Source organism: Hibiscus syriacus, unplaced genomic scaffold, assembly GCF_006381635.1.
Source record: "Hibiscus syriacus cultivar Baekdansim isolate YM2019G1 unplaced genomic scaffold, ASM638163v2 tig00117034_pilon, whole genome shotgun sequence".
Classification (NCBI taxonomy): domain Eukaryota; kingdom Viridiplantae; phylum Streptophyta; class Magnoliopsida; order Malvales; family Malvaceae; genus Hibiscus; species Hibiscus syriacus.
Genome location: NW_024063533.1, coordinates 3,236,530 through 3,308,618, shown reverse-complemented (window position 1 = coordinate 3,308,618; position 72,089 = coordinate 3,236,530). Strand labels below are relative to the sequence as shown.

The 72,089-nt window shown below is 33.0% G+C and overlaps 1 protein-coding gene, 1 long non-coding RNA gene and 2 pseudogenes across 4 annotated transcripts; 3 read left to right on the top strand and 1 right to left on the bottom strand.

Moving 5' to 3' along the window:
- Positions 1–37,285: 37,285 nt before the first annotated feature.
- Positions 37,286–38,700, top strand: LOC120196828. 2 transcript variants are annotated; one of them, XR_005523220.1, is made up of 5 exons: positions 37,286–37,328; positions 37,440–37,722; positions 37,805–37,872; positions 38,049–38,157; positions 38,613–38,700. It is a non-coding gene; the product is annotated as an uncharacterized LOC120196828 (long non-coding RNA). The 2 variants fall into 2 exon arrangements; XR_005523219.1 differs by having other exon boundaries at positions 37,292–37,328; positions 37,412–37,722.
- A 114-nt stretch (positions 38,701–38,814) lies between these two features.
- Positions 38,815–41,159, top strand: LOC120196824 (ethanolamine-phosphate cytidylyltransferase-like). 2 transcript variants are annotated; one of them, XM_039198542.1, is made up of 5 exons: positions 38,815–39,119; positions 39,201–39,304; positions 39,411–39,468; positions 39,556–39,600; positions 40,970–41,159. In XM_039198542.1, the coding sequence occupies exons 1-4, from the start codon at positions 39,021–39,023 to the stop codon at positions 39,580–39,582; spliced, it is 288 nt and encodes a 95-aa protein (XP_039054473.1). In that variant the 5' UTR covers positions 38,815–39,020; the 3' UTR covers positions 39,583–39,600; positions 40,970–41,159. The 2 variants fall into 2 exon arrangements, with proteins under 2 accessions (XP_039054473.1, XP_039054472.1); XM_039198541.1 differs by lacking the exon at positions 40,970–41,159 and having other exon boundaries at positions 39,556–39,975.
- Positions 41,160–47,624: 6,465 nt separating this feature from the next.
- On the top strand, positions 47,625–53,481 carry LOC120196826 (annotated as a pseudogene).
- A 641-nt stretch (positions 53,482–54,122) lies between these two features.
- On the bottom strand, positions 54,123–58,587 carry LOC120196827 (annotated as a pseudogene).
- Between the last annotated feature and the right edge of the window lie 13,502 nt (positions 58,588–72,089).

Below are 72,089 nucleotides of genomic sequence, written 5' to 3'. Positions count from 1 at the left end.
CCATATCTCATGTATATGACCATAGTAAGTAACATCTCCATACACGGGATTGGAGTCTTTTGCACTAGCAATCTGCATAACATTTGTAACTAGAGATACTCCACTACATTGAGTTGTTCTTGATTCATCTCGAGATTTCGTATAGAACCGATACTCATTTATGGCAAACCGATATATTTCTTCACACAAAACTTGGCCCTTTGGCCAACCAACGAACACTCTCACAAATGTCTTCCCGTTAGCGAAATGTGTATCAACCTTGGTCTTAAGCCAACTAATAAATGTTCGACTGTGCTAATTCTGCAACCATTTACTATTTCGAGTGGCACGGGAGTTATTATCCTTCAATTCCAACATATGTTGCCTAAATAATATTAGAAGTTAGAATCATATTAGAAGTTAGAAAAATAATGCATTACATAGATTACAAAGAAGACACGGTGGTTCTTACCTTATATACGGCTCCATCAGCAGTGTTTCGTAATACATAAAGATGAGCTTCATCAAGTAACTTAGCATCTACAACCTCGACTGTACCCTGTGATAAAGGTTTACCGGTGCGAATTCTTTCATCAGCACCTTCATGAGGATTGCCAATTGATTTCATGTTTTTAAGTAGTCTGAGCGAAATTCCAAGGCTTCCTCTGCCACATAACATTCTGCAATGTACCTTCGGGTCGATGATGATTTCGCATAGCTTTTGAGTGTTTTCATGTATCTCTCAAATGGATACATCCACCTAAAATGAACCAGGCCACATAACCTCACCTCTTTAACTAAATGCACCATCAAGTGGATCATGACATCGAAAAACGAAGAAGGAAAATACTTCTCTAACAAACACAAAGTTAATACGATGTCACTTTGCAACTTGCCTAGCTAATTAACATCAACGACTTTACTACACAACACGTTGAAAATGACACAAACCTATAATTGTTTTCCTCACTTTCATATGTAACCACCCTTTATTGCAAAAGGGAGAAGTTGCATCAGTACATGACAATCATTAGACTTCAAACCATTCATCTTTGATACATCATCAGACACGAGATTCTTAAAATTTGAACAATACCCATCAGACACTTTATGGTAGACAGGGTCTCATAAAACCGGTGTTTCTCCGTGGTATTCAATATATAGCACGCAAGCGGAAGCCAAGTACGATTCCCTCTTGGTTGAGTTTGTGTAATGCTTAATGCCCATCGCCTCAAGATCTTGTCGTGCTTAATCCATCATTCGTCTTGGCAGGCAAATTCAACAATGTCCCATAAACACTCTCATACACATTTTTCTATATGTGCATAACATCGAACTGATGATGAACGAGCAACTTCTTTCAATATTCAAGTTTTAAAAAATTGATTTATTGTGCCAAAATTGAGATCTCTCATTGATGCTTTTTTTCATTCTTTGATTTTCTTCTTAGACATTGTCTTCTTACCCCATGAAGTCTCAACCCCGTCAGATAGTCGTAAATCTCTTCACCTGATAATGGTTGTTTTATAACACCATCCTCTTGTTGATTGTGGAAATATTTTTCTTTTACGAAGAGGATGTTGAAGTGGCAGGAATCTTCTATGACCGAGAAAGCATATTTTTCGAATTTGGAAACCACTGTGAGCAGTAATCTCTGAATATATTGGACATAGATAATACCTTTGTAACACACCCCGAAAGATTACCATAGGGAAAGCCATTTCTTGTCATCACAAATAAGAGGGTAGATTATAAGTTATTAATAACCGACCAACAACTATGCTTGGAACTTATGACTTGTGAGGATTGATACCATCAGCGGACAAGGCTAATCTAAGATTTCATTTTTCTTCTCCGAATTCTTTCCACGTTCTATCAACAAGCTTCCAAGAAGGGGAATCGCGAGGATGACTTAGCATACCGCTATTAGCCCGACCTTGTGCATGCCAAGTTAAGTCATGTACCATTTCTGGTGACGAAAACATTCTCCTAAATCTTGGGATGGGAGGAAAATACCACAAAACTTTCGAATGTACGTTTTGGTATTCTTCTTCCAACGAGAGTGGCACAGTTGACATTGAGAAGCATCCTTATGTTCTTTCCAGAATAGAACACAATCGTTTTCACATGAATGAATTTTTCATATTAGACTTACTCTTTTTAGAAATTTCTTGGCATCATATAGGGATTAGGTATTCTATTATTTAATGGTAAGACATCTTTTAGGGCACATAACAATACTTCAAAACTAGCCTCAAACCACCCAATTGACCCTTGATATGTTGGAATTTCAATATTCCACTAAGTGCATTATACTTTGACCCTACGTAAAGTGGCTTCTCACATTCTTCAATGAATCGGGTTCTTTTTCTACATATCTGAAGGCATCATGTAGCATATCTCTTGTATAATCAAGTCGGGAGGAATAGATGTTAGGGATTAGGGGATATCTTTAGAAGGCATAAGTCTCGGGCTATCTTTCTCCATGGAAAGACCAAACCTTATAACTTTCATCGAAGTCAACGCAAATAGATGATAGCGCACGGTCTGAATTGAGTGGTTCCACAATTGATACTATGTATACAAGGACATCGAATAAGATCTGAATTTGGATATTACTTTGTGCAAAGTCTAGAAAGGTGTTTACACCACTTCATATGTATCAGATAACCTATCAGACAAAATCCATGCTTTACCATCGACCATTACTTACCAACCTAAATAATTATAAAGTATTACCAAAATTGCAACTTTATAACAGATGATTGATGAAATATTTACGTAAGATATGAAGAACAAAATGTTTACCCCAATTACCGAGTACAAGTAACCCTAACAAATTCATTTTGTACTATGCTATAGACAATGTTCAAGGGTTAGACTCATTCATAAAATCTTAAAAACCCAATTGAAACTAGAACAAACCCTAACAATGTAGATAAATTATTTGAAAACTCAATTAAAATAGGAAAGTTTGCATATGAACCTAGTCCAACTGTGTCAACTGTTTAACATTTTAATAAAAAAATGATAGAACATGGAGCAGTTTATATTTGGCTTAGAGTTTAGGATACTACATCATAGTCTATGATCTAGATAGAAAGAAAAGAATTCATCTTTAACATATGAGAAACCTTCTTTTTTGCTAGAAATCAGTGATTTAAGTTTATGAACTTGGGTGAAATTGATTTTGTTGCATGATGGGTAATTTTTAAAACTAACCATAGAAACCTCGTGAAATTGGTGTTTTTTTTCTAGGGAATAATTGATTAAGAATCAAAGGTATTGTCTAAGAAGTTTGAGTGCAAGTAAATCACACGAACGAGGACTTTAGACAACTTTTGAGGTTTTTTGGCAGTTGCATAGTTGTTTGTTTGTTATCCCCCCTTGTTTCACCACCTCGCATTGTGTTGTTGGGAAGCCATTGTTTATGCATTTCATGATACCTTATGGTGTTGTCAACTTTTTTTCTACTGTCAACATGTGTTGAAACTTATCTCTTTTTAAGAAGTTGGATCTTTTTATTTTCCTTCTTTCTTTTTCAATGTCTTTTGTGTAATTCTATCACAAATAGGGAGCTCAAAGAAATTCAAGTTTTACTATAGATCTACGATTGTGCAGACAATTGTTTTGCAACTAATGCATTCACATATAGGGAAATGTAAGCTCATCTGAAGATATATCAGCAAAAACCAAAACTTTATAGAATGAAGAAACTCCAAGTGTTAGAGCTTCAATGTCGCCTACAGAGGTATGTCCCTTATAAAATTTCCTTAACTTATTATTATATTTCTTAACTTATTATTATATTTTTATCAAAATATAGCATCAATGTGGTAAATGCAAAAGTTTTTAAGCAACAAATAATCGGCATTGGGGTAATGAATAGAGGCTAGCAGAATAAGATATGTCTATAAATATTTCAACAAGCATAAAAACATATATCAAGACAATCAAAGTTCAACATTTTGAACCAAAATACATAATCCATCAAAGCCCAAAAATCAAAAAGAGTTCAAGAACTAGCACAAGAGTCCACTGAAGTAAAAAAAAACCCGAAATAACCCACTTAAACACCTATGACATAACAAATCAATAGTGATTAAACAAATAATAGAAAATTAAACAAGCAACAAATCTCGATTCAAAAACATATATGAGTAAAAGCATCAAACCCATTAAATCAGAAAAATAGAAATCAACAAACCCACAAATATTGGAATAGAGAACGAGGATTACCTGTGGAAACCCTTGATTTTTTACTCTCTCAACTGCGTTGTGGTGAATGGACAAACCAGTGGGAGGTTGCAAAGACAAAAAGGGAAAAAGAGAAAAATGAGGGAAACACATGCGGCGTGAACTTTGTTAACGATGGGGAAAGCGGGAAGGATAAAATAATGGGGGGAAATTAGAATACGACTCCTAAAGATGACACTCAATTAAAACTATACTCCGTGTTTTGTAATTTTTTTGGATTATGACTATTAAATATGACACACATTATTGTAGTCATAAACATTCAGATTTTAAAAAACATGACTTTTTTTTATGACACACATGTTTTGCAAGTCATAAATTAGCGTGTGTCATCATTCGTGTGTCATTAAAGGTATATTTTCTTGTAGTGATTACTTGCTAAAACTCGTGCGGAGAAATAATTTATCTCACGTAGGCTAAGCTTTCACCTCAACTTAAAAATGACAAAGCTCGTAAGTAAGCTTATGTTATGCAATGCACGTGTTGTGTGAGAAAAAACTCATAAACCTTTAACATGACAAAAAAAAACTTTCACAAACTCCAAAAATTTGGTTATCTGAAGACCACTAAAAAATATCGATTAGTTAAAAGTAGGATAAGGCATGATATGTCGAAACCCACAATAAATAAAAGGACCGAAAATTAAATGCACTTTAAGTTTGTAATTCCCAAATACAAAACAACGTATAATCTTCATTGTCTAACTCTCGAGTTCCCCAGCGGAGTCGCTAACTGTCATAACCATTTTTTTACAAAACAATTATTTGTTATTTTAAAAACAATTACGACATTAATTTCGGAAAAATAGGTGATTTTAAATTAAATTAGATAGAGTCGCCATCAACCTTTAGGTTAGGTAGGTTAAATACCTAAACGTCTTTTAAAAACAATTTTAAGAAAAATCATTTTTAAGACAAAAACTGGTATATGTCACCAAAGATTCAATTAAATGGATTCGGGAGTCGGTTACGCATGGTGAAGGGTTATCACCCCACAACGTCCAAATTTTGGTACCTAAACGATTATATGTTGTTTAAATATTGGAAAAATACAAACTTGAAAATATATTTAAATTTGATCCTTTTATCATTTGACTTTATTTAAATAAGTGTGAACAATCCTCGAGAAGGCATTTCCTCTATAATTAGACTTTCTCATAGATTCCCCTCACAAAAATGTTTTTCGCAAATTTTGTCAAGATAAAATAAAACAACATAATAGTGAAAAGCGTGAAAAATACTCGAAATAAAAAATGTGGAACAAAAAAATTATCGAATATGAAACAACATTAATGCGAATAATCCTCGAAAAGATACATTCCCTTTAGTTGGGAGATATCTTCGTAGATTTCCCTCACATGAAATTTCTTTTTATTTTTATAGAAAACAATGATGATTTATGAAAAGGGTATAAATGATAATCCAAATGTACATAATAAGGGATCATATACAAGTTTCCTAAATCAACCACCAATATTACAAATACTAATAAGACTGAAACATAAATAAATATACCACAAGCAAGATCAATGACTAAAGTAAATGAATAATAAGTTAAGGTGCCTAAATGCAATACTGAAAACTAAGTGATGGAAACAAGAGGACTGGAATAAATGCTGGAAAGTTAAAGGGCTAAAAATAAAGAAATGAAATTAAGGTGCTGAAAAATAATAAATAATAAAAAATAATTGCATAAATATAAAATTTAGGGTTAGTTTGTGCAATAAAATAACATGTTAGAGATAACAATAAGAAAAATGAAAAGTTAGTACAATAATAAGACAAATAAATAAAGTTAGTAAGTTAGTTCGAATAAAATAATTGTTAGAATATTAACAAACCAATAGCTAAATAAAATAAAAAAATTAAAGTGCCAATCAGAAGTAAATAAAATAGGAATTATAACATGCTACCGACTAAATTAAAAATAATTAAACTTAAATGCCAAAAGTGAAATATCAACATAAGCTTTAGGGACTAGAATGTAAAACACTGTAACATATTAGGGGCTTAACAAAATTTTCAAAAATATTTAGTGACCAGATCATAAAAACGCGCTAAATGTATAGGGGCCTATGCGTGATTTTGTGCAAAAGTTCGGTGACCGAAATGTAAATACGCGGCAAAGGTTGAGTGGCTTAAGCATAAGTTACCCAATTATTAGCTTATATACTATCTTTATAACATTTTAGGAAAAAACCCTAGCCACTTTCATCTCTTCTTCTCACCTCATTCTCTATTTACTCTCACTCACTCTCCCCCCAAACATCGACCGCCCTCTTCGAAGCCACCAAAAACAGTCACCCACCTTAGAATAGTGGCTGAAACTCACTCCGACGAGAGCCTCTTTCCTTTCGTTTCTACCTAGCTTTTAAATATTAACCTAAAAGAACCCAAAAACATTTCCCCCTTTTTAACCATTTGACTGAACCCCAAATCCCCACATGCCACCGTTCACCGGCGGCTTTTCACTCCTCGGTCACTCTGGCGGCAGTACCACCCAAAAGGCGAGACCTTTTCCTCACGACGACTTCAATTGGAGAAAACCACCCAAAACCAAAGGTAAAAACTTTATTTTTTTTATTTGGTGACTATATTTCGAATGAAATAATAAAAATGCAAGGTAGATGATACATTTGAGAAAAATGGTTCTAAAATTATTTTCTGTGTATTGATATTGAATGAGTTACATGATTACAAGATACCCTTTTTTCTCTGATCCTTACCTCAATCCCTCTCTCTCGTTCCCCTGCTTCCCACCGAATTCCCCCTCTTTATGGTTACATGCTTCCATTTTTACTTTCGGTGGGATAATGATATTTAGCGTGGGTATGATTTGGTTGGAGTAGGTGAATCCTGTAATTTTTGGGGTTTATGTTGCTTTCTTTTTTACTTTGGCAGATTGATGATATTGGGTTGTTGTTTGACAGGTTGGAAAGATATTCGGTGGCTTGATGGCTCAACTACATCGGCTTGCTTCGGCTAATGGTATCCACTAGGTGAAACCTTAATTCGAGGCGATCTGGACAGTTGGTTGATCCAGATCCAACGGCTTGTTGGGGCGGCCCTGAACTGATGCTATGACAAAAACCCTAATCGGTTTGGGTTATCATTGGTCGGTTCGGTCTTTAGGTCGGGTCTGCTGTTGATGGGTTGTTGGGTGATTGGACTCTCTTGGGTTGGGTACTAGTTGTAACTAGGCTTGGAATTGGGCTCTAGATTGTTGGGCTTGAGTGACCTGCATAACATATATATATGTAAAAAATTAATTATAATAATAATTAATAATATTTTTGACATGGACAAAACGGGTGTTTACACAAACTAATTAATCATTTATCATTAATTTTTAAGATATTATTATATAGTACATCTGATTCTATTATGTAATAATTATAATACTTCTAATTTTTATAACTTTCCTAAATATTCAAATAACAATAGTTTTAAAATGTCGCATCATAATATTATATTAATTGATCTTAAAAATTAATTAATTAATTAAAATAATGAAATGATAGAATTTTAATTTATAAATTTAACTAATTTTCAACGGTTGAGACCTTTGGAACTCATTTTAATTAAAATTATAAAAAAACTTATATTCAAGTCAATCAACTTGATCGAATTTGCATTAGTAGTAAGGCTGTAAAATCAGGTAATTGAGCAGGTTTCAGTCAGATCTTGGCAGGTCGAGTAAAATCGGGTACATGTCCTCAGGTTGATTTGACACCAGATCTAGATCGGGTTCAGGTCAGGTCAAATCAGTTTGGGTTATTTTCAGGTTGATTTGACACCAAATCCATATCAGGTTCAGTTCAGGTCATTTAGATCGGTCACATCATTGATAGATAAAATTCATGTATGATTTTTATCGGATACGGATTGAGTTCAGGTCGGGTTTTTATTTTTTGGATTAATTATTTTGTCATCTTTCGTGATTATTGAATTGCAAGTTGTAATTGTATATGATTTTGAGTAAATTAAGAGAAAAATAAATATTCATGGCTCAATTTTTAAAAATTAAATTTAATGACAAAATTGAAGAAATGTAAAATTACAAATAAAATCTTAAAATATAAATTAAACAACACACATAGAAGAAATGTAAAATTACAAATAAATCTAAAATATAATTAAACCACACATAGGTAAGGGACTACTAAATCGAAATAAATTAAAATTGAGGTTTAAATTAATATTAAAAGGACTAAATTAAACACATTTAAAAATTATGAGCCAGTTAAAAAAATATAAATAAATACAACTAACAATGGAAGATGCAATATAAATTTAAGGACAATTAAATACATATAAAATGAAAGACTTAAATTGAAATAATTAAAAACACAAAGGATTAAATCGAAATAAATGCAAATGTGAAAAAAATAATGAAAATATAGTAATTTCATTCATTTAAAAATGAAAATATATATATATATATATATTTTATATATAAACTATATTTATATTATTAACTATATAATTATTATAAGCTATATATATTATGTTTATGTAAACTATATATATAAACTATATTTATATAAAGTTATAATAATAAGTATAATAAATTATGTTTATGTGAACTATATATATAACCTATGTATATAAACTATATAGGTATAAACTATAAAAGATATAGTTTATAAAATTTATTTATTAATATAGTATATATATATGTATATATGTATATAACTATATGTAACACCCATAACCCGTATAATATACCATACAGATTATAGATTTTATCCAAATTTCTAAAACCATTTTACGATTCGAAAGCAATTTAAAATTTATTTTCTAAAATAGTAAATATATATAAAAATATTATATCATATAAAATTACGTTCATTATAATAATTTAATTCAAATATTTTTAAGTATGAATAGTGAATAGTACTCGAATAGTGAACAGTGGGGAATCGATTCCCTGTAGCAGGGAATCGGTACCCTTTAACAATCTAGAAATTTAGCAAAAACCGTGGTTACGTTCTGCTACAGTAACTTCCGAAAATTACATATAATTCATAAAATTAACCTTTAATCACTATAAAAATTTCCAAATTAATTCAACAAATAAATTGAACATTTTCAAATTACATGCCACTATCTAAAATCAAATTTCAATAAGATGTCTTACTGATATTGAAATATACCTCTCGATGCTTGATGTCGTTCTGAACTCTTTATTCTTATTCTTTGCTTTTTACCTACGCGTGAAAATCATCACACGCTAAGTATAACTTAGTGAGGCAAAAACAATATATAGTGCAATACAATTCATGCATGAATTTAGATTTCAAATCCAATGCCATAAAACCATGCTAATAGCATCTTCAAATATTTTACCATGATCATATAATATAAATTTCTTACCTTTTATCCCATAAGTCATAAGCTTATTTTTACCAAAATACCTACCATTTAAAATTCCATAAGCTCGTAAGCTTATTTTTTTTTCAATATACTTGCCATTATTTCGTAAGCTCATAAGCATTTGCATGGTTACCATTATTAACCAATAAAACATAATCCATAGTCAATAACCGTAGACAATAGCCCAATATAACACCCTGAGGACCCTGGGTATACGAGTAAAATACTTGCATCGTAGTGCTAAACCTACACTAAGCTTACGCATAGTGCTAATCCGGCAATACAAAGGTGCCACCACCTACACTAAGCTTACGCTATAGTGCTAATCCGGACATAAACCTGCACTTAGTGTCCTTACACACTATAGTGCTAATATAAACCTGCAGCTGCTATACTCTATGGCATGCCAACTATACCTGCTCTCAATGACTTACTTTGGGCATATAGTCTATTTTATTCGATCAATCCATGGCAAAGTATATCATCAATATTTAACATTGGGCAGTTCATACCCGAAAACATTCATGGTAAAATCACATTTTCATGATCAATGCATTTTAGTTTCATACTTTGACATATCAATGTCAATTTATAAAAATGATATAAATCTTGCCGATATAAACAAGGTCGACTTATCGCAAGTCTTCCTATGATGTATAAAACATCCATGTATAATTTCATGCATGTGTTGTACTCACCTTGACACTTTATGTCTTTCAAAATATGAGCCTCAATATTGTCCACAATATACCTTTTTTATACTTTACTGCTTCATTGCAAATCAACCATGATCTGTATAAAATCAATTCATAATAATCCATATGTTAGTATTTACTAACATAATACATTCCATCATATCTCCATACTATATTTGAAATTCATCATCTATCAAAATATTTAACTCTTAATAATTCCTTATAACATTGGAACCAACTTTTCCATTACTCAAAATGGTCTTCACCATTTTACCACTTAAATTCTTAATACCAATAATTCCAACATTGAAATTATTTCCATTCAAATGCTTTTACAAAAGCATAAATACATTTAAGTACCCCAAACTATGCAATTGTTGTACTTAAATCACCAATCATTTAATCTTCCCAAAATAATCAATTTCACATCTAACACTCTTTTCAATTCTCAAACAACATTCCAGCATGTACATCAATTATATAACACTTACACAACAACCCATTAATTTTCCAGAATTCAGACAACTCGTACTACCTTTAAAGAATCATTAAACTGTATTGATACACACACTAGAATTTAATTCCGTTTTTCCATTGAAAACTAGACTCGAATACGAATCTATCCATATAAAAAACTCCTTCTAATTCATTATGTACAATTTATGGTGAATTTTCAAAGTTTACCAACAGAATATGTTTGTACAGAATTCTGTTGTCCGACTTTTCTGACATTTCCTCAGTTAAAAATTCATATATATTTGTATACAACTTGAAATTGATCCCCGTTTGTTTTAAACAAAACTAGATCCATATATGAACACAATATATAAAAATAACCTCCAAATTATTTTTATATTTTCTGGTGAATTTTCGAACCTACTGTAATTCCCAAAATCTAACTGTTTTTCTTAACCTCATCCTTATGTTCTTCATTCATACAACCTCAAAATCATTAATAATCATCATCATTTCAAAAACCATAGTATAAACCAAATTTCCACATTTGGGATATTTGAAATCAAGCTATATTATCATGCAATATTAGTACCAATGATAGCGTTTTTCGCAAATAATCATTTTCTATTTTCATCATACTCATAATCCTAAAGAAATTGCTTGAAACATGAGTGAAGATCTCTTACCTTTGAAGAAACCCCGCAGCTTTTGGAGGAGAAGATGAATACATTTGGTTGAAATGTCATCTTAATTTACATTTCATTCCACTTTAAATGAATATATTATTCATTTAATTGTGATAAGAGCAAAACACCCTTAATGAATCTCCAAAATCACCATAAAACCAAGCCATATGATATTACAAAGTCAATATAATTTAATTTAACTTTGACCTACGAAAATGCCCTGAAATTTTCAAAACTTGCGTTTTAGTCACTAAATTCACAGTTTCGGTTAAATCTGAAAATTTGCCATTTTCAGACCAAATTTCTCTGATATAAAATATTAAAATAATATTTCCAACCATTTTATCACATCCTTCAAATTTTTGTAAAATTCCAATTCGATCGGAATTTATCGATTTCTTATCGTCTTTTACTCTTTCTTTCCTAAATTCCAAATCCAACAATATGATTTCTATAAAACTCCACTCTCAAGAGTAAACCATCTATTTATGGAATAAATTCTTTTTTAGGAAATTATCACTTAATTCCCTAAACTTTTCCCAAATTTTATACTTTGGCCATCAAACTTCCAAAATTTACATTTTGGTCATTATCTAAACTTTTGGGGTATTACAATTCTCCCCTCCTTAAGAAAATTCGTCCTCGAATTTTAAAACTTCCTATGAAAACCATAACTTCTTTTATGAGGATTGCACTTCTATTGTAGATTCATAACCCTAATTTAGGGTTGTACGAACTGGTAAGACATAATCTCGTCTCATACAAAAACCTCTTCTGTCAACTTCTTGAATTTCAAATTTTTTTTCCTCTTTACTTTGAGAATTTTGTAAAGATCATGCACATCATTATATTTTGAACTTGTTTAATCAAATTCTTCAATCTGATTTTAAAATATCTATACATTTTCATATCATCCTCTCTATCAGAACGTCCTCTACATTATGATTTTCTGAATCACTTTAACTAGAGAAATCATTGTTACGCAGTTCTTTGATTTCTCGAGCTAATATCCAAACTGATTTTTTTTTAAAATCTGGTCGGCTCTTAATTTCCTTTGATGAATAACATGTGAAAGATCCAATCAATACTTTCTAAGTATCGACATGAAAAACATTGTGTACTTTGTCCAACTCTGGTTCTCCATTACCTCCATAATAAATTCTAACTGATAATCCATCAGTCTAAATTTTTTTTATCTCATAAGATCCAATGAATCTTAAGCTTAGTTCTTCTTTGCCTTTTTGAGCGCACAATATTTTTCCAAAATGATACCTTGAGAACTACTTTATCACCTTCATAAAATTCAATCTCTTATCACTTCAAGTCTGCATAAGACTTTTGCCAATTACATATCATCTTGAGATTTTCTTGAATTATCTGTACTTTATCATAAACCTCTTTCAATAAATCTAGGCCAAAAATTTCAATCTTTTAATTTGAACCCATTCAATGGTGTTCGACAATTTCTCCCATATAAAACTTCACACGGAGTTATCTTGATGCTTAATTTAATAATGTCATTGTAGAAAAATTATACTAAAAACAATTACTTTCTTTTCCCATATTCCTTATAATCAATCACACATGCTCTCAGCATATCTTTTAATATCTGAATAGATTTTTTTTAATTTACCATCCGTCTGTGGATTAAAGATCATACTAAAATTAAATCAAATACCCAACACTTTATGCAAATATTTCCAAGTCTTAAAGTGAACTTTGGATCTCTGTTGGATATAATGGATACTTGTATTCCTTGTAATCGATCTATCTCCTTGATATACATGCTATACTTGTTGGATGTACTTGTATTCCTTGTAATCGATCTATCTCCAAAGTCTTAACCGTCACTATCACCCAAATGGAATCTTTTTATTTGATGTCAAAGGTTGTCCAATAACAAAATCCATAGTGACTCTTTACTATTTCCACTTTGGAATAGAAATCAGTTGCAACAATACGAAAGCACTTTATGCTCAACTTTATTTGTTGACATGTTAAACATATATCAACTAACTCAATATTGTTTCATTTCATACTTGGCCACCAAAATGACTTTACATCCTGACATTTTTTTCCCACCTGAATGCATAGTCAATGGACTATAATTTGCTTCAGAAAGAATATCTTTCTTCAATTCCTCATTATGAGATGTATCACTATACACCACATACTTTTTGTTCAATTCCACTTGTACCAACACTGGTGCTTTTGTTAAAATATTCTTTAAAACTGTAAAACACTCTTGACATTTCTCAGTCCAAGCAAATGAAACATCCTTTCTCAAGATCTTGATAAAAGGAGAAGCAACCATCGAAAAGTTTTTCACAAACCTTCGATAATAACCAAGAAGAGTAACTTCTGATAGCCAAAACTCACACTTTGACATTTTGGCATAAAATTTTTTACTCTTAATTATCTCGAGCACAATACAATATGAACATCATGCTTTATCTTCGTATTCGAGTATACTCGAATGTCATCAATACAACCACCTCAAATTAATCCAAGAAAATTTGAAATACTTGATTCATCAAGTCTATGAATGCTACCTGAGCCTTTTTCAAACCAAATGGCTTTACTACGAACTCGTAGTGTCTATACTGTTTCTTGAAAACTATCTTTGGAACATCTTCCTCTTTAAAATTTAACGGTGATATCCCATTCGAATATCAATTTTAGAAACATTATTGCTCCTTTTAAGCTAATAAAACAAGTCATCAATCCTCAAAATAGTATATTTGTTTCTGATAGTTACTTTGTTTAACTATCAATAATCTTTTCAATAATCTATGCATAGTTGCATATATTCATTTTTTTATAACCAATACCTGTTTACCCCAAGGTATAAAATATTCAGTCTAATGCATCCTTCATCTATCAATTCTTGCATTAGTTCTTTATTCTCTTAGCTCAATCGAAATCATTCGATATGAACCATAATACAAGATTAATGCCTTAATAACCCTTAATATTGAATTCCACCTCTCAATCTGGAGATAACCCATATAATAAATCTAAAAAGACTTATGGAAATTCCCAAGTTATGGAAATAACATATAATCTTACTTCAGATACTTGAGTATCTATCACCTTATCTAAAGTTATGCATCCTTTTTACATCATCTTAATCGAACCATTGTTGATATCACATTAGTGATATTCACTTTTTCATCAATCATTAAAATTTTTAATTTCTCTGCATTTGTTTTTCACTTCTTGCGACCATTAACCTAATCTTATTACAGAGACCACCAACTTATGATCAAAATGATCTTAACTCGTTAATCCCATCTGATTCATCAGAAACATAAGCTCCTGAATCTTTATCAGGCATTTACTATTTGTCCTTCTAACCCTTGTATCATGACCGTTACCATGACCATGACCTATGAGTCTTCCGTTATAATATCACTCGATATCAAGTAGAATCGAATATTTCTACTTTAGAATTCATTATTTCATATTAAGGAAATGTATAACTTATCCAGATCCATAGGAATTATTCTTGAACATTACAACATTTTCCATCTCAAATGAAAATTTCATTGTTCACATCAATAAGAAAACTTGATAAATTTGTAGCAATAACTTCATAGCAGTTAATGCTAAAATAACACTAGTAAACAAATTTACTCATTTTCTTATCATTACGAACTTGACACTTTAAAAGTTCTTGAGAATCCATCTCAATCTAAACAATAATTCATTTCAGCATGGAAGGTTAAACAATCCATTTTCACATATTTACCTTCACAAGGTAACTCTATCCAATTTTATGGACTTGATATCCATTCTCAAACCAACTCTAACCATTAATTTACTAATAATTCAGCTTTCTTTAAACGTTTAGCAGAAATCATATTACCGTATGTATTTCTCTTGCTCAAATCATAATCTTTTAACAATTTATTGCTAGCTTAAATATTTCTCACTTATTTAAGCTTATCTGGAGAACCTCAGAATCATCACTAAATTCAGAAATCTCCTCTGGATCCTCATCCGATTCGACTTTTCTTGTAAGCCATTCAAACTTTTAAATCGATTTTTTTCCATTTAAAAAAAACTTCGTTGAAACTGAAACATTTCTTCCATCAAATGGAGAAAATCCCTTACAACATCCACCTTCTAAGGTGTTTTACATAATTCATGTCGGTTCCCTTTTTAGGTCGATTTCAATCTCGAATTTCTTTTCAACATTTTCAACTTTATTACCTTTCTCTTTAATTTCAACATCTGAACATAGTCAGAATCATCATACATTATTAAAAGTAACTTTACTCCCAATAAATCATCACAGTATATATACAAATATCAGTAACTTTTGACATCCTAGTGGCATGTATACACCTTTTTAACTTAAAAACAACCTCGGTTTAGACCTAGAAAGCTAAACCTGTAGCTCTGATGCCAATAAATGTAACACCCATAACCCGTATAATTATACCTATACAGATTATAGATGTTATCCAAATTTCTAAAACCATTTTACGATTCGAAAGCAATTTAAAATTTATTTCTTAAAATAGTAAATGATATTATAAAATATCATATCATATAAAATTACGTTTCATTATAATAATTAATTCAAAATATTTTTAAGTATGAATAGTGAATAGTACTCGAATAGTGAACAGTGAACAGTGGGGGAATCGATTCCCTGTAGCAGGGGAATCGATACCCCTTTAAAATCTGGAAATTTAGCTTAAAAACCGTGGTTACTGTTCATGCTACAGTAACTTCCGAAAAATTACATATAAATTCAAAAATTAACCTTTAATCACTATAAAAATTTCCAAATTAATTCAACAATAAATTGAACATTTTCAAATTACATGACACTATCTAAAATCAAATTTCACATAGGATGTCTTACTGATATTGAAATATACCTCTCGATGCTTGATGTCGTTCTGAACTCTTTATTCTTATCTTTGCTTTTTACCTACGCGTGAAAATCATCACTAAGTATAAACTTAGTGAGGCAATTAAAACAATATATAGTGCAATACAATTCATGCATGAATTTAGATTTCAAATCCAATGCCATAAAACCATGCTAATAGCATCTTCAATATTTTACCATGATCAATATAATATAAATTTCTTACCTTTATCCCATAAGCTCATAAGCTTATTTTTACCAAAATACCTACCATTTAAAATTCATAAGCCTCGTAAGCTTATTTTTTTTCAATATACTTGCTATTATTCCGTAAGCTCATAAGCTTTTGCATGGTTACCATTATTAACCAATAAAACATAATCCATAGTCAATAAACCGTAGACAATAGCCAATATAACACCCTGAGGACCCGGGTATACGAGTAAAATACCTGCACCGTAGTGCTAAACCTGCACTAAGCTTACGCCATAGTGCTAATCCGGACAATACACATAAGGTGCCCACCACCTACACTAAGCTTACGTTATAGTGCTAATCCGGACATAAACCTGCACTTAGTGTCCTTACACACTATAGTGCTAATATAAACTGCAGCTGCTATACTCTATGGCATGCCAACTATACCCTGTCCCTCAATGACTTACTTTGGGCATATAGTATTTTATTCGATCAATCCATGGCAAAGTATATCATCATATTTAACATTGGGCAGTTCATACCCGAAAACATTCATGGTAAAATATCACATTTTTCATGATCAATGCATTTTAGTTTCATACTTGACATATCAATGTCAATTTAAAAATGATATAAAATCTTGCGATATAAACAAGGTTGACTTATCGCAAGTCTTCCTTATGATGTATAAAACATCCATGATAATTTCATGCATGTGTTGCACTCACCTTGACACTTTATGTCTTTCAAAATATATGAGCCTCAATATTGTCCACAATATACCCTTTTATACTTTACTTGCTTCAATTGCAAATCAACCATGATCTGTATAAATCATCAATTCATAATAATTCATATGTTAGTATTTTACTAACATAAATACATTCCATCATATCTCCATACTATATTTGAAATTCATCATCTATCAAAATATTTAACTCTAATAATTCCTTATAACATTGGAACCAACTTTTCCCATTTATCAAAATGGTCTTCACCATTTACCACTTAAATTCTTAATACCAATAATTCCAACATTGAAATTATTTCCATTCAAATGCTTTTACAAAAGCATAAATACATTTAAGTACCCCAACTATGCAATTGTTGTACTTAAATCACCAATCATTTCAATCTTCCCAAAATAATCAATTTCACATCTAACACTCTTTCAATTCTCAAACAAACAATTCCAGCATAGTACATCAATATATAACACTTACACAACAACCATTAATTTTCCAGAATTCAGACAACTCGTACTACCTTTAAAGAATCATTAAACTGTATTTATACACACACTGAAATTTAATTCCGTTTTTTCCATTGAAAACTAGACTCGAATACGATCTATCCATATAAAAAAACTCCTTCTAATTCATTATGTACAATTTATGGTAAATTTTCAAAGTTACCAACAGAATCTGTTTTGTACATAATTCTGATGTCTGACTTTTTGACATTTCCTCAGTTAAAATTCATATATATTTGTATACAACTTGAAATTGATCCCCGTTTGTTTTAAACAAAACTAAATCCATATATGAACACAATATATAAAAATAACCTCCAAATTATTTTTATATATTTCTGGTGAATTTTCAAACCTACTGTAATTCCCAAAATCTAACTGTTTTTCTTTAACCTCATCCTTATGTTCTTCATCAATTCATACAACCTCAAAATCATCAATAATCATCATCAATTTCAACAACCATAGTATAAACCCAAATTTCCAGATTTGGGGATATTTGAAATCAAGCTATATTATCATGCAATATTAGTACCAAATGATAGCGTTTTTCGCAATAATCATTTTCTATTTTCATCATATCATAATCCTAAAGAATTGCTTGAAACATGGTTGAAGATCTCTTACCTTTGAAGAAACCCATGCAGCTTTTGGAGGAGAAGATGAATACATTTGGTTGAAATGTCATCTTAATTTACATTTCATTCCACTTTAAATGAATATAATTCATTTAATTGTGATAAGACCAAAAACACCCTTAATGAATCTCCAAAATCACCATAAAACCAAGCCATCTGATATTACAAAGTCAAATATAATTTAATTTAACTTTGACCTACGAAAATGCCCTGAAATTTTCAAAACTTGCGTTTTAGTCACTAAATTTCACAGTTTCGGTTAAATCTGAAAATTTGCACATTTCCAGACCAAATTTCTGATATAAAATATTAAAATAATATTTCCAACCATTTTAACATCCTTCAAATTTTTGTAAAATTCCAATTCGATCGGAATTTACCGATTACCGGCTTTTACTCTTTCTTTCCTAAATTCCAAATCCAACAATATGATTTATAAAACTCCACTCTCAAGAGTAAACCATCTATTTATGGAATAAAATTATTTTTTAGGAAATTATCTTAATTCCTAAACTTTTTCCCAAATTTTATACTTTGGCCATCAAACTTCCAAATTTACATTTTGGTCATTATCTAAACTTTTGGGGTATTACACTATATATGTATAAACTATATAAAATATATTTATATTATAATTTATATTATATAGTATATATATAAGTAGTATAACAAATATAAGTAATATATATATATATATTATATATATATATATATATTATATATTAAAGAAACACTATGCATAAACTATATAAAGTAATAAATTATAGTTTATAAAAATCCTAAACCTATACCCTAAAACATAAACCCTAAATCCTAAACTTATAAACTATATATGTATAGACACATTTGATAATTCATATATAGTTTATATAAACAATAGTTTATATAAATTATATATGTAACATTAACCTATAGTCTATAAAACAAGTTAATATATGTAACTTATAGTATATGTACATGTAAACTATATATGTAACTTATAGTACATGTATGTATAAACTATGTATATATATATATCATATAAAGTAAATTACTATATAGTTTATAGAAACAATATGCATAAACTATATAAATTAATAAAGTAATAGTTTATAAAACCTTAAAAACTCTAAACATACATAAATAATAGTTAATATGTAACCTATAGTATATGTATACATGTAAACTATATATAACTTATGTATATATATATATAAACTATCTATAGTATATAAACTATATATTATATAATATAAATATATAACATATAGTATGTATATATACAATATATTTATAAGCTATAAACTATATATGTAACCTATAGTTTATAATCAATAGTTTATATTAGTGTACTATATAGTTTATACTTATAACCTATAGTATATAATTTATAAACTATAGTTTATATTAATGTTCTATATAGTTTATATTAATGTTAATTATCTTAACTATAATTTATATTAATATAGTATATAGTTTATAAACTATATTGTATTAATATTAATTAACTATAATTTATAAACTATACTATATAATTTATAACATATAGTTTATATCAATATTAATTTTATAGACTATATTTTATATTAATATTAATATTAATTATAATATATAATTATTTTATTATTAATTATAAATACTTATTAATATAAATTATATAAGGCGGTGGCGCCAAATAACCAAACCAAAATTATCATTTCCCTCCTATTTTTCTTTTTCTTCTATTATTAATTGTTTCCCTCTCTCCAAACAACCCATCTCTCCAAGGATTCATTTCCTCTTCGAAGAAGGAACATACTCTTTTTCATTGATTTCTCATTGTTACAGTGAAGAACAAAGAAGATGGCAGGCGGATCTAAATCCAATCCACCAAAGCCTAGGATGAGAGTCGACGCTGCTTCAACCGATGCTCCTACAGCCTCTCTTGTCAAAGCCTAAGAAGATGGAAGTGCTTTTGCCAAATAGTAATCTCATTCACCCTCAACCTAGGCTTTTTTCGATTTCCTTTTTGGTTGTTTGCATTCATTTTGAAAATTTTATAGATTTGTTGTTGATTTTCGTTTTTGGTTCTAAATTTTGAATTTGCAGTGACGAATGTAAGAAAACCGTACCTGTGGCCCTTATCAGTATGCATAACTGCAGCCTTGAAGCTAAAATCAAAATGAACTTGGGTTAGTCACTTAGTCTCCTAGTTTCATTCACATTGTTGAAGTTAGGTTATGGGCATTTTCCTTATAGTTTTTACTTTATTTTCCTAATTTAGAGGCTTAAGTTATTGAGAAGCCCGTTGAAGCCAAGAAGAAGCCTGTAGAAAGGTGTCGTTTTTTAACTTTCATCATGCTTTCTTGAGGCTCCATCTCCTGTTTTGACGTACTTATGTTCATGTAATGACTCTGTTTACTGCATGTACAGAGAAAATATACCTTATAAGAAATAGTGGATTGTGTTTTTGTATTGCTTTTTTTCTGAAATTCTGGATCTTTATTGATAGATCTCGAATGATTTACAAGATACCCTTGTTTTCTCACTCAAATATTTTCTCTGATTTTTTTCGTTCGAACAGATTTTTTTTCTCTTTTTTTCGTTTCTTCCCCCCTTCTCTTTTGCTCGATTCCCCTTTGATTTTATTGTTGAAATCTTCATCTAATCTCCTTGGATGCATCTGAAATTTCTTCACGTTTGGTAGGATAGTGACGGGTTTAGGTATGATTTATGACATTTATCTTTGACTTTGGAGATGTTTTTATTTGTTTGTTATTTGGTTGGCCGACATGAGTGATGATGATATTTCAACTTGCTCAGAAGTGACTCGCCTTGGTGACTCATTAGTGGAGAGACTTCCAAGTTGAAGGTGAGACCTGGGCAAAAAATGGGTGTTTATAGTTGCCCCTCTTTGCATATTCTTGTATTAACAAGAATAGGGCAAAGACTAAAAAAAACAACCAGTTTTTGTCTGTTTCTCTCTTTTTTTTTTGTTGTTTGATTTGGGAGACGACATGGATCATACGTGCTGAAGAGTTCTGGTCGTCTAAGGGTGATAAGACTCCTACATAATGAGAAGATCTAGTCAAGGGATAACACTGCTCATACGTGATGAAGAGTTCTTGGTCATCTTTAGGAAAGATGATAACTCGGTTCGTGATGAAGAGTTCTTGGTCATCTTTAAGAAGGATGATAACTCGGTTCCTACGCGATGAGGACGACTGGTTATCAAGGTTGACACAGCTCCTACGTGATGAGGAGATCAGGTCAGGTGATGACACGACTCCTACATGATGAAGAGTTTGGCCATCTAAAGGTGATAACATGGTTCCTACGTGATGAGGATGGCTGGTTATCTGGAGTAACATATTTCCTACACGATGAGGAAAGTTGGTCGTCACTACTTATACTATGATGAATCTTGGTTATCCAAAGTTGACACGGCTCCTACGTGATGAAGAGATTGGTCATAGATGCTGATTGATTCATTGATTCAATGTAGATATAGGTCTTGAAGATCCTGCAAACAAATGTCATATGACATGATTTCATGCCTAAATATGATCTAAATGTATGTGAGTTGTCATGCATGTTTAAAGGGTTATGCGTAAATCGAGACTGGCAATTGGGCTTTCTCATGCTCTTTGATCAAAACACATGAACTTTATGTTTTTTCCAATGTTTAGGGTATGATTGTGAATTACTTTCTTAACCTCTCGTTCATGAACTTGAATTCTATGATCCACCTCGAGAAAGTTTATCTTGCTTTGTTGATTCTTTGGCTAATAGTTGATTTTTTGAAAAATTCAATTAGAATGAATGACTTCTCTTGTTGTTCTTCTTCAAATTGGGACTTCTTTGCTTGGGAAAAGTAAGATTAGGTTAAAACTGATTTACTCAATTTAACCTTTCTTTCTCAATGATCATATTTTTTTATGTGCTCTCCGATAAACACTTGTTTTGAAATCTCCATACTCTAACACTTTTTAGTGTAAAGCATAATAAACAATGTTGTTATTGATCACTGTTTTGGTGATTGTATGTAATGAATAATGAATCAAACTCAAAAATTTCATTTAAAAGAGGTAATGAGAAAGTATAATCCTTTAATATAAGAAACAAGTAAACATTACAGGAAGAACAAAGAAACAAATACAGTGGATATCAAATGTTGAATCACTATATTTCCTCATCAAAATCTTTCCTAAAAATTGACATGTCTCGAAGAAGATCGTACAAAAGATGTATGAGTATGAGAATCTTTCCCTAACTGTTAGACTTTCGAGGGAATATGTCATCCCAAATAATGAATATTCGAGCTGTTCATTATGGATTTTCAACTCGAATCCTCTTTCGGTTTCAAGACACCCATTTTAGGTTTTTATCTTGAACCCTCCTTTATTTTTTTTTTTCTTTCTTTATCCTTCAAGTGTAATATCGCTTGACTAAATCAGAATTCACAGGATTAGGCAAATCTTCTCCATCCATTTCAGTCAAAACCAAAGCTCTTCCTGAAAAGGCCTTCTTTACAATATAAGGACCTTCCCAGTTTGGCATCCACTTCCCACGAAAGTCTTTTTGCATAGGTAGGATCTGTTTTAGCACTAAATCACCTTCATGAAATTCTCGAGGCCTGACCTTCTTGTCATAAGCTCGCATCATTCTTTTCTGGTACATTCGTCTATGTTAAATAGCTTTCAGCCTTTTCTCCTCAATCAAATTTAATTGATCAAATCTACTTTGTACCCAATCAGCCTCATCAAGTTTTAATTCCATCAATACCCTTAGAGAATGGATTTCCACCTCAACAGGTAAAACTGCTTCCATCCCATATACCAAAGAGAATGGTGTTGCCCCAGTAGATGTACGAACAGATGTGTGATAAGCAAGCAACGCAAAAGGTAACTTCTCATGCCAATCTTTATATATTTTAGTTGCTTTTGCGATGATCTTCTTGATATTTTTATTCACTGCTTCTACTGCCCCATTCATTTTCGGGCGGTAAGGAGCCGAGTTGTGATGTTTGATTTTCAACTTTGTGCAGACTTCCTTCATTAAATCATTATTCAGATTTAACGCATTATCTGTGATGATCCTTTCTGGTATTCCATATCTGCAAATGATTTCTCTTTTTAAGAATCTACAAACTACTCTTTTTGACATTAGCATATGAGGCAGCTTCAACCCACTTGGTAAAGTAGTCAATGGCCACTAAGATAAACGATGTCCATTTGAAGCTTTTGGTGAAATTGCCCCAATGATATCAATGCCCCACATTGAAAATGGCCATGGCGTGGTCATTACATGGAGTAATGAAGGAGGAACGTGTATTTGGTTATCATGGATCTGGCATTTATGATACCTTCGAGCAAATCTGATGCAATCTCCTTCCATAGTAGACCATAATATCCAAACCTCATGATTTGTCTAGCCATTGTGAATCCATTTGCATGTGTTCCACAAACTCCTTGATGGACTTCTTCAATTATTTCTTGGCCTCAATTCTATCCACACATCTCAAAAGCACTTGATCTTTACGTTTTTGTACAAATTTCTCCATCGAGGACATACCCCATTGCCAATCTTCTCAAAGTTCGTTTATCATTTTCAGTTGCCTCAGCTGAAAGCTCATACTTCACATACTGTAGAATATCATAAAACCATGGGAGACCGTCTTCCTCTTCTTCCTCATGTTACAGCAATAAGCTGACATTTCTCTTATACTCATTCGAATAGCATCATTCGAGACTGATCATCAGCCTTAAACATGGCTGCCAACGTAGCCAAAACATCTGCCATTTGATTTTCTTCACGGGGAAGATAAGTGAAAGAAATTTCTTCAAACTCTTTGATCAACTCCATCACTAGGTTCTTGTATTCCATCAATTTAGAGTCTCTAGTCATCCACTCCCCGCGAAGTTGATAAATAACTAAAGTAGAATCGTCAAATACTTCCAGCTTTTAATTTTGGTTCAATTGCAGCTTGAATACCTAGGATACATGCTTCATATTCTGCCATGTTATTTGTGCATTCAAGGGAAGCCTACTAGTAAAAGGATAATGATAGCCTTATGGTGAAACTAGTATTGCCTCAATTCCATGTCCCACAGCATTTGAGGCACCATCAAAATTCATTTTCCAGGTTTCATCTTTCGGAGCATCTTCTTCCACAACGATATACTCATTAAGTCCTCATTTGGGAAATCAAACTTCACTGGCTTATAGTCTTCTAATGCTCTGCTTGCTAGGAAATCGCAATAACACTTCCTTTCACCGCTTTTTGATTCATATAGACTATATCAAATTCAGACAACATTTACCATCTTACCATCCTTCCAGTTAAAGCCGTTGACTCCATCAGGATTTTAGTGAATCCAACCTTGATATCAACCAGGTGGTGTGATACAACAAATACTGTCTCAACCTCTTAGTAATCCATACTAAGGCACAACACAACTTTTCAATCGAGGAATATCGAGTCTCACAGTCAGTGAATTTCTTACTGAGATAGTAAATAACTCTTTCTCTTCTTCCAGTTTCATCATGCTGTGCCAGTACACATCCCATTGACTTCTCAAAGACAGTCAAGTACAAGATCAATGGTTTTTTGGGATTGGTGGCATTAAAATCGGGGCATTAGTCAAATAACACTTAATTTTGTCAAAACATTCTTGGCAACTATTATCCCACTCTCCTGGGTTTTGTTTTTCAATAAACGGAAAATTGGATCATATTTCTCAGTTAACTGAGAGATGAATCTAGCAATATAATTTAATCTACCTAGAAACCCTCGTACTTCTTTTTGCGTTCTAGGGACTGGTAGTTCCAATATTGCTTTGACTTTATCAGGATCTATCTCTATCCCATTTTCACTTACTATAAATCCCAATAATTTCTATGAAGTAGCTCCAAAAGTGCATTTGGCTGGGTTAAGTTTGAGCTGATATTTTCTCAACCTCAAGAACAACTTCCTTAAGACCTTCACATGTTCTTCTTCAGTCTGTGATTTGGAAATCATATCATCCATATATACTTATATCTCTTTGTGCATCATATCGTGGAACAAAGTAACCATGGCTCTTTGATATGTTACCCTGGTATTTTTAAGCCCAAAGGGCATCACCTTATAACAAAAGGTTCCCCACATTGTCACGAATGTTGTCTTCCCATGTCTTCGGGGTCCATTTTGATTGATTGTACCCTGAGAAGCCATCCATGAAGGAAAAAAGAGCATGACCAGCTGTATTGTCAATCAAAGTGTCGATATGTGGGGTGGAAAATTATCTTTGGGCTCGCTCGATTGAGATCCCGGTAGTCAACACATATCCGAAATTTGCCATCTTTCTTTGAGATTGGCACTATGTTTGCTACCCATTCAGGGTATTTGACCACTTCTAAGAAACCAGCATCAAATTGTTTTTTTACTTATTCCTTTATCTTTAATAGCATATGTGGCCTCATCTTTCGAAGTTTTTGCTGAACAGGCTTACATTCTGATTTATGGTAGCTTGTGTACCACAATGTCAGTATCCAATCCAGGCATATCCTGATAAGACCAAGCAAACACATCTTTGCATTCTCGTAGAAGGCTTATAAGATCTTCTCTTGTTTCTTATGATAGGGAAGTGCCAATTTTGACCTCCTTTCTATCCTTCTCTGTTCCCAAATTTATTGTTTTAGTTTTCTCTTTATGGGACAGTATTTGTCTGTCTTCTTGTTCCGTCGTTCTAACAAGTTTAGAGTTTAACTCACATTCCTCATCATCTTTATAACCCTCAGATTCTTCAAGACACTTGTCATTTTCAAAATCAATTTGTGGTTCGAGAATATCATTATTCGAACAGTTGATATCTGAGGACCTGCGAATGAAAAAAAAAATATTTGGCTATGGACAAAAATTTTATGTACTATTTACCAAGAATAATTATCAATAAGAATTAAGAATTTAAATATTGAATGCAATATTTGTTATGAAGATAAAACACCATTTATTAAAACCGTGACAAATAACAACAATCCCATTATATTTGGGTTAAAAAATATTTTTTATTTATGCATTATTCTGAAAAGTGCTTATAGAACACAGGTAGTTCTTCAACAGTATAGTTGCTCTCAACATAATCCAGAGGAGATGGACGAATTGATGCCAATGAGCATTCTCCAGTAGAATCATATGTGATGGCATTGATGTTCATGCTTCCAATTCCCATTTCTTCACTTTCCCCTGACTGTTGCAGTATGTTAGTCACAAATCCTCCAAACACGAAAGATTTGAAAAGTGGTGGTACGATCATAGGACCCCAAACAATATCCTCACCTTGGGCTCTCGCCTTCTTTCTTTCCCTAAGCTTTTGTGCATTTCTGACTTTATCATAGTAAGTTGGCTTGTATTCGAGGCCAAAGTAATTTTTTTAGGAATTGGATTCAAACCTTCAATGATGCCTTGTAGTTTCTTACCTAGCCCTTTCCCTATTTTTGCTCCTCTAGTTATTGTCTTTTTTAACTGTATCTTTGTATTCTTCGAAAGCTGAGGAATGGGAATTCTTTTGCCTTCAGGGATAAAGGTAGCATTGACAAATTCCAAGGACTGGAATGAAGACTCTAGTTCGTTCTCATCTACCCCTAAATATAGTGCATCAGTAGTGATAGAGGCAATGATATCTTCTTCTGCCTTGATGGTCACTAGAGTTCCGTCCACAATAAATCGAAGCTTTTGGTGAAGAGAAGAAGGAATTGCCCTAGTCATATGAATCCAGGGTCTCCCTAATAAGCAATTGTAACTTGGATGTATATCCATGACAACAAACTCTATTTCAAATATTGTAGGGCCAACTTTGAGAAGAATAATCATTTTCCCTATTATTTTACGTTTTGTCCCATCAAACGCCCTTACAACATTACCACAAACCCTTATTTGAGAGGCATCTACAGGAAGTCTATTCAGAGTGGCAAATGGCATAACATTCAAGGCTGACTCATTGTCAATTAATACCCCAGAAATGATAACCCCTTTGCAATGGGCAGTAATGTGTAGTGCTTTGCATCTACCCTTTCCTTTCTCAAGTATTTCATCATCATAGAAATAAATGAAGTTCTTTGCATTAATATGGTTCACCATCCTGTCCACATGCTCCACTGGGATGTCTTTCCCCATAAAAGTTTCATTTAGCACTTTGATCAAAGTATTTCGATGTACATCAGAATGCAATAGGAGAGACAACATCAAAATTCATGCTGGGGTCCTATGAAGTTGTTCCACAATGTTATACTCGTGTTTCAGAAATTTTAAAAACTCTTGAGCCTCCTCAATCTTGACAGGTTCATTTATTTTTTCCTCAGGATCGTCAATAACCACAGCTCTTGCTTTATTGGCTTTTCCAGGAGCATAACATCTTCCACTCCTGGTGAAAAATCCAACTTCATCAATATCTTCCTCCTTGCTTTCTGGAGTATTAATTTGGCATGTATAATTCCAGGGAAAGCTCTTGTCGCTCTTGTAAGAAAAAGGCATCGGGGTTTTAATCACCACCTTGGATGTTGTACTTCCAGCGCTTGCCTTATAACTTGGCTTGGATATGACCAGGACAGGCTTCTTTAATTTCTTTTCAATTTCTCCTGAATTTTCTTCAAAATCGCAGATATATCTTTCACTCTCTATCATCCTTTCTTCATAGAATTGTAACTCCTACTTTTCCATCAATTCTTGGACTATCTGCCTGAATTCCTGACAATCCTGAATTTGATGACCATTTTCATCATGGTACTCACAGAAGTTCTCCATCATTTCAATTGAACATTTCTTTATGGGACTCAATAGCCATCTCTTCTCATTTGAACATATACCCCTTCAATGGCATTATCACATCTTCAACCTTCCTTTTAATTCTTCGATTCTCTTCAATGGCATTCACTCCCTGGTTTTGATGATTCGGAAGTGGGTTTGTAGTTACACAAGGTGTCTCCTCAACCACTCTTTTGAAAGCGAGGCATTTTTCAATATTATGTCCTGGAGTTTGCATGATATTCGCATGTCTCATTTTCGTTGAACCATTTTGGATACAGTGGTTTGATTGGATCTAGATATTTTGGTGACACTACATGAGCTTGGACTAATCCATGGAAAAGCTCACTGTAGGTCATTGGTATAGGAGTGAACGTCATTATTTCATTGTTATATTCACTCTTAGTTTCTCTTGGAGATGAAAAATTTCTTGTCTTTGTCTTACTCACAGAGAAATTTACGTTATTCGCCTCTTCTTCTTCTTTTTTCATATAAGGTTTCTTTGCAGGATTTTGGCTACCACCAATTTGTCCCTTCTTTAGTGCTCTTTCGATCATTTCACCGTAAATCACGATATCAGAGAAACTCTTAGTCGCCACTCCTAACATATGATCAATATAGGGAGATTTTAATGTATCAATGAACATTGTTATAAACTCCCTCTCAATAAGTGGTAGGTGCACTTGAGCGACAATATCCCTCCAACGCTGAGCATATTGACGAAAGGTCTCATTATTTTTCATCTCTATATTCTGAAGAGTAACACGATCAGGCATCATGTCAGTAACATGCTGATATTGTTCTTTAAATGCGTTAGCCAAATCCTTCCAAGACCCTATTTTAGCTCGAGTCAACTGATTATACCATCTGGCAGTTGCCCCTGTCAAACTGGCCTGAAAGCAATGAATTAATAGTCCATCATGCTTCCCTAATCCCGTCATTCTTCGATAAAACATGGTTAAATGAGCGACCGGACAGTTTTCCATTATATTTTTCAAATTCAGGCATTTTGAACTTCGTGGTAAAATCAAGTCTGGCACTAGACTTAGTTCTTCTGCCTCCATTCCGTCTTGAGAATTTTGCTTTCCCATCTCTTTAAGAAACCCTTTGCACCAATCTTTTAGATGTTCTGGGACCTCGGTTTTAGATTTCTCTATTTCCTCAGGATCTACATCCATATATTCATGAGGTCTATTTTGAGGGTTAGTTGTGCCCGCCATTTGAACCTTTGTTGCTGAAGACCTTGCACGGTGCTCAACTAACGTTTCAGGGGAAATAACTAATCTCGGGGTAGACTCATGTCCAGAAGCCCCAACCGAATTAGTACTCAACTCTTTAGCTGCTTCAATACGTAACCCAGACATCTTAGTCATCATATCACTCATCATATTGGCTTGACCTTGTAGAATTTTATCTATAATTAATTTCTATGATTGTTCCATCTTTGACTGCCATTCTTGCTGTATTTTTTGTAACTCTTCTTGCATTTCTTTCTTTAACTGCTCAATCTTAGCATCCATGGTCTTACTTCGTGTATGACGAGGGTTGGTGTTTTCACTTGCCATAATCTCTCTGTCACATAACCCTTAAAAAATTAATTTCTTTATTCTTCTAAATTTGGATGCATATTATTGGTGATGCTTTATAATGATGCATTTTTTTGATGATGTGTTATAAATAATAAATTCGCAAAATGAAAGATGCTAATGCAAAAATGCAACCTAAAAGCGTTGACCCAAAAAAGTTACCATTTGGAACTAACTTTCATTGGATAACAAAGTTTCCTTTATTACAAAGAGATCCATTACAGATAAGGTTTAGCCCTCAGACTCAACTCTACAATTTCGTTCATAATAGCAATGATATCCCTTTCATACTCAGAAACTGGACTTGTTCGCAATTGGATGATCTAAGCTCGATTGGCCAATTCATTCATATACTGAGCAACTCCGCCCATTTTAACTATAGCTTCACCCATCATACGTTCACGTTCTTCTACCAACATCCGATGGTGTTCATATGTGTCCTTCTATCCCTCCTTGATTCGAGTAATTTCCCTTTCAAGATTGGTGATACGCACTCGACAGCGTTGAAACTCACTCTCTAGTCCTCTGACTTGCTCTCGTAAAGAGTTATTCTCCTCACGAGTAAGCCTTAAGTTCATCTATTCGGGTGGCACTTTCATTTGAAGTAAGGACTCCTCAAGATGCGAGATATAATCTTTGAGCTCACCATTCATAGCTCGAGACAGATTCACCTCTTTTTCAAAACTGGTCTGTAAATCTTCCATTTCTTCTAATAATTGCTCTACTCTCCTGCTCTTTGTTTGGAATCTTTGCATCCAAGACCCAATTTCGGCCTGTTTTCTTTCAAGAATTCGGTTCCATCCCTGTCCTTCAGACCACATCTCCTTATTCTTTCGATCTATTTCTTCTCCGAGCTCTGTAATTCTCCGATATTTATCCTCGAAGTCCTCAATTATGTTGTTTATCTCAGTTTTCAACCCCTGGACTCGACCTTTTTCTTCATCTAATTCATTCAGGCTGATATCTTTTTCCTCTTGGAGTTTCTGAATTTTACGAGCCTCGGCCTTAGATTGTCTGATCATTTCTCTCTTATCAGCTTCCAATTCTCCTATTTTTGCTTTGCCAGCTTCTATTCTCTTGGCTTGACATTTATTCTCGACCAGAAGACTTTTAATTCGTCGCTTTACAGCTGCTAATTCTCTGGCCCATTGATGTGGTGCTTTACTTGACCCAAATCCTCTTCTTGTCTGTTGCATCCTTTGATAATCCTTTTTTAGTTCTTCAAGGTTAGCTTCCACCCCCTCTTTCCTATTCCTCATCATTTCAAATTGTCTGGCATGAAATTCAGCCTCGAGAGTTAACATGAAGTTTTCTCTCTCCATCTCTTTTATTTTCTTAGTATCCTTAGCTTTCTCTATCTCAAACTCGCTTCTTTAGATCTCCAAGTTCGAAGGGATGTTTCTGATTTGTTCCTCCATCGACCTGGATCCCTCTCCAGGTGCTAAAGGAATCTTGTCATTTACACTTTGAATTCTCCAAGCTTCATAATCAGGTGTCAAGATAACATCTGCTCCAACTACCTTAGTCATGAAGGTCAGCTTCCAGGAATCAACCACCTCATTGACTTTCTTCTTATAATTAGCTTCTTTAAAATCAAATTCAGCATCGACTAGCCCATGAGTCACTGGAACAAATTGTCTAGCCCCGTATTGTCTTAATACCAACAAAAGAGCATATGACTCCTCCCCACAGTCCCAGTAGTATGACATAGTCCAAATCTCCATATTTGAATAAAATTTGTGTGCATCATCCATGGAACTCGCCATGTTACATTAGACCTGTAAATTCCTGAAGAATTCAATCCACTGATATTTTTGGGATACTTCCGGCCATTCTTTCATAAGGTACTCAGCAATGGGAGAATAATCTTTCAAAAAACGATATAATTGACTTTTCCTTCTTTCCAAAATGACTTCTGATCCATATGGTAAGCAACTGAGCACATCCCATAAAGCGGCCTCCACCCAGTCTTCTACACATATTTAAAGATCGGAAAGTTTCAGCGAGAATCGCATGGACCGGATTTGTTTCTCTTTTTAACTTCTCAACCAAGTCAACTACTACCAGCTCAACAATTCCCAAACACCTTGGAAAAATTATCAAACTATATATCCCAAGAGCAATACATCTCTCCGTACATTTTCATCCACATGTGTTTCAGCTATCTTTTGTAAGTGTAACCATGGTACTCCTATGTTTCCCCTTTTCGTTGCCAACGATCATTTATCCATTTATCGCTCGTGCCCGAAATCTTTGCGAGCTTTGATATAAAAAATGCCCTTTTATTGACCGAGAGTAGATTTGGTTTACCTTGACCTTTGGCAGATTCAGCAAAAATGGTATTCCTCCAGGGTCGGAATCATATCCTCTAGCTTAAAGGTGAACATCTATAAGCCAGATTCCAAAACTGTATCATACTTCGAATAAGAACCGGTCTACTTGACATATATCAGATGAAATATGTCCCCATATACTTGTGAAAAGTATGTTTCTGAGTCGAGTTCCAACTTTCCCAAATTGCCTTCAATCCCTGAAGTTCATTCTGTTTTAATGAGGCCAGAGTATAATCAGACAATTCTGACACATAGATCCTTGGGAGACTATCTCCTTGCTCTTTCTGCTTTGCTTCAGACCAATTCCTTACATCTGCCAGATTTACTTCTTCTTTTAAACTCATTTCCATCATGAAAGTTTTCCACTTATTGATACTCTCAGATCAAACGCATTTTCTAATGATATTACATGTAATATGAAAAAAAAATAGTTAGTCAAAAATAAGTGAATAAATTCAATATAACAGAAAAGATAAATAAATTGAATCTATTTCTATATTATCTACCCAAATAAAATTCATCAAAAAGATCCTAATTTACCCTCCTATGTGTACACTTATTGACGGACATAAGTTCGGTATGATTATACCTATGGTGACCGATCTACGGCTCATTTATATGCATGGTTTCGGCTCTAATAGGAATAGGGTACTCAAATTGTCCTTAATGTCGGTGCCCCCTTGGGCTGCCAAACCCTCGATCCTCACTCATTACAGGTTTTGAGCGGAACGAGTTCAATTCGAGGGGATTCACTACCTTATACCCATACAAGGAATAAATCCCTACGAAGGTATAAAGTATGTATCCTGTGGGTTATTTGCTAAAACTCATACGAAGAATAAATTCTTACGAGAGTAAAGCATTCACCCCGACTAATTTGGATCAAAGCTCGGGTCTAGAGTTCATGTCATGCAAATGCATGTGATGTGTGTAAAGAGATTCAAACCTTTGAAAATATGACAGAAAAACAAGACTTTTACAAGCTCCAAAAACCTGTTTATTTCTGAAGACCAATAAAATCAAAAGTTGATTAGTTAAAAATAAGGGTAAAGTATAGTAATGGTCACTGAACATTTCTGAAGCTTGCATTTAGGTCCCTCAACATTTAAAACTTGCAATACAGTCCCCCAACATTTATTCCGTTTGCAATATGGTCCCCCAACTTAAACCACAGTTAGAAAATTAGGATAAATTATATAAATGGTCATTGAACTTTTCAGTCACTTGAATTTAGGTCCCACAACTTTTAAAACTTGCAAAACAGTAATCAATTTCATTCTAAACCCCAATTTCCAAGTAATTCAATTTTATTCTAAACCCTAAATTCCAAAATACTTAAATTAAATTCAATTATGTCAAATTTATTATTATTTAATTTCATCTTATTTCATGTGATACGTATTTTTTATATAAATATAATAGTATAATTCTTATCTGTTGAAAAAATTTTTTAATTAAAAAAAGTAGTTAGGATATAGAAGAGGTTGAAAATAATTCGAATTTTAAATTTATAAAATGTTATTTTGACGTATAAATAAAAGTGTAAACTACTCGGTTGACAACTTAACTATCTAGCCCTTTTTACTTTTGTCATCGATCTTTTAAATTTATCAATCATACCACATAATTATTTAACTGTTTCAACTAAGCCACTAGTCGTTACCAATTGATAAAAATGATGATGTGGCAGTTAAAAGGAATTGGTATTATTATACATTCAGTCTTTATTATTTATATAATCAATTTGGTCCTAAATTAAATAAAATTTAATAAATTAATCATTTAATTAGGATCTGACATGTGTTAGCACATGATCATGACACGTGTCATTGGTGACACATGTTACCACCTAATTATTATATATGCTATCAATTTGGTCCTAAATAAATAAAATTTAATAAATTAATCATTTATCAGGATCTGACATGTGTTAACACATGATCATGATATGTGTTATTGGTGACACATGTCACCTCCTAATTAGAAGAAAATTAAGTTACAATCTTGGGCAAACTCAAACCTGAGTCACGCAAATGAAAGATACAGGATGGAGCCACTAAGCTAACACCATCGTTTGTGTTAAGAGATATACAATAATACATATACTAATAGTATGATCAATGCCAGAAAAAAAGAATATAATGTAAAATGGAAATAATGAGATTTGAACTTCGGCAAAAATTTGAAAGCAATAAATGATGGAAAATATTATATTTTTACAATAAAAAATATTATTTTGATAAATTGTTTGATAGATTAATATATTTTTTAAATATTAGTTGATACAATATTTTAAAAGAATAAATTTAAGATTTATATATTTTTAAACTAAATTTAATAATTATATTTTTCATATTTATTCATGATTATATATATAATCTTAAGTTGAGTATTTCTAATATAATTAATAATTTTAATTTCTTATTAAAAATAAAATATTCAAAAATATAAATGATTCATACATTAATATATGAATATATTTTTTATTTATACATCTAAATATAAATATACATTTATATAAATATATTTTTATTCGTTGTGTCTGTGCCTTGAACTATTTCTTCAAGCCTATATTACCTTAAATTGAAGTATTTTAGAATTTAATTAAAGTATTTTAGAATTTAGGGTTTAGAATAAAATTGAATTACTTTGGAAATTGGGGTTTAGAATGAAATTGATGATTGTTTTGCAAGTTTTAAAAGTTGGGGGACCTAAATTCAAGTGACTGAAAAGTTCAATGACCGTTTACATAATTTATCCTAATTTTCTAACTGTGGTTTAAGTTGGGGGACCATATTGCAAACGGAATAAATGTTGGAGGACTGTATTGCAAGTTTTAAATGTTGGGGGACCTAAATGCAAGCTTCAGAAATGTTCAGTGACCATTACTATACTTTACCCTAAAAATAATGCATGATATGTTTGAAATTCAAAATAAATAAAAGGATCGTAACTGAAATATAATTTAAGTTTGTATTTCCCAAATATAAAAACAACGTATAATCGTTTATGGCCTAACTCTCGAAGTCCCCAGTGGAGTTGTCAAGCTGTCATAACCGTTTTTTACATATACCATTTCTTCTCGTTTTAAAAAACAGTTACGAATTTAATTTTAGAAAAATTATAGTTTTTAAATTAATTGGATAGAGTCGCCATCGACCTTTGGATTAAGTAGTCAATACCTAAAATTGTCTTTTAAAACAATTTTAAAAATCCTTTTTAAGACAAAATCTGGTCTATGTTTACCAAAGATTCGATTCAAACGGGTTCGAGAGTCGGTTACGCATGAGGAAGGATTAATACCCCACAACGCCCAAATTTTGGTACCTAATCGATTATATGTTGTTTAAATATTGGGAATTAAAAACTTAAAAAATATTTAATTACATATTTTTATTCATTTGAATTTATTTAAAAGATTCAATTTCAAAAACAACTGAAATAATAAATGCAATGGGCTAAAAAGATTAACGAGTCTGAAATATATTTTATAGAATACACCATTTAGTTAATAAACAATTATAATTATTTTTATAGGACAATACAAATATATATATATATATATATATATATTTTTAATATAATATATACAAACATGCTTAACATATGTAACAAGTTAAAAAATATATTGTACGTACATATATATTTTAATGGAAGTGACTATTTATGAGGGATAAGTTATATAATATATATATATATAATACAAACATGATTTAACATGTAACGAATTGAAAAAAAAAGTATACTGTACATATAATATATACATATTTAATGGGAGTGACTATTTATAAGGGATAGGTTATATATATGTCTAATAAATATGCTTTTATTATAAGTTAAACACAAATATACTTTTTGGTAATAAATTGTAATATATATTTATAGCATAATATTTACACCTATTTTATTTTAGGCTATAATATGAACACATAAATAAGGTAATTAAAAACATATCATATTATATAAGTTATATGGGAAGTTAAAGGGGCCCTGACATGATTTAAGGAATAAACATTTAAAATGAATACAATCATGCATAAATATTAAGACCAATATAAAAGGGAATAAAATATTAAAATTTAAAGTACTGGAAATATAAAAAAACATAAACATTAAATTTTATAAAATTAAAATTAGGTGTTATTAAACAATAAAAAAAAATTAATTGGCTAACAACAATAACAAATAAAAAATTAATATATATCTTAAATCAATAACATAAATATAGGATGTTAATAAAATAACAGTTAAAAGTTAATGACTAAAATAAAATAAATACAAATAGCGAGCAGAATTAGAATAAATAAATATGATATATAACTAAATTAAAATTATTGAAATAAAGTGTCTAAAATAGAATAAAATAAAACACATGAATTTCAGTGACTAGAATGTAACACTCGGTGAGATTAGAGTGACTTAAACGCAATTGGACACAATAATTCAGTGGCCATTTTGTAAACACGATTGAAACTGAAATGACCTTACATAATATTTCAATTTTCTTATCTATATAAATCATATTATAATCACTTAGATGAGAACCCTAGCCCCCTTTGTTATCATTTTTGCTTTTCTCTCAACATTCTTCTTTCCTCTCAACTCATCACGCTGGCCAAACCTCACCTTAGGCCCAAAACGGCCGGCCACCGTATCTTGGTGGCCGGATCTAACTCCGAAGATTTCTCTCTTTTCCTAGTCTCTAACCAACGACCCTCTACCAAAGGAAGACAGAGATTTCAAAAGTAAAAAAAAAACTTATCTTTTACTAGTTTATATCTTATATTTCGAAAAAAAAATGCATGTACAGAGAAAATATACCTTATAAGAAATAGTGGATTGTGTTTTGTATTGCTTTTTTTTTTGAAATTCTGGATCTTTATTGATAGATCTTGAATGATTTACAAGATACCCTTGTTTTCTCACTCAAATATTTTCTCTAATTTTTTTCGTTCGAACAGATTTTTTTCTCTTTTTTTTTCGTTTCTTCCCCTCCTCTTTTGCTTGATTCCCCTTTGATTTTATTGTTGAAATCTTCATCTAATTTCTTTGATGCATCTGAATTTCTTTGCGTTTGGTAGGATAGTGACGGGTTAGGTATGATTTATGACATTTATCTTTGACTTTGGAGATGTTTTTATTTGTTTTGTTATTTGGTTGGCCGACATGAGTGATGATGATATTTCAACTTGTTCGTAGGTGACTCACCTTAGTGACTCATCGGTGGAGAGGCTTCCAAGTTGAAGGTTAGACCCGGGCAAAAAATGAGTGTTTACAACTGCTGCTTTATTGTCCATAGCCTTTTGCATTAATTTTGAAAATTTTATAGATTTGTTGCTCATCTTGCTTTCTTGAAGCCAAGAAGTCTTTGGAAATGGAAAAAAGGTTCGGAGTAAGGAATGAGGACTGAAATGCTGAGAATGAGATGTTCAAGCAGCTACTGAATAAGCCTGAAGAAATTAAAATATTAACCTATGGGGTTATAATGTTGTTAGAAGTGGAGAAACACCCTGTTTTTATTTTATTTTCTATCATCTTTTTTTGGGTGAGGGCTTGTGTGAAAGATATGAGAGTGCATGTACTGTCATAAACATGAAGAGCTGAAAAGAATCAACTAAAACCACTGATCTGTGCTCCATGGTACTTTTTTTCTGGAACAATGAAACTTTTGCAACTCTTTATGTGTGTCCATGCCCCTAATACATCTCTTATGTTCACTTAGATTCTAAAGAAGGCAAAATAGCTTGGAGACTTTTTTCTTGTTAGTATCCATTCTGATCACATTGTGAGGTACTTTATTTATGTTACGTTTGGTTTATCTTTTATCTCGATTAATATTTGTTAAGTTTTGTTGGAACATTTGAGTTTAGAAGGTGGAGAGTTAACTTTAGATTCACTCTTGTATATTAACCTGCTCTTGTTAAGTGTTTATAAGAAAAAAACTTACGAGTCTACTTTGCATGCAGAGAGCCCTACCCGGTAATGCACGTTCATGAGCTCAGTCTTAGTGTGTTAGCTTGCCGTTTTGTTGATGAAGTTATCATTGGTGCACCTTGGGAGATTACAAAGGACATGGTACGATTTTCTTTTAAATTTTATATTTATATGCCTATAATTATATATAAATTAATCTGTGCATACGAAATGAGAAGACCGCTTGAGATCTGATTTAAAGGATTTAGCCCTTACTGAGGACATGACCTATGATAGGAATTAGGAAATTATGGCGACTTAAGACCAGGGTAGCCGAGTAGGGCGAGTCACATCCATTGGGTGTATTATCTTTGTCTTCTTTTAATGCTTTTGTAGTAATTTCATTACTTATTACTTATACTTTTTATATGTTTATGTCATTGGAATTAATGAATGCCTAGAACTAAGGTAGCGGAGTAGTGTTGCCTTAGTTTTTAGGTTTTAACCCATTTGACTTTATCCATTCTTGAAGACTGCTATCGTTGAATTCTTTGTATATTGTTCTTCATGTTTCCTCTTTAAATTTTGGACGGGTCTTACTTTTCTGTCTAATGCAGATATTTTTATGCAGGGGTGTATTTGCAGGGATTACTTCCCATTACAGACGTGCAAATGAAGACTGCATATGAAGATTGTCCAACTACGTATTTTATTTTTTTTATTTATTTAAACATGCATTGTATTTTATCTTTATATTTATTTTTTTGACTGCCGGAGGTCTTCCACGGAAGTTGCTCTCAACCTGGCGTTTGGGGACAGCCTACTACCCTACCTCCCCCTTACCCCATTACATATGAGAATAGGGTTTTGTTGTTGTTGTTGTTGTAATCCGTGCATACGAATGTATTTCCCTTTGATTATGTATATGTTTCTTTGTGATAATATCAGTTTAGCTTAGTGGCACAAAATATGCTACTGCTACTTTTGCAACTTGGTTTCTCAACCTTTAAAATTGGATAACTGTCATGATTTATGAGGTTATTTCTTTAATTGAACATATTACAACCTTCAACATTTCTATTGTTGTGCATGGGACAGTTGCTGAGAGTAACACTTTGTTGCCTGTAAGTTTACAGACCTCCCTTGGATTTATCATGACCCCGTGTCTATGGATTTAGGGGAACTGCTGATTTTGTTTCATACAGGGTGAAACTAATCCTTATGCAGTCCCAAAGAGAATGGGGATTTTCTGTTTTCTCGAAAGCCCTAAAAGTTTAACCACAAGTTGTGTAGGCCAAATGATAGAAAGGTATCTTTTTGTTCATGTAATGACTCTGTTTACTGCTGCTATTTCTTTGGGTTAATTCCATGAACAGTGCCTTTTCAATTGGCTGCTATCCCTTATTTCTTTTCAGGGATGACTTTAGGAAATCTTATAAGGAAGTGAATCCAGATGCAAAGGGTGTTACAGGGGTACTCATTTCTCACTTGCTCGGAATAGTTTTAATTATTGTTTTTCACCCCAAATTGTTTGTTGAACGTTTCATTAATGAAATTTAGGTTGCAAAGGAAGGTGGTGAGAAATAGAAATCCATGTCTGATGAGGTGAGTTGTTATTCAATTATTAAATCCATGAAATTTAGATCTGTGCATGTACTATTCCATCAGCAGCTCTTTGCCTGGTTTTCCAGTTAACAAACAGGAAGAACAATTGTTTTGTACCTTTTCTAGGGGATATTTAGATAGCAAGACATAATCAATAAAACATACCACGAGTCAATTTGAGAATTACATCTCTTTCACGTACAAATGACAATATAACCCAAACCAATTGTTTTACGCTATCCTCCCCGGACCCTATAGGGCCTTTTTCTTCCCGGAAAAGACATGTGATATTCTGGGGCAGAAAGAATTGGATTCTGGAGAGTTTTTTTTTGGGGGTCGGATGTCGGGTTTATGTGATCAAGTTTTTGTTTTTTTTTTAAAAAGGTTTGGGAGGAGTCAAGGAAGAAGATATACAAGTCAGGTCAGTGTCTGACCGAGCAAAAAACAGTCCCACCGCACTCGGTTGCTATCCCTACTTTCTTGTGGGGGAGAGATCTTAGAAAGTTCAATTTCTTTCCTTGTTATTTAATTAGCCATCAAATATTATGTTTAGGATGTTAGTAAAAAATATCATGATTTTCCTACTTCGAAACAATGTCAAATGCATATCACAAAGAAGTTACCAAACCTTCCAGCATAATGAACTAAATGACAAGAATCGGTAAAAGTTTTAATAAGCCACAATACAATTTTCACACAATCTTGTTTAATACCTTCTAGATTCCTCTTCTTGAAGCTTGACATCAAACTCCTTACTAGGTAGATACTTCGGCAAACTAGATGGATCAAAAGGAAGAGACTGTGTTGTAAAGAACTGGAAGAGAAACTTTAGAGTTAAAACAAAATTACTAAAATGAAATATTGTCAATAAAAAGAATGTTAAGATGACGAGTACGAAGGATGAAAAGGTAGGATAATTATAAGCAACCAACATAGTTGACATTCTAATGAAGAACTACCCAGCAGGACCAAGACACAAGCTGTGCAGTAACAATTTCATAGTTGAAATATTAAACACGTTATTTCTCAAGTAATCATAAGCAACCAACATAGTTGGCATTCTAATGAAGAACTACCCGGCAGGACCAAGACACAAGCTGTGCAGTAAGTCGGTAACAATTTATCGAACATGTTATTCTAAGACAAGAGGAAGAGCTGACGAGTGCCAATGAACCAAACAACTGGGCAATTATAAAGATACAACTGAACATTTCAAGCGCAGAAACAATATGCAAAAGAAAATTAATATGGTTTAATTTATATAAGGAAAAATAATATTAATAATTTATATTAATATATATATATATATAACTATTGGCCATCGTATTACCTTTGGCTTTACCACTGACTGTATGTTTGTTTAATGCAGAAATGTTGCTTGTTGATGCTTGTTGCTTGCTGCCTATTGTTGTATTGTAATTTATTTTGTTGTTCTAACTTAAATAGATTGTTGAAATTGTTATTTTTTTCGAAATAGCTACTCGGGTTAAGTTATGGTGATAGCTTTAAAAGTTGCTCGTAATTTAATAATATTGGTAGCTATTTTGAGATAAAAGCTTGATGAGGAAATTTCTGGTAACAAAGTTAGGCTTTTAGCCTTATAACAATTTTGTTATAAGATCTGAGAGCTTAATTTTTTTTCATTTTTATTGTATTCAACTTGAATTGACTCAAATGTTATTCAAATTTTATATTAAATGTTATTTAAATTATCATTATTAATTAAATTTATATTATTTTTCATTTATGTTATAATTTTTACATAATTTTTTTTTAAAAATTAAACGGTATAGTTTATATTTATATTTTAGAGAATTAATCACGTTCAAATACTAATATTCATTTATTATCAAATTAATTATCATTTTATTGCCAAAATTATTTATATTAATAATGTAAATCATTAATATATATTACATAATAAATACTTTCATTATTAATATTTTTTCTTTATATAAATTAAACCATATTAATTTCTTTTGCATTATTAATAATGTTTTATTTAATTTACATTTAAATAAGTTTATTAATTTTATTAAATAAATTTATATAATATGTCTATTTATTATTTTAATTATCATAATAAATATTTTATTATAACATTTAAAAAGTAATCATATTAATTTTTTAATTACATTATGAGCTAAAAAAACTCATAATTTTATTAAAATCTTATAATTTTGTCATGGTAATATATAAGTCAGATAATATCAATCATTCATTAACAAGTCGGATCATTTACAGGTCAGGTTCATAACGGGTCAGGTTGAAAACAGGTCGGGTAATATCAGTTTTTACCAGGTCAATCTCGGGTTCGGGTTCATATAAGTCGGATGCAGTTCGGGTTCGGGTATCATTTTTTGTTCAATTCGGGTTCAGGTCGGATGTAGGTCGGGTTAGGATCCACAATTTCCAGGTCCAACTCGGGTTCAGATAAACACCAGTTCAGACTCGAGTCGGTTTCGGATCGCCACAGGACAAGTCAAAAACAGTTTTGTCTCGAGTCGGTTTCAGTCAGTTTTGCAGGTCGGGTCAGCTTTTTACAACCCTATTAGTAGGGGAATCATGTGTATTTTTATAATTAATAATTGGGTAAACTACTTCAAATATCATTAACCTTTTTAGGTAGTTTATAATTTTTTTGTAATCCCTAAATTCAATTTTAAAAAATCTTATGATCTTTATGATTTTGGGATTACGATTTAAAGTTTATGGTTTTTGGTAATCCCTAAATTCATTCTAAAAATAAATCTTATGATTTTTAGGGATTACGATTTATAGTTTATGTTTTTTTAGATTTTTAGAAACTTAGGAGTTTTTTGAGTTTTTCTGGAATTTAATGTGTTTTTTGAGAATTTTAATAATTTTAATAATTTCATGAGTTTTTTAGAAAGTAACTTTTGGAATCCTGACTAATGTTATATGTATTTTGTTTGTAAAATTGAATCAAAAAATTTAATTTGGTGCAGTGGTTAAGCTTTGTTTTTTATTCAAGAGGTCATGAGTTCAAATCTCTTCAAAAGTATAATTTTACTAATTTTTCTCAAACAAATCTACGTCGTTTTGGGTTTTTTTTAACATCAAACACAGTCATACCAAAACGACGTCGTTTTGGTGAGAGAGCTACGTCAGCAACGTCACGGCACGGAGATGTCATGTCATCGTGCCGTTAATCCATTAACGGCGGAGTGACATAATTGTAGTTAAATTTAAATGTTAGTGTTAAAATTGACAAAATTAAAATATTGATGGCATAAACGAGCCCGAACCTAAAGGTGAGTGGTATTGAATTAGTTTACCCTATAAATAATTATCTCATTTCCAAGAAAGAATTCTCTTGCATCTCTAAAATCATTTGTGATTTTTCGTTTAAGTTAGAATAGATAAACTTCGAATCATTATATACTTTTTTTCATTCAATAACTCATTTGATCATCGTGAACCATCATTTTACTTATTTATTTATATGATATATATTTATTTATAGGATTAATTATGTGTTTAGTCACTAAATTATTCGTATGATATCCACATGTTTTGTTTAGTCACTCAATTATTCATCTGATCATCGTGAACAATCGTCTTACGTTTTGATTTTATTTTGATTACACATCGTTAGAAAATTAACCATGATGTTGAAGTGTAATCGTAATATAATGTCACGTTATTATTGAAAAATTTTAAAAATCATAACGTAGAAAAATATGTTAATTTTTTAACACGTGTGACCAAAACAGAACTAAAATATAACGTTGATATGATTTTAAAAAAGAAATTGAATAATTAAAACAAATTACCAAAATAGTTAAGTGATAAATACATAATTTATCCTTGTTTATATTTACATGTATTTTCATGTATCGTAACTTGTCAACCAATGAAAAGAATACGTGAATCAAATGAGATTCATCCAAACACATGCAAACCTCTAAATCAGGGTAGCTTTTATTTTTCTTGCTAAAGATTTTAACTTTAAAGCAAGAAATTAGAAGGAAAAAGGGAAAATAAAGCTTGAAAAGAGAATCAGATTTGGCAAACACGAAACAATTAGTGACCATTAAAAAATAATTAAGAAAAACTACGATCGTCCTACAGGATTGAGAAACACCCATTCATATCTACCAATGACAAATGACAAAAGACAAAAGAAAATGATGAAAAGAAGGAGAAGAAGATGATGATAATGATTATGTTAGGGGCAGTGCTGTTGGGATTGGCGGCGGCGTGCTTGGTGGTTGTTTGCAATGGGAATGGCCGGATGGCATTTGAGCCGAAACGTCCTCTTTTTCAGCGGTGCTATTTTCATTACTCTGACTGTTTGCGTCCATTTGACTCCCTCTTTTTCCTCCGTTTCCGACTCCGTTACCTCCCGTTTCCATCTTCGGTCGCCGTTCTCCTTGCCTCAATCTGGTTAACCGCATTTCCTGGGAGGTCACGCCGAACGCCTCTCTAATCAATTTCAATGGCACCCAAAACCTCTCTTCCTCCTTCGATTATTACGAAAAACACTGGGATTGGCCCAAAACTCAAAAGGTCAAGGCTTGCCGCATTCGCAAATTCTCTAAATCCGATGCTTCCCGCTGGCTGAACGCCTCCTGGGTGGTGATCGCAGGCGATTCGCAAGCTCGATTGTTCGCCCTCTCTTTATTAAACTTGATTCTGGGTTCTGAACCCCAACGCATGGATTCTATTAGAGCTGCTCTGTTTTAAGAGGCACAGTAATTACAGCATTTCAGTTAACGAAATTAGTTAACTTTTCTACAAATCTGATGATTTTAGAAAGGAATGTTGATAGATGTAAATGGTCTTTTCTTGACTGTGTTTCTTCTCACAATATTAGTTGATTTGTGTATGTTTTAGTATCCTATATGACATGAAAGCATTCATTTCTCCAAGAATGAATCACCCCCACGATGGATCAATGGACGTTGCCATTTGTGTAATGAATACCTCGCATGTGTTAGGAAATAGTAGTTCCCACTCACTAAAATACCCAAAATCAAAGGGGAAAATCAATATTTGCATTGCATTTATATTTTTTTTTCTTGCATCAAATTTTTGTGTCAGTAGTACATATAGATGTGTGAGTTTTTTTTATCTTTTGATTTAACTTGTTTAAACCAAGCAAGAAAGTGATTTCTTTTCAGATGAGAAAACTGATATTTAGACATTTTCAAACAATAAATCAACCCAGTCTAAAAGGCTTAGTTAGGATTTTTTCTTCTGATGTCTTGAAGGAGGTGATAGCTAATTGTGGAGATCCAAGGGTTTCTGAGGGAAATTATTACTAGTTTAAAAGCGTAATGGTGAGACGCGTTTCAATATATTTTTTTAGAAAATTTAATTTTAATTTTAATCTTATTTAGAAGAAAAAAATTCTAAAAAAATGAGAATACTTTTAATAGATTTGAACTCATTATCTACCGGGGGGGGGGGGGAACAAAAGGTTATATGATTTGAACTCATTATCTACGGGGGGGGGGGGGGAACAAAAGGTTATATGTGCTTGCTCGATCGAGCTACAAAGAATTATCTTGGGTGGAGTTAAAGTGATTGATCACACGTGGAACGATTTTGGATCTAGTGAGACGTCCTGTTAGTGAAAGGTATGTCAGGTGCATGTCTTGGGTTGATGATATACTCACATCTATGAGCAAGGATCTTAATTTTGAGACTCTTATAATAAGTTAAATAAAGCTATGTTTGTATTAATTATCGATTGATTTTAATAGAATATATATTTATTCTTTTAAATAATTTTTAAATTTTAAATCAAATTTAAAAATCTATTTCTACGTAACAATCGGTCAAAAACTACTATACCATACCACGGAATAAAATGACATCCTGATGGATAATCAAAATATATATTCCAAGCGATGGAATACAACTCTTGGTCTTGTTTAGACCCAAGCATAGGACTATTCTGTCATTTTAATAAAATATTTTTTAAAAAATATTATTAACAATGTGTATATTTTTTTATATATACAAATTCAGTTATTTAAATTTAAATTCTTTTAAAATAAATTTTATCATTAAAACCCTTCAATGAAATCTTAGAATAACTAGATATGATGATGAATATAAAATTAAAAGTAAAGTATATAAATTGTCCCTCGACTATAGAATATTATATTGTTAAGTTTTTCGACCATTAAAAGTTATAAAATAGTCATATAACTATATGATGTTGTTTTATTGAGTCTCCTAACTATTAAAAGTTATAAAATGGTTACTCAACTATTCATATGTTCCAAACTCATATTTTTTTCGTTAAAATTTGACAATCGTCTGAGCTGGACGTTAAACTAACTTTTGAGATATGATAAAATCATATTTTAATAATGTCTACTCGCATTGCCATTGGTTTCAATAACTAACTCGACAGTATAATATTTCAAACACTAGTTCAATGACATAATATAAACGGAGAATCGATACATAAAATATAACTCAAATGATTCAAAGATTAGATTTTGTCATATCTTAATCAATAGGTTAACATCTAACTCAAACAATCACTAATCAATAGGTTAACTTCTAGCTCAAACAATCACTATTTTTTTTTTTTAAAAAAACAAATTTAGAATATAAGAGTAATCGAGTGCCATTTTGAAACTTTTAATATCAGAAAACCTAATTAAAAAATATTTTATCAAAGAATTCAACATCCTATAATTACTTTATACTTTACCCAAATTAGAAATAAACATTTCGGGGAGTATTCTAAACGAGATAAAAGGCAAAGCAAGATGCTGTAAGTGAGGTGTCGCCTTTTCATAGAAATGTGCGCCACCCGTTAGTCCTTCCCCCATCTTCTATCTTCTATGGGCTTCGCTACCTTCCACATTTTTTCTTTTTCTAGAAGCCCAATAAAACAAATTGGAAACCTCGAAAATTTCTTTTCTTTTTCAAATAAGAAATTCATAACGATAATTTTTATTATACCTTTTTGTAAGAAAAAAATGAATATTTATCTTTTATTATATTTGAAATTTTAATCGAAGTGATATCTTTACGGTATATAACAAGCTTAATTAACTTTAAATCTCAAATTATAACGAGTGATTTTTTTAAAATAAAATTAAGAACAAAGTTATTACATTAACTCCTTATACAATGATAAAAAAGATCATAAGTAACTATAAAGAATATCCAATAATTGAGGCGAGAATGAATAAAAATAATAAGAGAACCGTTCAGAGGAATGCTCATTTTTACGATGAAATCTGAGTTGTGTTTGTTTCTCGAAAGATTTTTTGAAAATAGATGAACCATGCTTTATTGTACAAATTCACAATGGATCTCACCGAAGCAAAAGAACTCTTCATAGATATAGGGAGAGTAGTCAAAAAGCCTCGAAACTGTTGCACAATAACTTGCTCACTATTATGTTGCCACGCGATTCTAAATCTTTCTAATATGCCCCAAAGTTCATATTTAAGCGCTAAGTATGAAAAAATATCATAATATAATAAGAATAATGAAAAATAGAAAAATGGTATTGCTTCGTTTCCTTGATTCAATTATGCCATTTGGTAATTATTTTAAGACCTTTTTTTATAAATTTACTTGGTCTTAAATTGAAGGAGTTATTATATTTTAATAATGTACCAAAATAAATACCTTGGCCTCGTGAAAAGAAATACGAACTTATTTAAACAAAAATTAAGAAAACGGAATTTTATCACTCTAATTTTAATTATTTTAAAAGCAATTGTTTCTAATAAATTAAAGTGAGTAAAAGGAAAACGTTTAATTTTTCTTGTCTTAATTTAATTAAAATAATAGTAAATCGAAAAGTAAAAATAGCATTGTATTAAATGTTTTTATTTTATTTTATTTTACAAATTCATTTATTGATAAATTATAGAGACAAAATGTCATGTCAGACCATTGATTCCATTGCTTCCTATTTTGTATTATTATTATTTTCTGAAGAAGAAAAAATAACGTACATATAGAGTTTTAGTTCACTCAAGGAGCTTAGATAATTGTTTTAAAGGTGACAACATCACCACACCATACAGCAGCAGATTTGTAAGATCCTCTCTTTCTCTCTTGTGATTTCAGATTCATTTTTCCTTTATCTTTCTGTTTTCTTCGATTTTGAGATCGATTGATCCATCTAATACCAATATTATAACAGCTTAGTTGTTTCCAATGGAAAAGCTAGAAAGCCTCAAATCTGCTGTCACTTCTCTTTCTGAAATCAGGTATTTTCTTTCGGTTTTGACTCAGTTGTTGTGTTTTATTGTACTGATTACTGAATCAACAAAAGCTAATACCAAACAAATCTTCGGTTTTTTTGCGTCTCAGTGAAAATGAAAAGAACGGATTCATCAACCTCGTCTCCCGCTATCTCAGGTACTATTATTCAAATCGGTTCATTTTTTTGGGGTTAGCTTCAGATCCTGATATTGAAGATTAATGCCATTTGATTGAAGTGAAGAAGCGCAGCACATAGAATGGAGTAAGATCCAAACTCCAACTGATGAAGTGGTTGTTCCTTATGACACCTTGTCTCCCTCTCCTGATGGTAATTATCCTGATCTTAATTAAATCTTATCGGATTAATTAGCAAGAATCATTTGGATTCATAGATCTCTCACCATATCTAACTGCAGATCCTGCTGAAACCAAGAAGCTTTTGGACAAACTTGTTGTCTTAAAGCTTAACGGAGGTCTCGGAACCACTATGGGATGCACTGGCCCCAAGTATGCTTCTTAATCCTCCAATTTTACTCTCTTTATGTTTATATATCCTACGGAACTTGATCTAATTAACTGCTGTTTTTTTTTTCTTAAAAAAAACAGATCCGTCATTGAAGTTCGCAATGGCTTGACATTTCTTGACCTAATTGTTATTCAGATTGAGGTCATAAGTTGTTGACTTTCTTTCTTTCCCCCCTCCCCCTTTTTGTATAATCAGATCAAGCTAACAATTTTTATTTTATTTTTCTATTGGTATTTTGCTCAGAATCTTAATTCCAAATACGGATGCAATGTTCCTTTGGTTCTGATGAACTCTTTCAACACCCATGATGAAACATTGAAGGTTCCCGCTTTAAGATTACATATTTACTTACTGATATTTATTTTTCATGTCTGTTAAATATTGGATCTAATTTCATTTAACTCTTGTTGGATGCAGATTGTCGACAAGTATTCCGATTCAAACATTGAGATTCATACTTTTAATCAGGTTGGTGATTTTAAAATGCATCTTCTACAGATTATATTCAGGCTCAACAACTTGAGAGATATATCTTTTACTTGTATTCTCTTTCTCTGATTCTCCCCTTCCTGGATTTACATAGAGCCAATATCCTCGTTTGGTTGTTGAAGATTTTACTCCGTTACCAAGCAAAGGCCAGCATGGCAAGGAAGGATGGTAAGCTTTTCTTTATGTACTTATTTTCACTTAAGTTAGTTACTCTAGTATCATGAAAGTGCTTGCCTGGAACGTAAAAACTGTAACTTGTAGCTAAATATGAATTGTAAGTTCAATGACCTGAAGTTCTTTACAAATCTGCTGGTCTCATTCATATACCTTCAGTATCGGTTGTGAATCACCATAGACAGTTATTAGTTTTGTACTTTGTAGCTTAACTGGAATTGGCTATTTGCCTCTTTGTCATTGTAATATTTTGAAGCTTTGAAGTGGTTCCCAAAGGATGGATGTATCATAAAGGTTTGTTTAGTTTTGATTCAAGGAAGTATGGGAATACATGTAACAATAATAATTCAACCAAGCGTTACTTGTGTTTGTTGTTTTAAAAATGAGCTATAAGATTATTTGAATTTTTTATATGAAGTGTAGATTTTTGTTGAATGATGAATTTTCCCCCTTCTACGTTAATATTTTCCCTGGATTCTTTATGGATGTAGTGCTCATTGAAGTCATAGAACCAATCCATCTAAAGTTGTATCTATTGCTTCTAATGGTCTATCTTCTTACTCACATGAATACTTCATAATGACAAAATTTGTTTGTTCCCACTGTTTTAGTCATCTACATTTAATACAATGATTATGTTTAAGAAGTATTGATGGAGATTTAATTATATTTTATATTTGCTTATTTGGCGGTAATCCCCTTACCACAACAATTTCTTTTGGCTGAAGGTATCCCCCTGGTCATGGTGACGTGTTCCCATCTCTAATGAACAGTGGCAAGCTTGATGCTTTCTTATCACAGGTTGTAGCTATGATTTGGTGTATTTTTTTTATTTTATATTTCAATTAACTTTTGATAGATAGAAGTTCTTTCTTTCTGGTAATTTATTTGTTTTTCATCATGCATAACAGGGCAAGGAGTATGTTGTTTCCAACTCAGATAACTTGGGTGCTATTGTTGACTGAGTATCCTCATCCTGGTTTCCAATGAACTTTGCTTTCAATTTGTTAGTCACACAGCACACAAGTTTTTTTATGGCAGTTTTAGTCCTTGATTGATTGCTCTAGAAATCTTGAACCATTTGATTCAAAACAAGAATGAATATTGTATGGAGGTACGAAGCAAAGTGTAAGCTGTGTTATATAGTTTTCCTAGCTCCGTGGTTTTGCTATATTCCTTTATTTATGTAGGTAACACCCAAAACCTTAGCCGATGTCAAGGGTGGTACTCTTATCTCTTATGAAGGAAAAGTTCAGGTATGAAATGTGCTATTATTTGCTTTTAGAATTTATATATTCCAATCCCGTCTCCTTTTCCTAAACTGAAGCATGTCTGAGGTTCTAAAGATGAGCTCTCTCTCTTTCTCTTAAGAACCACAGATACTGATAGGTTTTAGAGTGTAATTACTCTTTCACTGCCACATTAAAGACAGTATGAGTTCTGCAACAAATAGGCTTATTGCAGTTAATTCAGAAAATTTTCCTGCTTAAGCTTTTGTTTTAGCTGAAGCTGATTGTGTTGGATTTTTTTTTATTTTTTGGATAGTAAGCTTTTTCATTCCTAATTGTGAATCACCAACTGAGAAGAAAAGAAATATTCCCTTCTGGGATACAACAAAATTTTCCTCTTCAACATTTGAATAGAAGAGAAAAGAATAAAATAGACACTCGTTAACACCCTTTTATTTTTTGTGTTTCAGCTTCTTGAAATTGCTCAGGTCCCAGATGAACATGTAAGTTATATGTTTCTCCATCTATGTTTTGTTGTTTTGCTATTTGTTCTTCCACCTATATTTTCTTTTAACTCTGTTAACAAAGATCATGTGGTTTTTATATTAGAATCTGACCATAGCTCAAAAAGCAATTGGACTGCTTGGTGATGCTGGGGTTTACCACCAATGATCAGCTACGTCTAATTATATTGATGCAGCCCCTTTTCTTGTCCAGATGCCGGTTGGCCTCTAAAATTCTTTTCTTACTAGGACTAGGGGCTAAACAACTAGAAGACTGTAAAGGGCATAAAATAACCCATATTAACTTATTTTCAAGTCAAAATTGAGAAAATTTAAATTTAAATAACATTGTGCAGCTTGGGTTGAATTAGATCTGGGCAACTAAGTTAACCATTGCTGCTTGATAATGGTCTATGTTATTGTTGGTTATGTTATTTATAGATTTTGGTATCTTTGGTTGCTGGTGTAAGAAGGAAAACTGGGATGTGGAAACTTAAAAAGGGAGGGAAAGGGAAATAAAACTCAAGAATTTTATTGACATTTTTGGTTTCTCTCTCAAGTATATTCATTATAGATGATTTGTTCTGCACTGCTGTTGTACATTGAAACACTGACGAAGATAAAATTCAGTGGCTTTATGGCTGAGACTGACATTATTTTCTCTTTGTAACAGGTCAATGAGTTCAAGTCCATAGAAAAGTTCAAAATTTTCAATACAAATAATTTGTAAGTCAAGCTGCCTTAACATGTTATCTGTTTATTCGGCTTAGCACTAATGATTTGTGTTACAGGTGGGTGAACCTGAGTGCAATTAAGAGGCTCGTGGAAGTTGATGCACTCAAGATGGAGATCATTCCAAACCCAAAGGTTTGAATCTTTTCTTTACACCAACCCTTTTTGGACAGTTTGTAATCTGTAAAACAAGTTGCAAACATTTTCTCACACAAACTTTTTAAGTTGTAAGTGGATAATTTATTCATCTATAATAAAAATAAATATAATTATTATATTTTTAACAGGTGGCATTTTTTGGTTCACTGGTAGCTTATGGATTTATACACTTTCAGTTTATCAAATATAAATACATAAATAAATATAGATCTGTGATTATAACGATGTTTGTGATTCCTAATGAAATTTACAGACTATAATGGAAGTAAAGTCCGTTCTTTAACTATGTTGTCTCCTGGTAGATTTCTGATTTTGGAATAATAAAATTGACTGCAGGAGGTCAATGGAATCAAAGTTCTTCAACTGGAAACTGCTTCTGGTGCAGCAATTAAGGTATAAAAATGTACCAAATACAGTTATAATGTATTATTTTTTTTAATAGCAGTTATGATGTATTGAAATGTTAAAAAAGTGGTCTAACTGTGCTTTTCCTTATGTGAACAAGTTCTTTGATCATGCTATTGGTGTCAACGTACCTCGATCACGATTCCTTCCTGTGAAGGCAACTTCAGATTTGCTTCTTGTCCAGGTTATTTGCTTCTTCTTACCGTGACATTGTATCAATACTGGATGATATTATGAAGCTTGCTCAACCCATCTTGTATTTTCTTTTGCAGTCTGACCTTTACACCTTAGTTGATGGATTTGTCTCCGGAATAATGCTAGAGCGAATCCTATAAACCCATCCATAGAATTGGGGCCTGAATTCAAGAAGGTGAGTACTTTTGGTGTCGATCTTGCTACATAATTTCCGTAAAGACCGTACACACCACGATATATGTTATTTAATTTGTGACAGGTTGGCAACTTCTTAAGTCGACAAGTCAATCCTAGTATCATTGAGCTTGATACCCTTAAGGTGACTGGTGATGTTTGGTTTGGTGTGGCATTGTTCTCAAGGTATTTGTTCCCCTTTTGAACAACTATTGTTTCATGTTTGCATATATTTTAAAATTGTTGAAAAAAAACCCTGGAGAAGCAAAGCATGTGGTTTACATTTTAAATGTTAGGGTTTAATGGATCGTATATGTTCTTTCAGGGGAAAGTGAGCATTGTTGCAAAACCCGGGTAAGTTGGAGATTCCTGATGGAGCTGTAATTGAGAACAAGGTAAAAGCATTTGCTATTGTCATCTTCGTTATGTGTTTCCATTAAGTTTCAACTGCCTTCAAATTTTTTAAAACATCATTAATAATAGTTAAGAAAATTAAGGAAAATATAAAACCTGAACATTAGGAAAAATATATATTTACAAAAAGCCAACGATGAAAAGAAACAAACTTTTCTTTATATTAAAAATTTTTTTGTTAAACTTTCAAAATTGATACGGTGTTAGCTGGTTTCTCCAGCTCCCGATTCTTAATTTATACGTGCTGGGTCGATTATTGAATGTTTGGTTGAACTTGCATGATAATTGTGAGGCTAATAATCGGTATGGTATTTTATTTCATGGTTGGTTGGGGGACTGATAAGCCATGTTTTGGTGCGAGGAAATCAATGGCCCCGAAGACATCTGAGAAAGATTTGCCTGCCAGAAAAGTTGCCTGATTTTGATGCTGTGAATCTTTCATGTAACAAGAAGTGAAATAAAAGGGAGCACATCGAACACAAGTGGTATCTGTGTTTTATGTCACAATACATCGTGTGGCTCGCGGGAGTTTCCCTTTGAAGTTCTATTTTCGAGCTCTGCCAATGCTAATGATGGAAACAGTACCTCTTTTTACCAAGCTTTTTCAGTTGCATATTTTATTACCCAGACAAGAGTTTTCAATTTTAGAAATATTCGGTTTTCCTAACCAACCACCAAGGAATATATAAACAGGTACACTGTCTATCAAAAAAACATGTCATACCTCTGGTCATATTTCCAGAAATGAATCTTCCGTCAATTAACACTTTTGAATAGATTATATCAGAACCGTTGAGAAGCACATATCCTCTGAATTAATTATAATATATGAACAAGACTTCTAATAGATTCTAAAATCTTACAAGTAGCATAATAATTCTAAATGTGGTGCTACCAATTAAAATCACAATAAATACTTTTAATGACGATTAAAGAGGACGATGTCCACTTTCTTCTCTCACTCCTATATTCCCCATTGTATTGTACTTCATCTCTATCACCAAATAAACAGCCAACGGTCATTCTTCATTGATCATAATTATCCATTTAATCTAAAAGAAATATATCATCATTTCTTCATTAATCATAATTATCCATTCAAATTAGAAGAAATAAACCATCAGCAATCATAATTATCCTTCAAGCTTAGAAGAAATGAACTATCAACGGTAAACGACAAAATTAATCGATATCACTACTACGCATCCATTTACATACAAGCACTTTTAAACTCTTTACTCTTCCCATTCATTAAACAGATGAATCATTCTTAATGTATATTATATAAATTTCATTGAGGTCAGGTCATTCTTTGCCAAATATCCATTCATTTATTTCCACGGGTAAAAGTTGTAGTGTACGACTGGAAATTGAATCAAAATCAAAATCCATTGAATAATGTTACATTAATCATCAAAAGACATAAAAATCAAGTGAGTCGGTGTGCGTTTCTGTATCTGAGCAAATGGTTGCTTATCCCGTCCCCACCACCTCACTCATTCCCGCTCCCACACTGACGCTTTTATTATATTATTTCCCAGCAAAACAATCAACCGGAACCCTCCAACCCCTTGCTATTTCCGACCTGCAACAAATAAATTATGAAAACGTTACCAGCAATGTCTAAAGAATCATAGGCAATCTCTCCGAAATAAAGTACTCGATTTATAGTTGAGAAACTAACTTGCTCCTAAATTCATAGTACAAGGAGCCCCAAGTCTAGTACACGAACCTACCGTGTAGTGCGTAAACCAAAAGCAAACATCATTTCCGATTTTCCAAGCTTGAAACGGAATCCCTTTCATTACCATTTAGTTTTAGACAAGAAAATACTTCAAAACATATACCTAACCTTCAAAACATCAACTCGCACTTCACCTTGCTTAACAAGAATTACTCTGATCTCCACTGATATATCAAGAAGAGCATGAAACATACTAAAATATAATATGTTCACATAGTTAACCAAGCTTATAATCTATTGAAAATTGTGACTTGCAAGGGAATTTAAGTGCAACCAAATTTGAAATCATATAAACGTTAGACTTATCAATTACAATAATAACTTCATTTATATGCTTGTCTTCCAAATAAAATGGCCTCTTCAAGGTGTAGGAGACAAAACAAGAGCAAAAGACTTTGTCGGTCAAGTGCAGTTACCATGTTAAGAACTATACTTAACAGAAAGTCTTGCTTTCAAATCTGCTGCAACAGCATCAATGAACTCCTCAGTATTCAGGTAATGGTCCCTACAAAGCCTGCAGCATTTATATCAATGTTACAACCATTTCTGTAAAACACATTATACAAGTATGCAAAGTGAAATAGAACAGTCACATGAGCATCCATTGACCCGTGCATTTCTTATGTAGATAGACCATAAAGTATACGTTATTGAGCATTAAGTTACATAAAACATGCTTGACAAATGCATACTTAGCCGTTATGATAAGTGCAAGATCTTTGGTCATCTTTCCAGATTCCACGGTTCCAATACAAGCTGCCTCCAGTTTCTCAGTGAAATCCAAGAGTTTAGGATTGTCATCCATTTTGCCCTGAGAGAGAGTAATTTCATTGGACATTTAAAAATTTCAGTTCCATGCCAACACGTAAAAAAAGAAGCTTAGGTGCTATAATGACTACCTGTGCAAGTCCACGGGACCAAGCAAAGATAGATGCTATGCTGTTTGCTGGTTTCACCCTTTCTGGTGAACTCTGTAATGTCGTGTAACAGTACCATGAGCAGCTTCTGCTTCTATTGTCTTCCCATCTGGGCAAACCTGAACACAAACCAATTCATTCTGCAGTTAGGGTACATTTGGAATGTAGGATGTTGGTCAGATAGGATAAAACTTGCATCATCCACAGTTTGGTATTCATCTTAAGAGGAAGATTGGATGACTATTATCCTAGGATAGAATGAGTAAACCATGGAAAAGGAGGGTATCTTGGTCCTATGGATTAGGATGATGACAACAACAAAAATCATCACATTCTACTCTTATAAATTATCATACACAATCCTTTATCATTGCACCACCGAACATAAGATAGGATAGATATTAGTTAACCCAATCCACTTCCACTTTCTATTATCTACATTATCCTATGCATAAAAAACCCGTAGTCCCTTATGAAAAGTTATTTATCACCAACAGATAAGATGATAAAATGAAGGAACTGTTGCATGAGAGATACCAGCACAGATGTCATCAATCCAAGAGATCCAAACCCTACAAAAGAAATTCACGTTTAGTTCCAGAGCATTTTAGCTTACAAGCCACAAGAGTCATGCAAAACTTCATCAAACTAGGCTGAAAGGGAAAAACATTCTTTGTCTGGCTATTGGTTTGCGACACCAACCTTGGGCTAGAAATCACTCTGGACATCACCATCATAGTTCTTGCTGCCCACACATAACCACCTTCACTCTTTAGAGCATATGCCACCATATCATCAATGAGACGGTGTTCATACCTTCAGTTAGATCATATGAATCAATATTCGACATGAATATAGAGTATTTAAACTGTCTTTGAAACCAGAAAGATAATTACCATATCCCAGCAGACTCATATTTTAATTTCCAGTTAGCCTCATAAACCTCTTGAAAGATATCCTTAAATCTTCATTGAAGAATAAACATGGGCTATAGGAGTCAAAAATTGAATAATAAAGTGTTCTATTAGTAAAATTTTTACTTATTATGCAAGTCACTACCTTCCATCATACTTCTTAAGGATGGTATTCTTCGTACTTAGATAAAGAGGCCACTTCTTCTGATAAGCAGTGTTCATGGAAGCCTCAGCAAAAGCACGAATAGACTTCATTCCATGTCAAACATAAGCAAAAAAATTCAGACACCGCTAGAACCAAAAAGAAAAATTAAGCTACAACAAGACCATCAAAAGACATAGGTTCTGACCTCATCTGTGTTACATAGCTAGTGAAACTCCTCCTCACCAGTGAAGTTGAAAACCTCATACTCTATCTTCTCACCCTGTCCTTCTGGAACTGCAAACAATGGCAATCAATGCTAGTTATCCACAAAAGCACGGAGTATAACAGAAACCTATCAAAACGCAATGCAATAACAGGAATCATCAAGCAAAGCAAAGATTTTACCAAAAACAAGTTTAAGTTTCCCAGCTCCTTTAATGACAGCATCGGTTGCTCGATATTGATCACCAAAGGCGTGCCTTCCAATGCATATAGGCTTTGTCCAACCTGATGACATAAGAAATCCAACATAAGTTGATATAAATGTAGGTAAACAAAAAAAATATAAATTGCAACATCAACAAAAACTGAATACCTGGGACCAGTCGAGGGACATTTTTGCAAATATTGGCTCTCTAAAGACAGTGCCTGAAAGAATACGCCATCCATACAGCTAATAATGAACAATGCACAAAATAACAGGAAAAATTTTCTAGAAAGATATGAATGCTTAAAGCTAACCATTCAAAATGTTCCTAATAGTCCCATTAGGACTCTTCCACATTTGCTTCAAGTTAAACTCCTTAACACGAGCTTCATCTGGCAATCACCAAAATCATATTGTAAGAACTTGCTGAATTTCAAGCTTTGATGAATGTTATCATTCATATAAGAATGCAAAATTCACTAATTCAACAAGTAATGCACGCTTCTATCCAGTAAGAAACTCAGCCATGTATACCTGGAGTGATAGTAGCACACTTGATGGCAACATTGTACCTAAAATAAGAACCAGAAACACTCAAAATCAGCAGAAGAAAACAAATAACACAAGCAAGTACATACTGAATTAAACAACTACATATTCCAATAACATAGATAATGGAATTGACCAGTAAAAAAACATCAGCATTGATTAAACATTGCTACAAAGAGATCCATCCCTTGCAAATTTAAGAAAGAAAACAACTAAAACATACTTGAGAGTAGCTTCTGCACTTTCAACTGTAACTTTGTCGTCATTAGCATCACGGTATGGAAGACCAAGGTCAAAGTACTTTATGTCCAGCTCCACAAAGGGCAAGATGAGCTACGGAATAATCAAAAAGATATACGCCATAAGAATCTCTTAAAAGTCTTCAACAAAAAATAGGTACATGTCATCATATAGATCAATGAATCACCTTATCCTTGATGATTTCCAAATAACTCTGGTCATTTCATCTCCTGCGCCACAGAAAATCAAGTGTCAACAAAACTTTTGGTTTTCATATAGGCAAGTTTTAATGATAGCCATGCGGTGACATTAAGATGACATGCTTCAGATAACCTTATTTTCATTAATAAACCATCATCTTGATGGTTTAGATAATCTTTTTTTTTATATAAAATACATCAAAATAATGAAAGATCTGCTGATTCCAGTCCAATCAACTTGACGTAAAGCACAAAATACGTCATTTGATAATCGACATAATCGAATTAAACATATGGTGAAAACGAAGTATTTCACAAGTTAGGTGGCCTAACATATTGAAATGAGGTTGTTAGCTTTCAGTTCATAAGATCTGCATCCAGATTAATTTTAATGTCGGTTTTCATTTCTGTTTAAGTTTATTTCGAATGGTTGATAATAAAACAGATCGGAATCAGAAGAAACAAGAGCAAAGAAAAGGACCAGATCTGAGTGAGAGCAACAGCTGATATATTGAATCGAAGCAAATAAATCAAAGTGAATCTGAATTTGAAAAGAAAAGAAAAAGGAGATACCGTCCATCTCAACGATGGGATTGGCGACCTTGATCTTATCGAAACCCATTGCTTTCACTGATTAGAGCTATCTCACTTTTCACGAGAGAACTAGATGAAAATTTGAGGAGCCGTCTTTTACGAAGTCTAGTAGAGAAGGAGCCGTGTTTTATGGGCCCCCTCACCAAACCCATAACCATCTTCTTCTTCTTTTTGAAAAAAATTGATATCTTAGCGGCGGTCCCCACCAACTGATATTATAATTTCCTATAAAATTTAAATTCCATCTGTCTCCGTTTCGAGTTTCGACCTAATCCGGTTCTCATTTTTAAGGGTTAATTATAGGAATAATCACTTTTTCAGTTTTATTCACTTTTCTTCGCTGATTTTAAAAAGTTAAATTTCAGTCATTTATATTATTGATTTAATTTAGGTCACTTACGTTATCAATTGTTACGTTTTTGTTATTGAGCCGTTAACTCATATTACTTGATGATGTGACGTTAGTAAAAGAGATTACAAGTGAATAAAACTGAAACAAATTTAATAAATCGATAAGTTTAGGGTTAATATGATATTTTATTTAAAGTTTAAGGGTCAAAATTAAATTTGTAAACTCATGTCAAGTTGATATTTAATATAACGTTAGGGTCAATATGATATTTATTAAAGTTTAGGGTTCAAATTAAAAATCAACACATTTTACTAATATGTCACATCATTAAATTAATATGAGTTAATGGTTCAACTGAATATAATAATCATTAATATAAGTGATCGAAATTTAATAAATCGATAAGTGACTGAAATGTATATTTTTTTCAAATTAGTGATCAAAGGTGAACAAAACTAAACAAAAAATACCATTACGGCAGTTACCCTCTTTAAACAAACATAGGTTTGGGACAGCTGAGTTTTCAACACAGTTGGCAAAACCAAATTGAGCATGGCATCAATCGGGTCTTCGATTCCGTGCATTGAATACTTCCATTCTTGAAAAATTAAAACATAAAAAAAATTTTAAAATTACATATAAATTTTGATAAAATATATATATTTATAAGTTTTGATTTATTATAATTTAATATTTATTTAAATTTTATTTAATTATTATAAATCATTAATATTATTATTGACGTAATATAATCAATTATAATAGTATATCATTTAATTAATAATAAAATATTTCAATAGCATCATATATTTTAAACCCTAAACTAGTATAAAATTATATTGAATTTATACATAATAATTTAATGTATAAGATTTATGAAATTTCATCTTGTCAAAAAAAATTTTATAAAAAATTTATTTTCTCTTTTTCTCTAATCTAAGTTCTTTCTCAATATTTTTGTGTCACTTTCCTATTTCTCTTTGATTTTTGTTTTCGTTCTTTTAATGAATTTTTCAATTTTAAATGGAGAAAATAACCTCAGTGACCAAAAATCCCATATAATATATGATTTTAACCAACTTTTTCCGGATTTGCCAAAATGACCAACAAAATCGCAATGCGATCGCTAATTCGCAACGCGATCTCCATTATCGCAAATTCGCGTTGCATTTTCGCAATGCGATAGTTGAAAATCGCGTTGCGATGGTCTACAGTATCGTTGCGATTTTCCCAATTCGCAATGCGAATAAGTAAATCGCAACGCGAATTGGGAAATTCGCAATGCGAATAAGTAAATCGCAACGCGAATTGGGAAAATCGCAATGCGATACTGACTATCGCAATGCGATAATAAAAAATCGCAACGAGATACTTACTTTCGCAACACGATACTGACTTTCGCAACGCGATTTACTTAGCGTCATTCGTATTAACGCGTATTTTTTTTTTCAAATTCCAAACACATATTTTTTCTTAATAAATCGGAAAATGAACCGTCCACAGTAATCGCAACTCATAACCTCAAACCCAAAAACACAAAACTCAGTCCCATCTCCATCTCTCACTCTCTACGGCGAAATCCGTCCCCATCTCCGAAGATTTCCGTCCCCATCGCCGGCGAAATCCCTCACAACCATTCACAGTCAAAAATCCCTCACAATCATTCAGAAATGGAAAATCAACCTCTGAGGGTTAGTGTTTATTTTAGATTGAGTTTAAAGGTATTCATAAATAAGTGCGCAAATGAATGAATTATTACTTATGATTGCAGGTGTTTATCCCTGTTTTGGAACGTAACCATTGGCTTCTCGTCGAGCTTCAGATCCCATCCCTTAAGGCAATAGTTATGACAGCATGATAAATTACATATCATTGGCTGATTTAAGAGATATTATTAAGGGATGGAGCTCTTATTTGGCTAAATACTTGGATGCGATAAATTATTGGACTCGTTCTGGAAACAAGAAGCCAAAGAAGCTCAATATTACAGTTAGCAGAGACGAGACCGCACCACAACAAACGAAAGGACCCAGAGGGGATTGTGGTCCTCTCGTATGCTTGGCGTTGGACCGTTTGATCACAGGAAGTATAAAGTATCTACCTCGATATAGATAGAGCTGCAGTAGGCTTGTGGTTTCGACATTATATGGCTAGATTGATATATACGAGACGCTGCCTACCTGCATCCGCGTTATAAAATGTCCATAAACAATTGGTATGTTTATAGGCTTGTGGTTTGAAAATGTTGGTTAAGTACCTAGAATTCAAATTTGCTGTTTGTAGGTTTTAGATGTGTAGAAAGTGTTGTTTGAGCAAATGTTTGGTTTATGCAGGTTAATCTCAGAAGTGAGCTGCTTGAAAGATGTATGGCTGCAAAAGTTGATTCAATAGAAGTGTTATTTTCTCTAATAATTATTGCTTATTTTTTGATTGTTTAATTGATTGTAAAAGGTGATTTGTAAAAGTTGATTTGTTTGATGTTAACATAATTCTTATTTGTGCTTGTTTAATTGATTGAAATGTAATGGTTGATTTTTGATTTCAATATGCATTATGTTGAAGGCAAAAAGTACTATCGCAATGCGAAATGAAAATCGCAACGAGAGAATCGCAACGCGAAAATGAAAATCGCAACGCGAAATTAAATTCGCGTTGCGATTTTCATTTCGCATTGCGATTCCCTCGTTGCGATTTTCATTTCGCTATGCGATTCTCTCGTTGCGATTTTCATTTCGCATTGCGATAGTAATTTCCGCGTTGCGATGGACATTAAGATGATTGCCTATTAAGTGATAACAACTGGAACAGATCATAGCAATTTTCAAACTCAAGTTACTAATACATGCCTAACTGAAAATGTTAAAAGTTCACACATAAATCTACATAATACAACGTTTGCATTTAAAAATCACCTAAGTTAACAGACCCAAAAGGTGAAGCCAGTTGTGATTGGATTTAAAGATGATTGCGATTTGATTGCCTTTTTCTTGACACCATATGAGCTTTGGATTTTGATGATGATCCATATTTTGGTAGAGGAAAAGATGATTGTGATGGCACTGGTGATCCACATGTCAACCTTGTATGACCACTTTCCTTGCACCGACTACATGTCGATCTCTTCTTCTCTTCACCCTTAGACGGTATACGATCGTGACTTTTTGGTCGGCCAGGTAGCCTTCTGTCCATGGTTGGTGGCAAAACTGTTTGTAAGTCATCTGGTATGTCCCACTCAGAAGGATGTGAAATAGGGTAGACAATCTCGGCATAAGTCTGTCGATATACTTCTGTAGTGTAGCATCCATAGCGTATGTGCTTGAATCATCTTGGTTTAGATGAAGAGAAACTTTTATAACATGGCCACATAGATAACCAGATGTTTGCCATTTCATACACTACACGTCCTTGCATTTAGATCGACAAGCCCATTTAAGTTATTATCCAGTACTTCAAACAAAGTGTTGAACATGGTTCAACTCTCCATGACGTTGACTTCACAACACGTTTCGTTATCTTTTTTTCAGTCCATGGTGTAACACGATGTTCCATGTTCCTGTAAATTTAAATAAATATACTTAGTAAATATATCCCAATGTTCCTGTAAATTCAAGAAATAATACCTGCATGGTTTCTTTTCTTGTAGTACCACTGTTGAATAGAGGCTCGAAAAAACTCCATTAACATATGGGTAATTTCCGGGAATGACGACTTAGAGCGTTAATTGATTCTGCACTATTAGACGTCATGAACCATATCTTGCTCCAAGTTGATGTACTCTTGACCATCTTTCAAACCGACATCTTCTAGTGTTTGAGCACACTGAGGCAAAACACGTCTTAAACAGTTTATATGCTTATTGAAATCCACTTCCCGATAAGCCTTTACAGCCTTCCAGTATGTCCATTTGTGCTTTTTTATACCAGCAGACCTGATTTTAGATTTCTATACAATGAACACCACAAAGTCCATGAAAAGCATCTGGGAAACACCTTCTAACAGCGTTGTCAATGAGTTTGCCCTATCGGATATGTCAGATTGCTAATAGGACCTATGCAATCCCTAAGATGCCCCATAAACCATGTCCATGAATCAGAGGTTTCAGATTTGCCAACCCCGTAAGCTATTGGCAATATCCCATTGTTAGCATCCATGGCTACTGCTAATAAGTTTACTCCAAGGTATCGACCTTTCAAATGTGCTCCGTCAACTATAATAACTGGGCGCATGCAAGTAATAAACGAACGAATCTACAAAATAATACACAAGAAATATAATCATTTAAATTTTAAATGCATGTAACTAACAGAAATGAGTCAACAATTATATTGATTTACTAACCGCAGCACCAATGGCGATAAACAGCAACTCAAAGCGTCCATCTCTATCTGTTTGATATGAGTTACCGACCCAGGATTTTTCAGCTTTAAATTATGACAATAAGCCGGCAGTTGGGCAAACGATGCTTCTGGCGACCCCCCAACAATTCCAAGGCATAACATTTGGCTCTCCAAGCTTGAGAATATGATATACTATCTGAACCGAGCATTCATGTCAGTCATAATTTCATGTCCCCAATATACCCTGCCATTCAAAAACATTAACTCAGCCAGAAAACCACCCAACACTTTTTTGTTTGCCTGTCTATGGTGAGGAAAAACTTGGGTTCTTGAACATGTATGTTTATCAATAAAGGTCCTAACTTGAAACATTGCGCAATCTTTTATCCTCTTTGCAATCATACGCCACGTACAGTTTTTGTCAATCGTACACCTTGTTTCGAAACGATCTTTGCTTGATTTGTTAACTTTTAGTTGATAGCCATCTTCCACACATTTCGTATACAAAGCTATCTTCAAGTCTTCCTTTGTATCAAAACAATCATCTTTCTTGATACGAATAACTTTTGTGTAACAATCAACTGCTTTCTTTGCCAACTCTTCTTCCGGTAACTGAAGTAATTCTGGCATATTCCAGTTATACTCCCGTGGCATTTTCTTTTCTTCGGGGACTTTTTCTTCTTCTTTTTCTTCTTCAGGATTATGAATTACAGATGATGTTCAACATGTTCATTCACAGTCGTAACTTCCTCCTCATTATCATCAACAACATCTTCCTCGACAACGGTGTTTCATCATCAAAATTGGTATTGACCAATATCAAAATCATTACACGCAGGGTCTGTTTCTTCTTCTGAAACATCATCAAAATTCTGTATTGACCAATATCAAGTCCGGGTATTGACCAAGATCAAATTTCGAATACTGACTAGTACTCACAATTTTTTCTCTGGCTCTCATCGTCTAATTGGTCAATACGAAAACCAGAATTTGGTGCTAAAGTTGATTTGGATTGGATTAGAGAAAGGCTGTGGGTTTTGAGACCCACTTAGTTGATTACTACCCGCTACTGACCCAACAATACTACTTCTAGGTTCAACAACATACAATGTAACATCATCACTTGAAACATTAATGTAAGCAATGAATCGTTCACATCTTCATTGTCGGTTAACAAATAAACTTTACCATTTCTCTGATAAGATAGCCTAAATCCACTTAGGGGCTCTAAATTCAATTTTTTTGAAACACGTAACATTAGGGTTTCATAAGTTAACTTCTTTAATGACAGTTTTAGTTGAAGATTCATGGGTAAAGGCATATATGTAAAACACCATGAACATTCTCCCATGACCCTCCAAAACACAAATCTATCCAAACATGATCAACATTAGATGATTTCATGGTTGTAACTAAACAAACGAGATGCGAAACTAAGACCTGTTGCCGGATGGGGAAGGAGTCATTGGATATTGGAACGGATGTCGCGGAGAGAGTGATAGATGAAGATGGAATGAGTTGCGATTTAGGGATTTAGGTTATGAGTTGTTGATGCTGCGTATATATACATACACAAAAATTTGGCTTGCGAAACTAAAACCTGTTGCGAACTTTGAAACTCGCATTGCGATTCTGTATTATCTCGTTGCGAAAGTCAGAATCGCGTTGCGAAAGGCAATCATTTGACCATCGCAATACGAACTGCAAATCGCAACGATAGAATCGCAATGTGAAATGAAAAAGCAACGAGGATTAACATGCATAAACTTTTAACAATTATTATTGAATTCTAGGTACTTAACCAAATTTTCAAAACAAAAGGAGTATATATGTTACAAAACTTGCATTATGTGTATTTTATGTGTGCACTTTTAACATTTTCAGTTAGGCATGTATTAGTAACTTGAGTTTGAACATTGCTATGATCTGTTCAGTTGTCATCACTTAATTCATTTGACTATCGCAACGCGAAAATGGTTATCGCAACGAGAAAATCGCAATGCGAAATGAAAATCGCATTGCGATTTTCTCGTTGCGATAACCATTTCGCGTTGCGATAGTCTGTTTTGCCTTCAACATAAAGCAGATTGAAAATCAACAAATCAACTATTACATTTCAACAAATTATGTACACATCAATTAAACAAATCAACATTACAAATCATCTTTTACAAATCAATTAAACAATCAAAAATAATAATAATTCTTATTTCTTCATCAATTTGAATCAAGAATCAACAACTTTGTGACCCCGTACATCCATTTCACGCGCTCACTTAAGGATTAACCTGCAGAAACCAAACATTTGCTCAAACAAGACTTCCTACACATCTAAAACCTACAAACAGCAAATTATTGAATTCTAGGTACTTAACCAAACATTTTCAAACCAAAAGATATATGTTAACAAAACTTGCATTATGTGTTTTATGTGTACACTTTTAACATTTCATTAGGCATGTATTAGTAACTGAGTTTGAACATTGCTATGATCTGTTCAGTTGTCATCACTTATTAGACATTTATTTGACTATCGCAACGTGAAATGGCTATCGCAACGCGAAAATGGTTATCGCAACGAGAATATCGCAACGCGAAATGAAATCGCATTGCGATTTTCTCGTTGCGATTTTCATTTCGCATTGCGATTTCATTTCGCATTGCGATTTTCTCGTTGCGATAGCCATTTCGCGTTGCGATAGTCTGTTTTGCCTTCAACATAAAGCAGATTGAAAATCAACAAATCAACTATTACATTTCAACACAAATATGTACACATCAATTAAACAAATCAACATTTACAAATCATCTTTTACAAATCAATTAAACAATCAAAAAATAATAATAATTCTTATTTCTTCATCAATTATTGAATCAATGAATCAACAACTTTGTGACCCGTACATCCATTTCACGCAGCTCACTTAAGGATTAACCTGCAGAAACCAACATTTGCTCAAACAAGACTTCCTACACATCTAAAACCTACAAACAGCAAATTATTGAATTCTAGGTACTTAACCAAACATTTTCAAACCAAAAGGAGATATATGTTAACAAAACTTGCATTTGACTTACCAATTAACATGGACACTTTCATAACGCGGATGCAGTAGGCAGTCTCGAATATATTGCTCTAGCCATATAATGCCGAAACCACAAGCCTACTGCAGCTCTATCTCTATCGGTGGGAGGTAAAAACTCTGTGCTTCCCGTCGTCAAACGCACCAAGAAAAGGCATACGAGAGGACCACAATCCCCTCTGGCTCCCGACGATTGCTGTGGCGCGGTCTCATCTCTGACAACTGGACATTGAACTTCTTTGGCTTCTTGTGTCCATAATGACTCCAATACTTAATCCCATCCAAGAATTTAGCCAAATGAGAGCTCCATCCCTGAAAATATCTCTCAAATCAGACAGTGATATGTATTGATCATGCTGTCATACACTATTATCTTCAGGGGGAGCTGAAGTTGGACGAGAAGCCAGTGACGACGTTCCAAAAAGGGATAAACACCTGCGATCATAAGTAATAATTCATTTATTTGCGCACTTATTTATTAACACCTTTAAAAATTTAAAAATTAACACTAACATTATCGACCTCCCACCATGCAGGATAAAGTTTAGCTTGTCCATTGCCCAACAAAATGATTCATCTCGTTGATTCTTCAAGTGAACTGATTGAAAGCCGTCGCATTATTGTATTAGCGAATTTTTTTTATTTTTCCTAAGCTTCCTTATTATTAGTAGACGTACACCCATGCATCGATATGCTGTTTTACAAAAAATACATATAGTGAATTACATTAATTTTTAAACAAATTAATCAAAATCATATATAAGACAAATATAGTCTTACCTCCCCATCCAAATAGCCACTGTCTTCAACCCTAATAGCACACCCACCAAGACCGATCAAGCAACAAAAACATTTCATCGTTGAGTTTGCTGATGTCAGTACACCTTGGCTCCGTCATGTAGATAAAATCAACTGCGGTCTTAGCCCAAAGGGTATTATCCACAATTGTTTCCGGTAGTTGTCTCCTCTCCACTTCAGATACCGGAAGGGTACTAGCCAGTAACTCATACGAGAGCCAACTCTCATCCATCATGTCCGGACCGTGGGGGTTTCTCAATACTTCGATATTACCCCATGTGAATCGGGCTCTGGATGGTGGGAGGGACCTCTTCAACGATGACAGTGGCCTTGAACGGTGGGGGGGGGATCTTGAGGGAGAATAGGGCCTCTTGAACGATTGGAGGGATTCTTGAGGGATGACCGGTGAGTCGGCTTCTTCTTACGGAGTCTTCGTACCATTGGGGTGAACGGAGACGTAATAGCACGTCCAGCCGTCTGATGCGTGAACTCCATCGTGCAAGGAAAACCCGACGTAAAGCATCCACTTATCGGGCCGCTAAAAAAAAATTAATATAAATCAGTAAATAACAGACAGATATTAAACAAAGACAATATGTTTCAAACTAGCATTGTATTCACCCAAATCATTATTCTTTCATAGTTCCAAAATGCTCAGATAACATTCCAGAAGTAAGCACTTATATAAACATTTAAAAGGACAACATATATAAACATTCCAGAAGAAGAGCGATAGCCATTTCCGCGTTGCGATAGTCATTTTCGTGTTGCGAAAGTAAACTATTCTTCTTCTGCAAATTGAAACTTGAATGGATTGCATTACTTCAACCAAAAGACAAAACAAAACCAAAAAAAATAAACAAAAACAGATTGGCAGCAACCGAATGAATTACGAGTATGAAAAATATTAAACTTACCTCGTTGCGTAGAGTATGAACCTCATTCTGCAACGATGCTACCATCTCACGTAGAGCGGCTACCTCACCGCGTAATGTAGACACCTCAACACGCCATGCACCATCGTCTTTGCGTAAAGTACCGACCTCTTCACGCAAGGCATTGACCTCATCACGTAACTCCCCTAACTCATCCCGTTGAGGTGGAGGTGGAGAACAGGGAGATAAACGTCGTGACATCTTTTCCGGTCGCCTCTTGCGGTGATGGTGGAGAAGAGGCTCGATGATGTGAAAGAATAGGTGATGGCTGTCGTTGTGGAGGTGTATAGCCGGGTCGATCAGATGATGGCTAGTGAGGTGATAGCTCTGGGCGAGGTGATGGCTCCCGAAGTGGAGGCTGCTCATCAACCGTTCCATCAAAAAAACGCTTACTAGCTTGCCACCAATCAGTGGCAAGCTCAGCTTCCGTGGGTGTCAGCCTCTGTAGAGGAGTGTGTGCCTCCTAACAATATAAAAGATTAAACAAAGTTAAATGTGTACTAGTAATAACTTGTTTAACATATGTAGTATTTATGTTAACTTACATTATTGTCGTATACCGTAGTAAATCTTCCCATTGCAAGGTTCGTTTCCTCTTCCAGGAAATAGCCTGGGAATATTATTGAAGTTTTTATTGCATATGTCTTCATGGCGGGAAAGGCCCAAATATCCAAATCTACAAACATATATAACAAACATTAGTAATTGTTAAATATACTTATAATTTGGAAACATTATATAAAAATTCTTACCTTAAAGGCCCAAATAAAGCCTGTCAAAGTGTTTGGAACCATCGCCATGCAAACTTTTTCGATCATCCAAGGCAGACGATAACTTATTCCATGTAGCTTTCCATAAATACGAGCCCCACGGAACAGGTTCCACGCATTTAGGTCTTCTACCAATTTGATTAGATCATTTGGAATAGGTTGTCTGGCTCTCTGCCTAAAAAGCCGGCATGCAAAGAATTAGAAGGCATACTCGGACAACGTCGACGTCATCCATCCGAGTAAAACCATCTTTATTATTCAAAAATCTTTTCAGGTCTACGTGTAGACTCAGCCTCTCCAGCTCAGGGAAAACCCGGATAGCCATGATGGGCGGGTATGTGTCTAGTGTACCGACCTACATCATCGTGTCCGAAGCGTAGACCGGTGATTAAGCAAAACTCGTCCCGCCCAAAACACGTATCGCGGTGGAAAATCAAACCATATCTCTTCATCACGACGTGTATAGTCTCTGGTAGATCTCTAGTCATGGTTTGAAGAAACATGTGTGTCAACATCGCATCTCCACCGGGATGTTGTACTTTCAGCCATGGCCCGAAGCATGTATCCTCAAACATTTTTTTGTGCAGGTGAAAGCTTCGACGCAATTGTTTTGGCCAGGCTGACTTTATTTCTCAAGGTCATTGAGCCAAATAAAAGTTCTACAAAACAATAAACATACTAAATTAGATATACCAAAAACTACATGAAGATATACCAAAAACAATAATAACATAAATAGTAGTAGTTTATTCTTCAAACTTAAATATGCAACACTGTGAATTTCGTATTTGTCTTTGTTTTTTGGTTGAAGTAATGCAATTCATTCAAGTTTCAATTTGCAGAAGAAGAATAGTTTCTGAAATGAAAATCGCAACACGAAAATGACTATCGCAACGAGAGAATCGCAACGCGAAACTAAAATCGCGTTGCGATTTGCATTTCGCGTTGCGATTCTTGGTTGATTTAATAAGCAATCTAAGTGAAATGGTTAATCTATTATTGAAATTACCAGTAAACCTATCATCAATTTCAATATGAAAAACCTAATAATAATGCAAAAATTTCAAAAAGAAATAATTAAAAACTAACCATCGTTGGTTGATTTGGTTGATTTTCCATTTCTGATTGTGAGGGTGGCTCTGAGAGATTTAGATAGACGGATTTCGTCGGAGATGGGGACGGATTTCGTCGGAGATGGGTGAGAGAGTGAGAGATGGAGATGGGACTGAGTTGTGATTTTAGGTTTTAGGTTATGAGTTGCGATTACGGGATATACTGTGGACAGTTCAGTTCCAATATATTATATTCATTTTGGAATTTAAAAATAAAATACTTGGCCATGATACTAATGCGCTTTGAAAATCGCATTGCGATTATGTATTATCGCGTTGCGAAAGTCAGTATCGTGTTGCGAAAGTAAGTATCTCGTTGCGATTTTTTATTATCGCATTGCGATAGTCAGTATCGCATTGCGATTTTCCCAATTCGCGTTGCGATTTACTTATTCGCATTGCGAATTTCCCAATTCGCGTTGCGATTTACTTATTCGCATTGCGAATTGGGAAAATCGCAACGATACTGTAGACCATCGCAACGCGATTTTCAACTATCGCATTGCGAAATGCAACGCAAATTTGCGATAATGGAGATCGCGTTGCGAATTAGCGATCGCATTGCGATTTTGTTGGTCATTTTGGCAAATCCGGAAAAAGTTGGTTAAAATCGTATATTATATGGGATTTTTGGTCACTGAGGTTATTTTCTCTTTTAAATGAGAGTTTTTGTCTTTGTGACATGTTTTTTCTTTGCTCTTGTAGCACGTTCCTTAAGACTTTTGGTACATTTTTTATATACCTCTATGGTCGTGTTGGTGCTCACGCAAAAACTCTCACGACATTTATTTTCTTATTGGTTTGTCAGTAGTCACGTATTATCAAAGCCCTCATTAGTAAAAAGTTGTTTGCCGATATAATCAATTTGTGTAGCAAAACAGTCTATCAAATTGTCGCTCATCATTCTTTATCACTTTGTAAATATCTTGTTCGATAGAGACAATGAGTTTTATAAAAGCTATTGGGTTTTTTCATGGACGTCATTCTCAAAAGATTATTTCGTTTTTCTTCATATTTTTTGTTGTAATATTTTATTTTATGAATTAATTTTTTGACTATTTTCCCTATTTTTCTCTATATATATGAGTTTGTTATAATTAGATTTTTCCCATTAGTTTATTAATGAAATTTTGTTGTCATTACTAATATATATATATATATATATATATATATTTTTTAAAATTTTCAATAACTCAAATTGATACTAATAAGTCAAAACTTAAAAGTCTATTTGATACATTATCTTGGTTTTATAACCATAATGTGGTTCTTAAAATACGAATTAACAACGTAAAAAGTGAATAAGAAAAGTTTTTTTAATGGTACAATGAGATCATAAATAGTATTGTTTAAGATTTTTCTTAATTATTAACAAGACTATATACTTTGTAGATATAATTATTTGAACCTAAAATTTAAGAGATAATAACATTCATTCTATAGAATTTTAAACATAAAAAACTGAATGTAAAAAAATTAGATAGGTTAGATTAGTTTCAAATCAGCATCTACCTGCCTAATTATATGCCATTTTTCTTTCAAGTAATTGTTAAAAGAGAAAATAACCTCAGTGACCAAAAATGCCTTATATATACGATTTTAATCAACTTTTTTGGATTTGTCAAAATAACAAACTAAATCGCAATGCGATCGATGCGAATACGTAAATCGCAACGCGAATTTGGAAAATCGCAACGCGAATTTGGAAAATCGCAATGCGATTACGTAATCGCAATGCGAATACGTAAATCGCAATGCGAATACGTAAATCGAACTCGAATCTGACTATCGCAATGAGATTCTGACTATCGCAATACTGAATTTCAAATTCGCAACTCGATTTCTGAATTCGCAACAGGTTTTAGTTTCGCAACACAAATGTTTTGGGTATATAACTACGCAGCAGCAGCAACTCATAACCTAAATCCCTAAATTTGCATTGTGATAGTCAAATTCGCATTGCGATAGTCATTTTCGCATTGCGATTGTCATTTTCGCATTGCGATTTTGTTGTTGTGATTTTCATTTCGCATTGCGATTCTCTCGTTGCGATAGTCATTTTCGCGTTGCGATAGTCATTTTCGCATTGCGATAGTAACTATTCTTCTTCTGCAAATTGAAACTTGAATGGATTGCATTACTTCAACTAAAAGACAAC

Excerpts from the sequence above, each read along its gene's own strand:
- LOC120196824 (XM_039198542.1), top strand. The coding sequence starts at position 39,021 with ATGATTTATGAGGTTATTTCTTTAATTGAACATATTACAACCTTCAAC. Across the intron at positions 39,120-39,200 it reads AGAGTAACACTTTGTTGCCT|GGTGAAACTAATCCTTATGC; the intron begins GTAAGTTTACAG and ends TGTTTCATACAG. Across the intron at positions 39,469-39,555 it reads ATGCAAAGGGTGTTACAGGG|GTTGCAAAGGAAGGTGGTGA; the intron begins GTACTCATTTCT and ends AATGAAATTTAG.